We start from the raw sequence: 70,442 nt of genomic DNA, 5'->3' as shown, positions 1-70,442 counted from the left end.
TGTAGCGAAACATGAGAAGTAACCTTAGAGCTACTGATTGACCCAACAAAGTTACTTTCTTTTGCACCGTCCACGAAGTATCCAAAACTTGGTCAACAATCAAGAGAACATCCTTTGGTTTCTGCGGGACTAAGCGGGTGAATGTAAGGTGTTTCCTGTAAAGCTTTGCTAAGTTCGGTGGTCGCTTTGCTCAAGATCCCATGTTCAAAGACCAAGTTTCCTTCACACGGTCTATGCATCGGTGTTTCCTTTTCTTCACTCCCACTTTCAACTCTCTAGAAAATGAAACTTCTAAGTGTGAGGATTCAATGATTTTCGTGTTATCATTTTTAACCACATGATCCAGCTCTTTTACTCCTAGCCTGATATCTTTTTCTGCGGCCAAATTAAGTGAATCTATTTCATTTTTTTCAAGAATCAAATAAGGAATCATTACGTTCTGGCGATCCATTTCTCACGAAAATCAACAACCTTCCCGACATCTGCGGGTTTCCCCATCTTGTCTAGCCTCCACTACTCACAACTTCCAAAAAGAAATCATACCTCCAAAAAGAAATCAACAAACTAATAATTTGCATAACAAAGAAATACAAATGCCCAAATAGAGATATAAGGAACTAAGGAAGGAAAGAATACTAAGCGAGAATCGACTAAATGGAGGCTTTTTCATCTTGTCGAACTCTCTTCACCAACGGTCAACACGGTAATTTCATGACCCAATAACAAACATGCCCACCCAATTGTTAGTATTACTAATAAGTACTTTCTTCTTTCTCAAGACTTGCACTCGACAAAGGAGTGAAGAAAGAGAAGAGTGTCTAGAGATTTTTTAGTTGAGAAGAAAAGATGAAGAGACAAAAAAAGAAGATGAAAGGAAAGAAGTTATTGTTTACCAAAAGAGGGGAGACGGAAGCGGAAAGGAGAGATGTATTTATGGTAATTGAAGTCTAATTTATGAATAATTAATATAGGCGTATAATTTCATAAAAGGTAATTATTTAGGTAATCAATGATGGGTAAGTGGCGAACAATTGAATAGGAGCGTATAGTTGATTTCCGACCTGAATTTACACATACGTCCTTAAATTACTATATAATCTTGAGGGTATAGATGGTAGTAAATTATGAAATGACTAAGTAGTCCTTTTTAAAGGCATTGAATAATTGATTTTAATATTTTATTAAGGGCATTTCATGGTAGAAAAAAGGTTGGTCTAATTTAAAGGTCCATGTTAATTATGGTATACTATACTAATAGAGATATGCTGAAATATACATAAGTACATTACACATCAGGTTAGTTGATGGGTAGGGGAGCTGTTCCACTACTACCCATGCCTTGTTGTTGGCAAAAACCGCACCAACTAATGCATTGTTAGATACATCAATAGACGTACGCCAAGCTATCCATTCCAGCAAACAAAGGTGGAATTGAACCAGAGAGCATATTGCATGACAGATCCAATTTCTCTAGGAAGCTCAATTTACCCAATTCTAGCTGGTGGTATGTTTTCGTGGGTTAGGGTGCACTGTCCTAGTTTTTCTGTTTTGTTCCTATATTTTGTGCCCAATTATATAGATGATATATGCTACTAGTTGGTTGCCCCCACCGAATAGTGCGAATATCAGTATCCTTTACGTTCTAGAGCTTAAGTTAGAAGACATAAATAGAAAAAGAAAAGAAGAAAGAGACGAGTAGAAGGAAAAAAAAATGACCGTCCCGATCGAAAGAGAGGTGAAGAATCCTACCAGCTCGCTCCCACCATTGTTGGCCATAGTTCTCCATTGATCTCTCGATCCAAACTCAGGTATTTCCTCTCGCTACCTTCTCTCTCTCACATTTTACATTTCAGTAACATTGGTAATGGAAGTGTGAGTTAGAACCATAGAAAGGGTTTTGGTAAATTAAAAACACAAATTATATTTTCCCTCATAAATTCACTTTTCGACAATAGTTGTACGTTCAATTTTTTCGTTAAAAGTTTGAGCTTTTCAGTAAACCTGACAGCCCATTTTTTTTTGTTGAAAGTTATTTCAATAATTTGAATTTGAGCAGTTGGAACTATTTAGGGCATTTACAACGGAGGGTGTAAATTGTTTAAAGTGTAAAATTTACACTTTAAATGTCAAAAATATATTTATAATGGGGGGTGTAAATCCCAGGTGATAAACTAATAGTTAATAGAGGGGGTGAGTAATTTCTCATCCGGCTATTAGGTAATAAACATCTCGAGCGTCACTTGAAGTAACGTCCCAATTAAAAAGAAATTCGAACGTTACTTAAATGCACATCTATTTTATTTTTTTTAGAATTGTAACGTTTGCGACGGGTAAAGACCGTCATTTATTGGTTAGGCCAGTTTTAATAAACTACGGACGTTACTCAAAGTGACGTGCGTTTTATTTCTTTTTATTTGTTAAACCACTTGCGACGGACTTTGACCGTCGTTTTTTCGCAATTTTTTAATTTTACAAACTCTTAAACTTTATTGCATTAGATACTATTTTGGATGTGGAAACTATTAATGTGTAAGAGGGGTCATAAAATCCTGGTGGCACTTATGTGGAGGTGTATATATACACTCTCCAATGGAGATGCCCTTAAGGGCCTGTTTGTTCTGGAGAAAATGTTAGGGAAAGGAAAGAAAAGGAAAAGAGGTGTGGTCCACCTTTTCCATAGTTTTTTGGTTGTTTGTTTGCTCATGGAAAGGAAAGATTGATTTCCGTGCATAAACAAAACTAGGGAAATAGAAATGGTTTTGAGTCCATGGTCCAGACCTAAAAACTTTAGAGAAAGGAAAGGATTAAAAAAAAAAAAAAAAAAAAAAAATAGGCGCAATTTACTTTCCTTTCCACAGTTTACCAAACAGACACAATTTTAAAATTGTTTTCATTCCATTCCATTCAATTCATTTCCTTTCCATAATGGGCCACTTATTTCCTTTTTTTTCCATTAGTTAAAATCTAACAAATAGAAATAAAGTAAACACAAGAATTTAAAGTAAACAACTGGAAATAAAGGTTGCATGCTTTCTTTTTGGCAAGTTAGTGGTGTTAAATGGGCCGGGCCAGGCAGCCCTCATGCTTTGAAGGTCGGGCCAGCTCTACCCTCATTTACCTCGAGGGTCGGGTCGGGTCAGGCCAATGTTTAAATCTCAAAGCCTTGACCCCGCCCCTCCACCCTCTCGAGAGGGATTGAAGGCCAAACATGAGGGCCGGATACTATATTATACATTTGATTTACAAAATAAATTTAGAAACATTAGTTAATTAAAAATGAGAAAATCGAATGCACTTCACAATTAAGCTTTCAAACTACTAAAAAAAAAACTTGTTAAAGTTGCATAACTTGTATTAGTCAATTAAGATTAGTTAAATTCATTTCATAAAATATTATAATGAAATTATAAGGTTGGCAAACTTAATAGATAAACGTTCTTTTAAGTGATTTTTAGCATATTAATACTAAAATGAAATATATTGTAAAAAATTTTATTAAAATATATGTAATAAATGTTGAGGGTCGGGATTAAGGGAGGGCTTAAGTTTCAAAGTTTAGGCCCTTACTCTCCCCTCAAAGGCTTGAGGGACAGGTAGGCCCATCCCACGAATGTGTGAGAGCCTCATTTTGAGGGCTTTTTCATCCCATGGGCCTGGGTGGGCTGAGGGTTTAAGGGCCATTTTGACACCCTTATGGCGAGTAGTGCTACACAGACTTACTTTTTAGACCTACTATTGCGACTCACTATTTGGATAATATTGGTTTGCATTGCAATGCACACGGACACGTATCTCTATGTAAATCAATGATTATGACTTTTGACACATCATTATGTTCAAATAGTAGGTCAAATAAGTGGGTTCGTCTAGCATTACTGCTTTTTGGTCCTATACAAATGATGGACTATTGCATCCATTTGTTTTGTATAACAAACTACTTGACCACTTAATTATTAGGGGAAATTTTTCCAAACCCCCCATTTTTGTCACCATTTTTGAATAAACCCTCCACATTTGTAAACATCACAATTTCCCCCCGCTCCGTCTGATTTCCATCCAAGTTCTGTTGGTATTTCACCTAATACCAAAAGTACCCCTCAGTGATATACATTGACTAAATTACTCTTGAAAATTTCTTTTGTCGTTTTCTCACTTTTTTATATAAACTATCCTTTAAAATAGCGGAAAAACTATTTGGGTTTTTATTATAGTAAACCCCTCTAATTTTATTGAATCCTAGTACGTAACCTCCGTTGACGATTCAACACTCTCCGTTGATCGACGACATTCTCAATTCTTCTCTCCAACTTCGATTCGACAACAAATGAAGTTCGATCTACTGATTCCACTCTATTTTCTCTCTCTTTACAACACGATTCGACTGCAAGTGAAGTAAGTTTGCTGTAAACCAATTTTCCCTTGCATGTTTTTATTTTTATGTTTTGATACATGAAAGTATGATATTTTTTACTTTGATTTGTATAATTTGTTATAAATGTGGTTTACACAATATTGGGGGGTTTACACAAATTAACCCTTTGTATATATTATTGCAAAAATGGTAGAGTATGGTTTCAGGACTTTAAGATTTCATTATGGAGGAGAGCTTAGAGTAGATTCAAAGAAGGGTGTGAAAGTGTTCAATTACATCAGTGGGGATGTAGTTGATTATTCATTATTAGATGGTGATCTTGCAAACTTGATGGACATGATTACATGGATCAAAGACCATATATGTTCCAGGTCCTCCTGATCCTGTAATTGAAATAGAGTGGGTTGATGGTGAAAATGTAAGAAAAATAACTTCTGATGGAGATTTGTTATACATGTGGGTGTATACAAAGCCTGATAGGCGTAGTTATACTCATTTGTATTTGAAGCTGACTGAAATTATAACTATGAGTAGTGATAGTGATGGGGATAGTTTCCACAATGATAGTAGCCCTTCAAGTGGAAATGAGAGTGAAAAGGGTTTATGGGGTGATAATGAAGAAGACTTGTATAATATGGAAGAAGAGGAAAGGGAAGAGGATGAAAGTGGGGGAAGCATGCCTATGCATAAGGGTAGAACATATAGAATGGGAGGAGTGTTTGACTTAGGTGAGTGGCCTGAGGTGGAAGTATATGACAAATTTGAGAAGTTAACCAATAACAGTTCCCAAAGGCCCAAACTTTTAACATATAAAACAGGAGTTTTAGATAGTTGAGAACAAGAACCACATGAGGGGGACCACAATAAAATAAGTCTTGACAAACCTGAGGAAAGAACATAAAATATATCTTCAGATAGACAGAGGAAGGGGAAGTATATCCAGACAGAAGGAATGACGCAAAATGATGGTTTACCTCCTGATCTGAACAATGATGATTTACCTGCTGCTTGTGAGTTTCTAACCCTTATTAATTTTATTTTAAAACTAATTTTAACGTTAATTTGTTTGTTGGTTGTATATCATTTTTAACCCTAACTTATGTTTGTTTGTAGCTGGTGAGTTTCATAGGAAGAAAAAGATAAATGTTAAACAGATTGATGCAGGTGATATATTTTCAAGTTCATCTGATGAGGAATATGAGCCAGGGGATGAGAATTTTGGCAGTGATGGTGAAGGTTATGTGGGTTTGGTAGATTAGAATGAAGATTGTAGTAGACAACAAGATGAGAATGAAGTGTCTGTAAATGATGATTTACTAAGTCAGGTAGTTCACAATACATTTGAGATACCAACTGATGAGGGTGTGACTGCTAAGGAACATGGGCCTAACCTATATATGGGTCAAAAATGGAATGATAGATATGAATGTAAAGATTACCTCATAATGTATGCTATCAAGAATAAGTTTGTGACTTGGTTCAAAAGGAATGATAGCAATAGGATTGAAGGTGTTTGTGTGAACAAAGGCAAACAACCTTGTGGTTGGAGGGTTTATGTTAGGATAATGACAGATAACCACACCATAAAGCTTAGAGGTTTAACATATGAACATTGTTGTGAGGCTGATGCTGAAGATAAGAATACAATGGTTAATGCTACATGGATTGCAACTCAGGTTGAGAATGATATGAGGATGCATCATGGGAGTTTTAAAGCTAAGGACATCAAGTCAATAATATTGACTAGATTTCATGTGAGGATAAAGTACTAGCAGGCTTGGAATGCATGGAACCTAGTCATGGAGAGGATACATGGTAATTATGATTTGTCATATGCTAAAGTACCTGAGATGTGTAGGCAACTGCTAGTTTCTAACCATGGAAGTATTGCAAAATGTAGTTTTCATCAAAACTATAAGAGTTTTGAATGTTGTTGTATATCTTTCAAGGCATGTATAGATGAATTCATAGTAGGGTGTAAACATCTCATAGGACTTGATGGGTGTTTTCTCAAATGGAGGTATGAGGGTGTTTGTCTGTCAATTATTGTACTGGATAGTAATAATGGGTTGTTTCCTCTAGCATTCTATATATGTGGTTCAGAGAACACAGAAACATGGACACATTTCTTGGATATTATGGCTGCACATATCAGCAGACACCCTGCAAAATTAACCATTATTTCTGATAGGCAGAAAAGTTATCATGCAATTGCAACTCATTTCCCTGATTGCAACCAAAAGTTCTGCTTTAGACACATGATGAAGAACATGAAGACCAAGTTTAAAGGCCTGGAACTTGAATCCTGGAATGCTGCAAAGACTTTCTCACCATCAGAGTTTGTGAAGCTTCTAGATAAAGTTACTAAAAGAGATGACAAGGCAACAGAGTTTTTGATGAGTGAACACCCTTCTCTTTGGGCAAGATCTCAGTTTGATGCAACTAGTAAGTCAGATCACCTTTCAAACAACTTCAGTGAAGCTTGGAATAGTTATATCTTAGAAGCTAATGATAAGCCAATTGTTAAGATGGTGTCAGCTATTATGGTTTTGCAGATGAAGTTGTTGTATGATAGAAAGGAGAAATGTGAGAGTTGGAGTGATGATGAGTTGGTGCCTAGGGTTAAGAATATCCTAAAAAAATAGAAGATGAAATTGGCCCTTATCATGTCAGTCCTTCAAATAACAACACATACTTAGTAATGCTTACAAGTGGTATTTGGTGGAATGTAAGTTTAATTAATAGGACTTGTAACTGTAATGAATAGCAAGTTACATGGATTCCTTGTATTCATGTTGTGGCTGTGATCAAGCCAAGGAGATTTCCAATAGCTCAATAAGTTTTAATTAAACTTTCAATTTAATTTATTCAATTTAATTGGGTTAATTGAAGTTCTACTTCATATAGGTTATGTAGTCCTTATTTTACTGCAAAAGCATACAAAGCTGCTTGTAGTGGACATATAACACCATACTTGCATAAGGATGAATGGCAGATGATGAGTACCCTACAATGTTTATAGTTGTTTGCTATAATAATGTTTATACTTGTACTCTACAATGTTTGGTTGTTTTATATGTTTATTTTTGGTACAGCCTACAGAAACTGATTGGGTCTACCCACCAATCAGAACCAGACAATCAGGGAGGCCTCGAGTTAATAGAAAAAAGAGTGACGATGAAAATAAAATAAAAAATGTTCTGGGTGTGGAGAGCATGGCCACAATATTAGGGGCTGTCAAGGTGGATCAGTTGGTGACAATGATGCCATTAATGCTCAAACTGGAGCCCAAGTTGGAAGAGGAAGAGGTAGGAGACCAAGAACTAGAGTACAAAAGAATCCTTTTCTTCAAAGACCATTCAATCCTAAAACTGGATCTCAAGTTCTTGAAGGTGAAGGTGGGAGAGGGAGAAGTGTAAGACCCCAAATTATTTTTACATTATTTCGTAACAATATTTAGTATTTCGGAATTTGATATTTATTTTTTGGTCAATGAGCTATTAAATGTGGGCTTGACTTTTTGAAGAAAAAAAAAAGAGAAAATAGTTTGTTTGGTTTGAAAATGATTTAATAGGAAAGTTTTTAAGTTTTTAAAATAATGTGTAGAGATTTTATTAATAAGGAAACATGGAGAGAATAATTTCGTAATTTATAGGAGAAACTATGAAAATGTTTTGTGTTTTGTTTTAGAAAAAAAAAAGTTTTTTCTTAAAAACAAGAACTAAACAGCTAAAACACAAAGAAGAACAGAGACACGGATCGTGCGTCTTCTAGCTGGCTCGGAATCGGGTTTTCTCGTGTAATTCTTCTATATTCTTTTTCGCGATACGAGCGAGGTGAGTATTTATAGTTTTCTGTTTTCACCGCATCTACGGGTATGAAGAAAAAGCTATATGTACATAGTTTTTCTTTCGCTCAGTTTGTTATCTATTTTTTCTATGTTTTTATATTTCTCTCATCTTGTTGAATGGTTGAACTGGTTAGATGTTAGTATTTGTAGTTGCTTAATCATTGAAAATTTTTAAATTGAAATTGTTGGAACGGTTCGAACTCTAGAGCTTTGTTAATGGAGGCGCGAGCCCCAGGAATCGTACTGCCTTTATTATGTTATTTGTTTTGGTGGGTTATGTTGTTGTTTAGTTGGATTATGATGGGTGATAGTGGGGTGATTGAATGCTGGATTGGATGGGGTTGTCGAAGCTTGGAATCCGGCATCAATGACGTCGCCTGTCCTGTTTTTTTTTTATTGAACTCTTGTTGTTGTGGTGATTTTTAATTTGTTGGTTTGAGGTTGGTTAGTGATGTTTGACTGAATGCTGGATTGGGCGGGGGCTGTAGAAGCTTGTAGAAGTCATTAATGGAGGTCGAGAATCTCAGATCTAGTTTGATGAAGAGTTTTTTTTTAATTATTTTAGGTTTTTGGCTTTTATTAAAGTTGTAGGGGTTTTGGTTGTGAGTATTTTCAGTTAGGTTGGGAAGGCTGGCGAGTGGAGGATGGTGGCTGATCCGGTGGTGGCTGGTGGAAGGAGCTGCTAGAGCTGGTGAGGAAGATGACTCTGTTGGGCCTTGGGCTGAAATTTCTGTTTAGTTGGGTTGGGCCGAAATCTATTTTTGTTTTGGGCCGAAACTAATTAGTTGTGTTGGGCTAGTTCATTTCTTTTGTTTGGGCCAGTTCTATTTTTGTTTGGGCTGGGTCCATAGGATTAAAATGGGTCCAATTTGGTCTTTAGGAGTTTAAACTTTTGGGCCTTGGTTTCGGGCCTTGGTTTTAGGGCTTTGTCTTGTTTAATTGGATTAGGACAATGGGCTAAACTGGTTTAAACATGGGTTTGGTTTTGGACCTTGATTGTGGTATATTGACTATTTAATTACGTTACTTTTTATATTGTAAATCTTATGGACTAATCCAATGGTAGAATGTTGTGGAAGCCTGTATAAACTATTTTGTCATTATCTAAGAAAGATTTGACGTTGATATTGTGTATTTTTGACACGTGACGAGTTTGAGATTTTAAGAGACATGATATTCTTAAAACACTATAAAAAAATGTTATGCGGTATGTTTGGAGCAATTGTGACATTATATGATATGTTGGGATATATATATAAAATGCAATATTTTTGGAGAAATAGATGTAAACGCTCCATCTTTATATTTGGGAAATGCTACTATAAGGTAGTATAATATTTGTAGATATTTTCCACAGAATTATGGTTTAGTGTAATAATTTATTTGGCACGTGAAAGAATGAAAGGGGTTATGAGATGTATTGAGATATTTCTAAATATTGTGGCTTTGTGCAATAATGTATTTGACATACACGTGATATAGTGAAATGATTATGAGATATAAATGTATGACACATGAATAAATTACGTAACAAAAATTCTAAAACCTAGCTACCACAACTCATGTTATTTGGCCCTTGTGATGGGCGTATGTGATATGATTGGCCCTTCTGGCGTTTCAGTGAATCTGAATGGCCGTTCTGGCGTAAGTAATTTGATTGGCCCTTCTGACATTTCAGTGAATCTGAATGGCCCTTCTGGCGTAACCGAATAGTGGCTTAATTATTCCGGTTGCAAAATTAGAACTAGACGCACGATATTTTATGCCGAATAGTGGCAGTACCCGCGTAATGACGTGCATGTGGGGGTTACCTGGTATGCGATATCCCGCTTAGGGTAACTACGCACGTAGTGATTCATTACGTGAGGGGAGGCATGTGGATGTATATGTTCAGCGTTAGGAAGCGATTGTGGTAGCCAGGGAAACTAGGTAAGACATATAGACAACATGACTCTAGAGACACTTGAAGAAACTTTAAACAATAATGGTGATGATATATCAAAGTGTATGTTAAATCTATAATAAATGATGTATTGTAAGTTATGTTGCATTCACAATGGTTTTGCAGAAGGGTGGGTTGTATTGATTATTTATGCAAGTGTGACCCACTCTGTGATTAGGCTTACACCAGTGTAAGTATAAAGTAAGTTTTAGTTTTGTTATTTTATTATTAGGTGCAATGAATTTAGTACGGTTTGAAGCTAAGGCGCCTAAGTGGAGGGACTAAATGCCTTATTAATTATTGAATTGGAAGCTAAGGCGACTCAGTGGAGGAACTAACTGCCTTAATTTTGGTATTTAATAATGTTGTATTATTCGTTCGATGTTAAGGCGCCTCGGTGGACGAACTAACTGCCTTATGGATTGTGTATATATATGCATAAGTATATTTTTATATCTTAGGGCTACTCATACCTGCATTGTTTATAATGCTAACCCGATTTGCATGTTTGCTTATCGGGTGTGTTCATTAAATGAACCCAGTTGATAAGTCTTGACAGGATTAGTGTTGAAGAAGGTGGATTGCTGCTTGTGGTTCGCGTTAGCGTCTCATTACAGGATATATTTTATTTTCCCTTGAGGTGCAATAGATTTTAATTGAGACAAATGTTGTTTTGTATTTTCCGTTGTAATTATAATTAAAGAGTTGTTGAAAGGAGATTTGTAACTTAATCATATTTGTGAATTTTTTAAATGAAGAGGACTTTTGTGTATTTAAAATTTTGATTGGTTTCAAATTATTATAATAATTAAATAGATGATGGGTTTTTAGAAGTGGAGAGTTCATCACACCTCGAAAATCGAAGAGTCGGAAACAAATATTGTTTTTCCGATTTTGTTGAAAATCGGGGTGTGACAGTTTGGTATCAGAGCATTTGGTTAGCTTAGACTTAGGTGAGTCTAAGTGATTCTCATATCGTGGTTTATGGGTAGTGTTTAGGAAGTATTATTTTCAAAACTATTTCCGTTAGTCGTTTTATTTTTACAAAGAAAAAAAAGGATACATAAATAATGTGTATATATATATTGACTCGCTATATATATATATATATATATATACTATTTGTTTCTATTAGTAATGTGTATATTTATATTAGTTACTTTTGTGGAGTGCATATGAAATGTTTTTCATTTTCCTTATCATATGAGGAGTAGTTATATTTGTTATATGTTAATTATTAGCGGTTATTACCAAAATATTGTGTACTGCTATAAGGTTGTTTTATTATTAGTGTTCATTTTCACATGGATTATGGATTAAGTACGACAACATGGCCGTGAACTTTGTATTTGAGTGGTATGTTATTTTTCAAGAAACAAAAGATATTTTAATCTATATTGAGTGAGCTACATTAACTGATGACTTTGTGACGTACTAAGTAAGAAACTAATTGCCTCTGTGTCAGAGGAACTATCTCGCATCACTCGTACACTTTAATGGATGAATAATGTTTTAAAGTATAAGAGATTAATTTGTTAGATGTAATTAGTTAGAAATAGAAAGAAAAATAAATAAAACATACGTGTATTCCTTTTGAGATGTATATACGTGTGTATACACGCTTTCGTATATTAGTGTATATAGATGAACTATTACCGTGTATATATGATGATAATATTGTTCCACCAACATGACATGTGTAGGTTGTTTTCTCAATGCCGCATTGTTAATGATTAATTAAAATAATTATGATAATTAGTAGTCGTAAACCGTATTGGAATTTATGTAGAGGATGTCTTAATATAATGATAATCTTACTTCAACAGCAAACAAATTTTTATTTTGTCTTATAAGTGTTTCGTGCCTATAAATTATGACATGATTTATTAATATTGTTACATTAGTTTCACATTGATTTTTGCATCTTCAAGAATTTTAAAATATATGCCTTGGACTTATTGTTCTTAATTAATATATTGAACTTTGTTCATGCCAATATAACTTGTTGTGGGTGATATATTAGAAGTGGATTTATATTATCCTAAATTTTTTAAAAATTCGTGTTATACGGTAGGGGTGGGCAATGGGCGGCTAGACTAGCCCCTAAACATTTAAAGCCCTTGGATATTAGGGTCGGAGATTGGCTCGGCCCTAAAGTCAACATATAGGGCGGGTCGGGCGGGTCACAAGTCTAAATCTCAAGCCCGACCACGACCCTAGCCCTCTTTAAGGGCTTTAAGGGCTTTAGGGCAGGGCCTATATATTTTTTTTTTTTACTACATCAGTTTTAAAACTCATTTATATTACAAAATGTACAATAATCTACAAACTCAAAGTCCAACCAATCTAGTAATAATCTGTATAAGTCCAAAAATTTAAAATGCACATCCATAATCTAATGAATCAAGTACATCGAGAGTTCGGAATTTGTTCTTCCTTGTACTCAAACCTCACTAAAATTACATTTAACATTGAAATACATAGACAAATAATTATATTATCATTTTAAAGGAAGAAGTAATAGATATAAAGAAGAAACATAATAGTTTTGGTTAAGGATCATGGAAGTTGTTAAACTATTTGTAATATCATAAATTATTTCTATAATAGATTCAAACAAATATAATATTACCTTTCTTCTAATTTAAAAGTGATTCAAGCTTTGTATATGGAAATAAAAATATTGGCTTTTGAACAAGTGATGGAGAAAGGTTTGAGATTACAAATGTCATTTTTCTGACAAAGGGTGTTTTTTGGTTTCTATGTTACAAATGTCTGCTCTGTATTTTGCTTTAATGGTGTGGAAGGAAACCTTTAGTTTTAGACTTGGCTTGGATGTGAATAAAAATATAATTTATAAGAAATAAGTGATAAAAGAAATTGAGAATGATAAGTTATGGACTTTAACTTGATGATCAAAGGAATAAAGTCTTATTTTTTATTAGGCTAGTGCTCATTGTTCTTCATGGCTGCTAAGTTGACAAGTTTTTGTTATATAAAACAAGTTATTGGAAGTACCCTTGGGTGTAAGTGATAAATTACAAAGGACAATGTTATTTTAATTGAAAATATTTAACAAAGAGTTGGACAATTATGGTATGTGTATTTATAGTGAAAGTATGAAACAGGGCCGGTTAGGGCTTGGTTAGGGTCGGGCCTATATTTTAGAATCTTAGCCCTAGCCCTGCCCTAGAAGGCATTAGGGCCGGGCCGGCCCGGCCCTAAACTCTGTGAGGGCTTTATAGGGCTTAGGGTCGGGTCGGTCAGGGCCGGGTTAGGGTCGTTAGGGCCAAATTCCCACCCCTATTATACGGTAGCAAATTTTATTTTAATTGTCATTGTATATGGAGATTATTTTTTGAACTTTTTCACTGTTTAAAATAATTAGTAATAATAATAATAACAATGAACGTCGAGTATTTCTTCTTAATTGTTTTGTTTCAGTCTGTATAATTTTGATGGATGGATACGATTTTTTTTTTTTGAATACGTGTTATATTTGATCTAGTTGCATTCCTGAATTAGGATTCGATAGTCGTTCTAAATTTAATATTTCTAATTTCTATCGTTTTAAATGATTCATTTTCGCTTGCTTAAATAAGAGTATTATATGTTTGATTGTTTATCTTTCTCTCATGTCGATGAACTATAATTGCATAAACTTGAGTTAGAATTCCTTAATATTTTGTTTAACAATGCAAACAAATATTTGTAGATACAATAAAATAATGGAATAAAAGGGTTTCTGAGAGTATGACTAAAGTAAATATAAAGTTTTATTGTTTGAGGTTGTTACTATCGTATGACATTCCAATAGATTTCAATTGCATAATAATTAGTGTAATTCATTCGTTCTCTATAACTTTTGACAATTAATTAATTTTATTCTTGTGTGATTAAAATGTGTTAGTGTGTCGAAGTTTTCTTATACTTTTAGATCCATGGTTTATCATGGTGAGTAGTCATGAAACAAACTACAAATTCTATGCATTTTGTTGTTTAATTTTTTCTTATGAAATACGTAGTAGGTCAATTGCTTAGAGGGTCATCCATGATAATAAGAGAAACTTGATTTGTTTGTTTAGTAAGGAGAAAATATATAGTTTACTAGTAAAAGAAAATAAATTTTGATATAGGCATAAGAAGAAATTGATGTAAAATTTGGATAAGAGTGTTTCAATGCGTTATTGATAATGATATATTGGTGTTTAGAGTAGTGATCGTTATTGATTCATTTTATTGTTTGTATTTTTAATTAGATGTTTCTCTTTCGATTCGACTCATATGATACGAGAGTACACTTAATTAAAATATTTGAGATTTCTTATTGTAGTTTCAATGACATGAGTGATTTTTGTTTTAAGTGTATTAGGACATTAATTTTCTTTTGTGCGTGATAATGAAAAACTCCATAATGTTTTATACAGGGATGAACTTACTCTATATTATTAATTAGTTTAAGTAGAATATTATTTTTTCGTAGAGGTTGCTACGTGTCAAAAAACTGCATGCTAATGAGAAATGATATATTTGTCTTATGTTTAAGTGAAAGTAGTAGTAATTTATTTTAATATAGACAGATAAACTATAATAGATTTTGTAGTGGCATGAAGACATATATTATGGAATTATTTAAAAATAATTAATATTAATGTTATCTTGTTTAAGTTTAATCTCTGTACATTCTTGTGTAGGTTCTAAGTTAATAACCAACGTTATTTGTTCGTATAGCTTACTTTACTTCCGAATCTCGGGACGAGATTCTTTTGAGATGTGTATAGTTGTAAGCAGTGGCGGAGCCAGGAATGTAAGTGAGGGTGAGCCACCCATAAACCAAGCATTAAAAAAAACACTAATTTTTTTTAATTAAAAATTCAAACCCGATCACAAAACAAATATATTTCGAACATAAAAAAATCATATAAAATAATTGCAATAAATGTAATATAAAAAAAAAAGAAAAGAAAAAAATAATTCAATCTAAACAAATACTTATTCATAGTTGTCATTGGCGCCCTTATTTTTTGTCATCCTTCTTCATCTTTTGGAAGTGTTGCAAGATCAACTCGATATCAATGCTATCAAAAACTTCTTTTTCAATGTATGTTATTAAACAATCATTCAACCATTCATCCGCTATCCGATTACGCAGACGAGTCTTTATGATATTCATAGCAGAAAATGCCCTCTCCACAGTAGCAGTAGCAACAGGTAAAATCAGCGCCAACTTAATCAACAAATACACAAGTGGGTACACAATGTCTTTCTTTGTCAACCATTATTTTGGCTAGCTGCTAATTCCGTTTACTTTACCAAACTTAGTATCGAAACGCACATCAATGATATAATTCTCAAGCTGATCCGCTAATTCCATCTGATCTATCTCTGAAAAATCATCGGGATAAAGTCTAACAAAATGGATCAACTTTTGCTTATCGAAAGCAGCAAACGACTCACAAGGATCAAGACATGCCAGGAAATCTCTTTTTGTATATCAGGCGAGGTCAATTTCCGATTTTTAGAAGCATTATCAAGAACGTTCTTAATGACTTCGTTATGATCTTTCAAAAATCGTATAAGTTAAAGAAAATTGCCTTTACTGATCGACTCCTCTGATTCATCATGGCCACGGAAAGCTAAACATTGTCTCAAAAGAAACTTAATACAATAAGTTATTGCAGTTAGATGTATTCGGTAATCCCTTCGAACTTGGTCAGATTGTCTCTCAAGAAATGTTTCGATATGTTGCTCTTGATTTAGAAATGCCCATGCTGCCCTGTAAGCAATATTATGAGCACTATTTGGTCCTCCAACATGCTCTTTTAATTTGGTTTTCCTTTCCCAATTAGTAAACCCCGTGTAAGAAAAAACATCTCCGCCTCCTTGTGCCCCCTAATCAGATTTAAAGAGATAACAATAGTGACAAAACACGGCATCTTTATGAATACTATATTCCAACCAACTAAACTCTCCATACCACTATTTCCGAAAGCGACGGTTCCTCTTGCCTATTGTCCTTGGAGGAAAAGTATGATTAGGCTGGCAAGGACCCATAAGCAAATATGTTCTTCTCACTGAGTCACGATCATTAGGATGATAATCTGATCGAAATCTTGTTCCTCAATCCAGGGTCTCCCGGAAGACTAGACAAGTCAAGTTCTTCACGATTTCCATGTTGAACCCGCTTTGACGTAGATTGTTCAACACCACCATCCTCAGTTTCTTAGTGATTTCGCTTTGAAGAGGATCCTACTTCAACACTAACAACATGATCTGTGTTACTAGTTGGTTGAGCGGGCAACGACTTTTCTTTGATCAAATACTTTAGCATAGCTATTTAAACAATTAAAATAAACCACCAATCAATTTAATTGAAATTGCACGAATTAAAATAAACCAACAATAATATTCACAAAATAAAATAATAATCACAAACATATAAAAAATATTAATAATATGGTTTAGGAATCATTACAAAAAGACGACAAAAAATTAAATAATATAAGGGTTACCTAGTTACCTCCACAAAACCAGTAGGTGTAAAGTTGTTTGTTTGGGTAGAAAAGTAGAAGACTTAAATTTTAATATAGAGTAATAGAGAATGGAGGAGAAAAGAAGTAGAGTAGGTGAGAGGGATTTTTTCTTTATATATTTTTTTTTAATAGATACATGATGGTTTCTGTTTAGGTTTATATATGGGTAGATAAATACGAGATAAAGAGGAACACAACTAGTATCGGGTTTTCTATTTGCTTTAACCGAATCAAATTTGTACATCAAATACATCACATAACATCAGCACATCTCTTTTGTTTCCTCTCTCATGACTCGTGAGCACATGCAACTTTTCTTTTTCTGTTTTGTCTTTTACCTGTTACCACTTAGCAGTTAGCAGCTATAACTAGTTTTTTTTTGTGTTTGGGTCAGGTGAGGGTACGCCTACCACTTAGCAGTTAGCAGCCATAACTAGTTTTTTTTTGTTTGGGTCAGGTGAGGGTACGACAGGGTGTATGCTGGACCCCCCTGGCTCCGCCATTGGCTGTAAGACCCTAAATTATTTTTATATTATTTCGTAACAATATTTAGTATTTCGGAATTTGATATTTATTTCTTGGTCAAAGGGCTATTAAATATGGGCTTGACTTTTCGAAGAAAAAAAAAGAGAGAAAATAGTTTGTTTGGTTTGAAAATGATTTAATAGGAAAGTTTTTAAGTTTTGAAAATAATGTGTAGAGATTTTATTAATAAGAAAACATGGAGAGAATAATTCCGTAATTTATGGGAGAAACTATGGAAATATTTTGTGTTTTGTTTTAGAAAAAAAAAAGTTTTTTCTTAAAAACAAGAACTAAACAGCTAAAACACAAAGAAGAACGGAGACACGGATCGTGCAACTTCTAGCTGGCTCGGAATCGGGTTTTCTCGTGTAATTCTTCTATATTCTTTTTCGCGACACGAGCGAGGTGAGTAGTTATAGTTTTCTGTTTTCACCGCATCTACGGGTAGGAAGAAAAAGCAATATGTACATAGTTTTTCTTCCACTCAGTTTGTTATATGTTTTTTTCTATGTTTTTATGTTTCTCTCATCTTGTTGAATGGTTGAACTGGTTAGATGTTAGTATTTGTAGTTGCTTAATCATTGAAAACTCTTAAATTGAAACTGTTGGAATGGTTCGAACTCTGGAGCTTTGTTAATGGAGGCGCGAGCCCCAGGAATCGTACTGCCTTTATTATGTTGTTTGTTTTGGTGGGTTATGTTGTTGTTTAGTTGGATTATGATGGGTGATAGTGGAGTGATTGAATGCTGGATTGGATGGGGCTGTCGAAGCTTGGAATCCGGCATCAATGGTGTCGCTTGTCCTGTTTTTTTTATTTAACTCTTGTTGTTGTGGTGATTTTGAATTTGTTGTTTTGAGGTTGGTTAGTGATGTTTGATTGAATGTTGGATTGGGCGAGGGCTGTCGAAGCTTGTAGAAGTCATTAATGGAGGTCAAGAATCTCAAATCTAGTTTGATGAAGAGTTTTTATTTAATGATTTTAGGTTTTTGGTTTTTATTAATGTTGTAGGGGTTTTGGTTGTGAGTATTTTCGGTTAGGTTGGGAAGGCTGGCAAGTGGAGGATGGTGGCTGGTGGAGGAAACTGCTGGAGCTGGTGAGGAAGATGACTCTGTTGGGCATTGGGCCGAAATTTCTGTTTAGTTGGGTTGGGCCGAAATCTAATTTTGATTTGGGCCAAAACTAATTAGTTGTGTTGGGCCAGTTCATTTCTTTTTGTTTGGGCCAGTTCTATTTTTGTTTGGACTGGGTCCATAGGACTTAAAATGGGTCCAATTTGGTCTTTAAGAGTTTAGACTTTTGGACATTGGTTTTGGGGCTTTGTCTTGCTTAATTGGATTAGGACAATGGGCTGAACTGTTTTAAACATGGGTTTGGTTTTGGACCTTGATTGTGGACTATTGACTGTTTAATTACGTTACTTTTTATATTGTAAATCTTATGGACTAATCCAATGGTAGAATGTTGTGGAAGCATGTATAAACTGTTTTGTCATTATCTAAGAAAGATTTGACGTTGATATTGTATATTTTTGACACGTGACGAGTTTGAGATTTTAAGAGACATAATATTCTTAAAACGCTATAAAAAAATGTTATGCGGTACGTTTGGAGCAATTGTGACACTATATGATATATTGGGATATATATATATATATATATATATATATATATATAAAATGCAATATTTTTGGAGAAATAGATGTAGACGCTCTATCTTTATATTTGGGAAATGCTACTATGAGGTAGTATAATATTTGTGGATATTTCCCACGGGATTATAATTTAGTGCAATAATTTATTTGGCACGTGAAAGAATGAAAGGGGTTATGAGATGTATTGAGATATTTCTAAATATTGTGGCTTTGTGCAATAATGTATTTGACATACACGTGATATAGTGAAATGATTATGAGATATAAATGTATGACACCTGAATAAATTACGTAACGAAAATCCTAAAACCTAGCTACCACAACTCATGTGATTTGGTCCTTGTGATGGGCGTATGTGATATGATTGGCCCTTCTGGCATTTCAGTGAATCTGAATGGCCCTTCTGGCGTAAGTAATTTAATTGGCTCTTCTGGCATTTCAGTGAATCTGAATGACCCTTCTGGCGTAGCTGAATAGTGGCTTAATTATTCCGTTCACAAAATTAGAACGAGACACACGATATTTTATGCCAAATAGTGGCAGTACCCGCGTAATGACATCGTGTGAGGGTTACCTGGTATGCGATATCCCGCTTAGGGTAACTACGCACGTGGTGGTTCATTACGTGAAGGGAGGCATGTGGATGTACGTGTTCGGCGTTGGGAAGCGATTGTGGTAGCCAAAGAAACTAGCTAGGTAAAACATAGAGACGACGTGATTCTAGAGACACTTGAAGAAAGTTTAAACAATAATGGTGATGATATATCAAAGTGTACGTTAAATCTATAATAAATTATGTATTGTAAATTATGTTGCATTCACAATGGTTTTGCAGAAGGGTGAGTTGTATTGATTATTTATGCAGGTGTGACCCATTATGTAATTAGGCTTATACCAGTGTAAGTATAGAGTAAGTTTTAGTTTTGTTATTTTATTATTAGGTGCAGTGAATTTAGTACGGTTTGAAACTAAGGCACCTCAGTGGAGGAACTAAATGTCTTATTAATTATTGAATTGGAAGCTAAGACGACTCAGTGGAGGAACTACCTGCCTTAATTATAGTATTTAAGAATGTTGTATTATTCGTCCGATGTTAAGGTGCCTCGGTGGAGGAACTAACTGCCTTATGGATTGTGTATATATATGCATAAGTATATTTTTGTATGTTAGGGTTACTCATACCTGCATTGTTTATAATGCTGACCCGATTTGCATGTTTGCTTATCGGGTGTGTTTATTAAATGAACCCAGTTGATAAGTCTTGACATGATTAGTGTTGAAGAAGGTGGATTGTTGCTTGTGGTTCGTGTTAGCGTCTCATTACAGGATATGTTTTATTTTCCCTTGAGGTGTAATAGATTTTAATTGAGACAAATGTTGTTTGGTATTTTCCGTTGTAATTATAATTAAAGAGTTGTTGAAAGGAGATTTGTAACTTAATCATATTTGTGAGTTTTTGAAATGAATATGACTTTTGTTTATTTAAAATTTTGATTGGTTTCAAATTATTAGAATAATTAAATAGATGATAGGTTTTTGGAAGTGGAGAGTTCATCACACCTCGAAAATCGAAAAGTCGGAAACAAATATTGTTTTTCCGATTTTGTTGAAAATCGGGGTGTGACAAGAGGAAGGGGTGGTAGAAGATGAAGGGGAAGGGGAAGGTGTGTTGAATGCCAGAGTAAATACCAAGTTTTTGAAAGCCAGATTGAAGTTGAGCTAGGAAGAGAGAGAGGGAGAGGGAGAGAGAGGGAGAGGGAGAGAAAGGAAGAGGAAGGGGTGAATGCCAAAGTGAAGACTAAGTTTTTGAAAGCCAGAGTGAAGGTGAGCCAGAAAGAGGGAGAGGAAGATGAATAGGAATAGGAAGATGGAGAGGGAGAGGAAGAGGTGTTCAACACTACACCATAACTGTATTTTTGTTACAGAGGCTTTTGAGGCTTTGTGTCGCCAAAATGGAGTCAGAAACTTTGTGACAACAATTAGGCGTCAGTATTCGATTTTTATCGTCACAATAAATCAAAAGGTTATTTTATTTTTTTAAGAAAATTATGGAAAAAATTAGTGACGACATATAGGCGTCAAAGATATAAAGATTTTAGGCTAATAAAAAATTGAAATCAGCCACACATGTTCTGAACAGGCGTCAAACTTGAAAGACATCGGGTTTCTTTTCGATTTGAACTCTCTAAAGTAGTGAAACTCCTCTCTCAATGCCTAAATATGCTCTTCCTCCTTACTTAGCCTTTTCATATTCCACCTCCTTCCCCTAATTTCAACGACGGTGAATTGTTGGCGGCAGTTTTGTTTATCCTAACATCTCCATCTTAAACAGAGGTACTCTCTTTTCGATCTTTTAAGGTTACAGTCGATGAGAATAAGTTTTGTCTGTCTTGAATTGAAGAACTAAAAATTTAGGGATCCCAAAAATTGAAGAACTAAAAAAATTAGTGGTCCCAAAAATTTAGGAATATTAAGCAAGAAAAACCCCATAAAAATGTTTTCAATAGACGACAAACTAAAAATGTTTTTTCAGATAGAAGACAAACCAAAAGAATAAAGAATTGAAGATAAATCCCAAAAATTTAGAAAGATTAAGTAAGAAGAAAAATTAAGCTTTATCAAACTTTGCTTGACCCACCACCACCGCCACCCATCATGACAAATAACGTTGTTACTCTAAAAATTAAAAGCTTATAAATAAAACGAGGAAGAAAATAAAATGAGGAAGACGAGTTGTATTTAGGGTCAATGAAAGAATAGTCAGATATGTATGAGGGTGGACCAAAGGTTATAATGGGTATTTCATAATTGGTCTTTTTTCAGACAAAGACAAAATTTGATAACGGCTCTTTTTGAGGAGTACTTTTGGTATTAGGTGAAATACCAACAGAAATTAGATGGAAGTCGATGTGGGGAATTTATTCAAAAGAAGTGACAAAAGTGAGGGGTTTGGACAAATTTCCCCTAATTATTATGCGGTTAACTTAGGCTGTGTTTGATAGCTTCATTTGTCATGGCAAATGCAAATAAATGGCACTATTCACTTGTTTGGCACTGTTTGATGTGTTTTTGGAGTCATGGCAAATTTTTTTTGGATTTGCCACAAGTTGTCATTTGCCATGATTTTGGTGGCAAAATTTACTCTGGGGGGAGCTGAGTAAATTTTACCACGACAAATTTGTACACAAATTTGCCATGATTTGCAACCAATCAAAAATGAAAAAACACAAACCCCCGATAACATTTCTCTCCCCCTTTCTGGTTCGCAGTCTCTCTCTCTCCTTCCTCCCTCAATAATCTCTTTTTAATCGATTTGCACGGCTCAGGTATGCTCATCTCTCTCTCCATCTCTCATTCTTTGTTTATTTTTTTTTATTTTCTGTTTATTCTTTGGATCATTACTTTAACAATTTAATTGGATCTATAATCTCATCTGTTTGGTTTTCTTTGATAATTTTTCCATATTTGATTATATTGAAACTTTTTGAGTAATATAGGTGAGCGTAACAATTAAAAGGAGATGAATGCTTTTGGTGATTGATACTTGTTGATTTTCCATTGACTCAAAAAGAAATCAATCTCTTGGAGTGTTGAACTAATTCTTTGGGGTATTGGGTTAAAGGAGTTTAGTTGCGATTCGTTCAACACTGAACCAAGAAGTTTAGCCCTCTTGGGGGAACAAGTATCTTGCATTTTTACCAATCATCTAATAGCTTTGGCAATTGTGGGGAACAAGTATCTTACTTGTGTTCTACATATTTTTCTGGTCTAGTAATGGCGTAATCCAATTTGAATCTCTCGAGGAAAGGAAGAGAATTCCACGCTTGCGTTTTCTTCGAGGATGCAAGGTATTGCTTTGTTTCTTTTACATTTGATATTGAGAATTAGCTTTCATTTGTGAGAAGTTTAATTGGTCCTGGAACTCATCCCAATCATGAATAGGTGATTATAATATATATTAGAAATGTTTTCAGTTGGAAATGACCAAAACCTCTAATTTGGGAGAATGGTCCCAACTCCCAAGTCTCCCAACCCCATAGGAAATGCCTTTGCAAAGACAATACATGCTTATTTAGTTATACTTCTTCCAGTCTTTAGTATCTTTTGCAATTGCCTAATGGTTCATTGATTCTAATGCCACCTTGTTTTTAAGAAGGATGAACTTGGAAGGAGATTATAAATATTACATTGCCTACAACACTTTCTTTACTAGTCAACCCAATTGCTTCTCTAATTGATAATTTACATTCATTGGCCATATAGGTTGGTTATTTTCTTTAGTTTTCTCCAATGAACTATTAGAAACTTTGCATTTTCCTCGCTTCTACAAGACGTCCGTACCACTCATGCTATGTAACGCTTTAGTGATACAATGTGTTTCTGTTATAACAGTCTAGTGGAGCTTGCTATTGTTGGAGTTTCCATTGCTCTCTTTAATCAAGCTTAAAAATTACCATATTTCCACTTGTCAAGATCACTACTTCTTTTTCGTTCTTGTAAGAAGAAACTATAGTTAGAGTTACCGATGCATGCGAAAAGTGATAACCTCGAGAAAGGACTTTCTAAAGACGATTGAGACAACAAAATACTTGATTACGTAACCCGGTATGTTAATATCATATATGCTTCTAGTTCAAGAATTAAGACTAGGGTGCATTTATATAATTTCACTTCCCTAGTTACGCTTCATCAACTAATTTATCCGTGGTGCGGTGGCCTCTGTGGTGCTATTCTTCTTGCCGGGTGGAGTGTGCTAGGTGCTATTACGGCTTTGTTGTTGTTTTTGGGTGGAGTGTGTCTTTGGGTGGAGCGTGTCTTTGGAGTCTTCTTCTGCCGGCCGGGTTTGGGTGGAGTGTGTGTTGGGTGCTACTGCTGGGTGTTGCAGTAGTTGCAACTAGTAGATAAGCCAACTAGTAGATTACCACATAACGGATCTTTAGCTCAAATGGTAGAGCACTTGGGAGATTGCATCTTCATGTATTCCAAGGTGGTGGTGGTTCAAATCCACCAAGATCCTTCATTCATTGGTCTTTTATTATGTAACAATGGTGTTAATGGATAAAACTATATGGTTGAATATGTTTTTAGTACTATTTTGCACAATAGTACATAAAAATTATTTAGTACTGTGTATGTTATCGTTGGTAGATTGTTGAGAAGTTTGCCGAGAGTGATCTTGTTTATAATTTTTTTTTTGGTTTTTCTTATATTTAATTGAGTTTGAAAACAAAAAAAAAAAATTAAAAGTTGAATACTACTTGCCGTGGGAAAAACCACACAAATAAAACCATATGAAAATAAAATAAATTTACAAATAAGAGTAGCTATCATTAATAAATCTTAAATATTTTAAAAATACGAAAAAAATGAAATATTTGTCGCGGCAAATTTGGACAATCAAACAAATTGCAAATGGTTGCAAATCGGGGCAAATTATATTTACCACAGTATCATCAAACATTGGTAATTTAAATTTGCCACAAGTTATTTGCAATTGTCACATTACAAATTTACTAGTGGCAAATAGTGACAAAATTTGCCTTTGCCACAGCTCCAATCAAACATAGCCTTAATGAAGAAAAATCGGGATTTCATTTTTTAGGAGGGAAAAAATTGGAGGGAAAGAGTGGCCACTTATTAATTTGTTATTATTATTGTGGGCCCCCAATAAGAAAAAGGCCCAACATTAATGAAAAAATAAAAAACAACGCCGCCGTGACTAAAATACTCTCTTCCAGTCCACCCCCGTAACTTGCAGCACAAGGCATGTCAGAAGCGTTTTCTTTCTTTCTTTCTTTCTTTGAATACAGTTTTTTTGTAACTAATACAATTTCTTTTTATCTGACAGAGAGGAAATAGAAATAGACATAGAAAGAAGAATGGGTGCGTTGGCTCCTATGTCTATGTGGATACCACAAGATGATCTTTTATTAAAAAATGCCGTCGAGGTAATATTAAGCCTCCTCCTCCTTTGTTTGTTTTTAAATGTAAATTTTAATTATTTAGGTTTATTACGTCATATATAGTTTTAAAAAAACACGCTAGTGAAAATTATGAGTGTGTTTCTTTACATTGTATAATTACGGGAAGATTTTAGTATAGTGATCGCGTATTGATTACGTATGAAAAGATAATTAATGTTGAGGTTTTTAAATATAGGAAGAGGGCGTGGTGACTGTAATAAAGTGTTAGTGATAATTTGCAGAGAGAAGTTCGTGTTATATTAAAACGTTTCTTTTGTGGTCTTACGTACTGTTAGTGATTTGGTATTAGTATAAGTATGGTCAGTTTTAGAAACAAGTGATTGATGCTGTTGGACTGTACTGTTGTCCGAATGGCGTTATATGTTTTCTGCTCTGTGTTTGCTGTTACTGGATTTTTTACTTATCAAGTTATCAGAGTATTTTCTTTTTGTGTTGAGTTCACAGGCAGGCGCCTCTTTGGAGGCACTTGCAAAAGGTGCAGTGAGATTTTCTAGACGATTTAGTATCCAGGAACTTCAGAACCGGTGGCTTGCTCTTCTTTATGATCCAGATACTTCTGGACCAGCTTCGGCTTCCATGGTTGAGCTTGAACATTCTGCATCCGATCAGTCATCAGAATCTAACAAATTGTGCGATTTTAAAGGAAATGGAACTCCTGTGAAAAGGAAAGAAGAAAGCGTTCGTAGGCACTATTATGCAATGAGGAAACGAATTCGTAATGAACCTTTCAGCAATGTTGATTTAAGCTTTCTTCATACCTGCTCTGGTACTGAAGGTGGATGCGGGGATCAGGTAACAGTTGATGACGAGCACCCTCTTGGAGATTGCATGGTGGGAGACCATGTTGACGATCATTTTGATCTTCATGATACAAACTTTGATATACTTGATCATGGTTACCAACAAGTTGTGAGGCCTGACAATTCAGCAGATAGTGATCAGGGTGCTGCCCATGCGTTTCATAGTGGACACCAGGACTTGCATGTAGGCGAGATTCCAGATGGAATAATGGGTAGGAACTGCTTATACGAATTTGCGGACAATGTACCCCATGTCTCAGGTAATGAAGCCATTGGATGCAATGTGCCACATTCTTTTGAGCATGGCAATGTGCATAATAATATGAATATTCTTGGAGAGAATTTGTCCGTTTTCGAGACTATCTCACACGTTCAGGAAATAGGACCACCTCAGCTACTCCCAGGGAGCAACCTGTTTGAAAATGCTGATCCAACTACAAAATCGTCGTCTGAATTTAATCCAGTAAGTGACAGCCCTATACTTGCTGGATTTGTCCAAAGTCAGGGCTTCAGTTCACCAGTTTCAGATTGTACCGCTACATTTCACCAGATGGAATATTCATCTCCGATTCCTACAATGCCCATCTGGAGAACAATGGACAACATTTCCACGCCATCAATTATGACTAATGACAACCTTGATGACAAAGATAACGGTGCAGGAGCCATAGTAGTATGCTCTGTTGACAATGCTAAGCAGGTAAGTTCGTCTGGATACGGTGTTGTCCACCGAGATGCCCACTTGGAAGAGAGAATGTCTGATGATGGACTGAAGAATTCAAGAATAATGTCTGAAGGTGACTTCATGGATTATTCAGATTCTCTCTTGAACTTCACAAATGAGGAGGTACTTCTCTTCATAGATGATGATGATGGGAAGGACATCATGGATAGGTCTTGCCTTGATGGTCTAAGTTCGATTTTGCTTAATTCACCCATCGATGTTCATCAAGAAGATATTCCTGGCATCACTCAAACTCAAGCATCTGTGGCTCTAGAATCAGGTCTGGTGATTCCTGACATTCCATGTTCTGGAGAATTAGATGTCTTTAGTGAAAAGTTACAAACTTGTGAGTCAAATATCAGTTTGCCACCTTTCACTTTGCTCGATGACCCTAATTTTCCCGAACGTCGCAATGGGGTTATTTGCTGCGTGTTGAGCACTGAGGACCCAGACATTCCTGACAATGATGATGTTATTTTACCTTCCCAGGTGCTTACTCCATCTATTCCTTATGTGTTGTCACATGAATCTGAGGAGGACGGTAGCTCATTTCCCTCTTCCACCTTGGACCTTTCTCTTAGTCGAAAGGCTAGTGAATGGTGTTTAAACAATGTCAAAGATGAAGAATCCCTTGCTACATCTAGAATGACGGAATCACAACTGTTGCCAGAGATGTGCTCAAATAATCCAATCGCCAGTGGCTTAGTATCTGAGAGTGTCACTGTAGATATGGGCTCTAGACATGTAGATATTTCCGAAGGGGAACCATGCCATTCTGGATCAGCACATTTAACTCCGTACTCTGTTTCTGCGGGTGAAATGAATGAGGATATTACACAAGTCGGATTGGGTACGTTGTGTGAGTTTGATAGTTCCATCGATTTTCTGTTGGAGGGTTCAATTCACTGCCCTGATAACACTGAGAACCATCGTCACAATGTTGTTAATGGTTATAAACAGGAACTAAATGTTGCAGGTGCAATTCAAAACAATATGGCAGAAGAACATGGTTCTTTTGATATGCCTTTCCCCCAAACACTAGTAATCCCTTCAATATCAGATCAGGAGGAGGAGCCTTTTGAGGATGGAAACGATGTACCTCATTTTTCTGATGTTGAAGCAATGGTAAATTCGAAATCTTTCCCCTGTTTTTCCTGTATTTTTAGTTTGATATATATTTGCTTGGTAAGAGGAATAATATATTAAAATTTACAAAAAAAAAGTACAGAAAGTTGTGTGCACAGGTCAAACATGCATGCCTGTTCAGTTCAAAGTTAAATGGGCACAAGAACATCACAGAAAGTGATACTCTAAATACCAACCTTACAAACTAAAAAAGACTTCAAGGGAGCCTCCCATCTTAGCAGCCATGGTTTCTTCCCTTCAAACACTTGACTCTCATTCAGTTGAAGAGCTGCACCAGCTTTAGCAACTAAATCAGCAGGAGCATTGCTCTCCCTCCAAATGGAGAGTTGGATAGATGTTGAATAGATCCTCTCTTCTTGGGACATTTGCTATTCTGCTATTTGAGATTGTAATCTTCATTCCCCTTGTTGATGTTTTTTTTTTTGGCAGATGCTTGATATGGATTTGGGTCCATGTGATCAGGATTCTTATTTCAGTAGGGAAGGTAATAACCAGAATTTCGCAGACCAAACTTCAGTATTCTCCTTCTATTTCAGTTCAAACTCAATCAGAGCAATTATTTATAAGACCTAGTCATCATAGTTAAATATGATCGAGCTACGCTGATAAAAGTAATTTATCGTTAATTTACTATCGGTGATCTTGTATCTAGTAGGGTAAAACAGGTTGAAATGGAGAAATTTAATGTTGGGCTGGGGTTCACACTTTTGGTCTGTACCTGAAATCCCGGACATAACCAGCTCAATGAGTTTCTCACTCTAGTTTTCCCGAATTTTGCCTCAGGTTTGGGGGTTTGTATTTTGGGGCCGAATATCTCAGTCACCTTTATCTAGGTTTTCAATAGAGATGTGTTGGGGAAACTTTTGGTGTCAAACAGATCAAACAAGAACAGTTATAGAGTGGAGTCTTCCAAGGACTTGGTTGGTAATGAAATAGGAAAATTGGTATTTAAGCCAGGGGTTCAGGATTCTTGCTTGGGCAATGAAACTTTCGGAACCATTTCGAGAATCCGGCATTTTTACATCCTAAATGGTTACTACTTAATGAAATATTACCTTGGGTCTAAAATTGCCACTTCTGAGCTTAGGAGTTATGTATCATCATGAACTTGATCACGCATTAGTAAGATACACTTCCATTTGGGTGTTGATGTAATTTTCTTGATAATATCATTCCAATGTTTTTTTATTGATAATAAATAAATAAAAAAGGTGGAGTAATTTGATACATTCATGTAATATAATTTATTTGCTAATTTACGACTATGTTTTAACTTTTCAAATTTAGTATGAAACTGTTGTTCCTTATTTGTGATGTGAAGGAGTTAACCGAAATGATGGATAGGTAGTAAGGTGCCAACCTATTTGGGGTGTTACCACCTATAATGACACAATGCTCCTTTTTTTGTTCCTGTATTTTGTCTGAGAATCTTATCTTGTAGCCTTGTCCGTTCCTTTGTTATTTTTATTTTTTATTTTTCAATTAAGAAAACTTCATGCTTACAGATTATGAAATAAAAGTTGTGTCATGCCCATGTGTACACATAGTTCTAAAAAATTATGGGTACTTAGTACTCTTGATAAGGTCTGGCAATTTTGAGCTAATATATCTTCCACTTTCAGTTTCAAGGTATCAGCACGAGGAGGCAAAGAGAGCAATCCTTAGGTTGGAGCAGGGTGCAGATTCTTATAAGAAGAGGGCAATCGCAGCCCATGGAGCATTCGCAGTTTTATATGGTCGCCGCTTGAAGTATTATATCAAGAAACGTGAGGTAATTTTATCAAAACAGTATAAGTAAGAAAGGAAAGAAAATTTGCTACAAGCTATATAAAGCTTGAACTTTACCAATTGACTCACAGTTAGGTTTCTTGTGAGTTTGGACTTTGTAAATATTAGTTAAATGTTGACAGACCACTATTACAAAATGTAATTTACATCAAAATCCACTGAAATCAAAATAGGAAACACATTGATCAGGGGCTGATCCAGGATTTTGATCAGGGGGTCAAGTTGGTCTAAAAATGGATAAAATTTTCAGTTGAAATCCAAGAGTGCAACAAAATTTTGGACTTTTTACCCCTTGAACTGTATTTCCACATGAACTAACTATATTGAACAGTCCAAGTAAATTTGCTAAAAACCACTTTGAAATCATAAAAATTGTCAAAATTCCAATTTGAATTTCTGTATGCTCGCTCGTGGGGGCGTATGGTAGAATTTGAAAAAAGATTCAAAAGATAACATTGTACATGGTTATCTCTAAATTGTGATTGGGAGGTGTTGGGGGCTTCTTATAGGGGGGTCAAGCTTGGTGTGTTGCTTTCAAAAGCTTATAGGAGTGACAGATATTTGGTGTCGAGATTTGATGGTGGGATGTTACCCATCCTGGCCCAATGTAGCTCCGCCCACGAAGTTGATGGTATAGCCCTAAAAACAGGTAGTTAGTGGTTCTGTAGTTCTTAAGAATTACGCCATAAGGATAGAAGAACTGTCCAAGTAGAATTTAGTGGAAAAGGAAAATACAACGCATAGAAAACTAAAACAAGAAAAATATCATGGTAATGTCTAAGAATGTCTCATAAACTGGTGTAAAATAGAAATATAGCATGTTAGCAATAACTTACGTGATGTGAATTAGGGCTTCACATTGATAATTGAGTCCTATAGTTTCTATGTCATTTGGGAGTACTAGAATTGGGTCTAGTTAGTATTTTGAGGTTATTTAGTATAATGGTATTTTGGGGTTATTATTAATTCCGAATTTAGGGTGTTTTATTTGTTTTAGAAGTTGTATTCCTATATAAGGAGTTATAGGTTTTTGGCGAAGTTAGTTTTTGGATGGAATTGAATTGATTTTAGTCAGGAATTCGTTTCTTTGCAATTGCGATTGCATCATTACGCCTTAAATCAACATGTTCCAAAATAATACAAACTTTTCAAAAGGGCATCTAATGCAATAATGTCGTCATTCCTGTCATGGCTATATTGTTTTCTTTCAACTTAGTTGTCTGTCTTGATATCAAATTGAAGTTATGTATGATTCGTAATGCCATAGTTTGAAAGGAAACCCTTTTGGCGATGCAGGTCTCACTTGGAAGGGTTACCGAGGATATTAGCGTTGACATTGACTTGGCGAAAGAGGGTGCTGCTAATAAGATATCACGACGGCAGGTAGATATACTTCTGTAACTTTTCAATAAATTGTGTGCATATCTTGGTAAAAAGTGATTCTTTATGTTACAAATTGGTTGGTTTTCTTATTTCTATTTCTTCGTCAGCTGGAGATTTGTGCCTTAGCATCTATAATATAAAAACCTTAATTCACCAATCAGAGTATAACAAAACCTCCTTTGCTTCATCTAACATGGAATTTGAATGTATTAAATTCTTCAGCGCTTTCATAAAATTGCTATTCTTTCTGTATGAAAAAGCTGAGAACAGTGATTATATACGGAATTTGAACGTATTAGTGATTATGTGTACTCCTCTGAAGCAGTTTTGCGCACTAGTCATTGGCTCAACGGTTGTGTAGCCCTCCCCACTAGTGGGGTTGCGAGTTCGAAACTCACTAGTGGCCTAGGGATAATTTTCTCGTGTAATAGGTTAAACCATACGGGGCCGATAGCATTTGTCATGGTTTCTCAAAATCTGGTTATGGCTCTGTGATCAATTATCTTTCGGGCTTGGTGATGTAAGCCTTCGGGCCAGGTAGCGTTACGTGGCTACTTAGGTTTGACCAATGCAAAAGCAAGTCTTTGTTGAGGTGGCTCTGGTGATGTGGAGGGTACGAGACTAATTAGGTGGCGTCGACATATCTTGTTTCATTGTATAACACCTACAGTAGAACCTTGATAGATTATTACCCTTGGGACCGGGCAAAATCCATTAATTAAGCAAGGTGGTAAATTAATAATGATATTAATTAATCAGTAAATTAATAGTTATTAATTTATCCAAATATTTATTGATTTTTAAAGGTTATTCTAGAAATAATTATCTATGGTGGTGTACCACGGAGCCAATTTCACGTAAAGAAGCATTGAAGGCAACAATGACATTAAATAATATCCTCTTGCAATATGAAAACTCCACACCAAACTTCTTAGCGCGTTACAAAATATTAGAGAGGAGATCCAACTAAACTTAAATTTCACCAAATGATAAGAAACACTAGACTCATATTTTAAGAAGGCATAATATTTGGTCTCATTTGTAATTGCTATTAATTTATGTAATAAATGGGCTCCACTAAACTCTACAGAATGTTTTGAAATTTATTATTTTACAAATTTAGCGAAATTATTAATTTAGTCCATTGGCCTGAGTCGGGACCATCAAATTTAATTAATTTAGCACGATAATTCATTTATCATTAAATTAACGAGATTCTACTGTAGTTGCTTGGCTTGCAAGTAGTTCTCTGAAGTGGGTAGCTTGCCTCAGATTGACACATGTGAAATATGAAGACTAGTCTCATCAAGTAAGCAATTTCTTATTGGGACTACTGTCCCTATAAAAGGAGGTACTGTGCAGAATGTTGTGTTTATACGCAAAGTTACATGGTATATAGATTAATAAGGAACGTGGAATGTAGGAAGTAAGTGGTCCAGAACGTGGTGTAATGGGAGTATATCGTCTATCTGGAAAGAAATAAACTTACGTGGACCAAAACATTTTTCATCTTTTTTGTTTTCTCCTGAAGAGTCAAAACTCCAAGTTTCTTAGACTTCTATTCATATTAGACCACTTTGAAATTCAAAACGTCTCAAACAATGATTCTTCTACTACTGCTATCTGCCCACATATGTATATGTATGATCTGCCAAGGAATTAAGATGCACACATTTTCAATTTTGTGATCCTTGCATTTTATTCCACTCACGACTAATCTATACTAAACTTAATTGACTTGTGTTAGTGCTTCGCATAGGAAAAAGATATGCAGTATCATTGAAGTTTCGACTAAATTATATGAGACACCTTATTCAGATAGGACAACCTCATTTACATGTATTTACTTGATGTGATTATAACTTCTGCCGATCTATAGGCAATAATAAAAATGGAACAAGATGGATCGTTCACATTGAAAAATATTGGCAAGGGCTTAATTTCAGCGAATGGCAAGGAAGTCGCAAGTGGGCATTGCATAAAACTTGTCTCATGTTGCTTGATTGAGGTATGTACTGTTTTTTAATTGTCTTCTTGTATTTGACTTCTTTATTTATTTTTTTGTGCCGAGAACTACTTCGACGTTTGGCCCTCATGATACACTATTTGGACTTTGTAAACCGTGAGACTGTGACTATGGCCTCCTTTCTGGGGAGTCTTGAACCAGTTATTGTACTATGAGATAAATGCTAATACTGTTGAGCTATATTGAGAAATATACATTGCATAACCTATGAACTGTTACCACATATAATACCACCAGAGATAAGCCGAAAGGCCTATTAACTCTGCAAGGGACAAACCCAGTTGCTGCTGCAATAGATCTCAAAATGAGACTCTTTAAACTATGGTCTTGTTTGGATGTTAAGTAATGAGTACTATTCGAGTTTGCTGATACTTGGATTCTGATATTCATTGTATGAGAACCATTGGAGCGCATCACGCTCTGCTCGTAAACAGCACTAACAAATACATACTGTCTCATTATGGACTCCCATCGAAACACAAACGCCTCAAAAGGTATGTCTCGTGTCTCAATATGCACCTTTGACCAGAAACATAAAAGAGCTTTGATTGCCAACACAACTTTCTATTTAGGCATTATTGTTCCCTCAAAGTGTCTCTGATTCCTCTCCAACCAAATGCCCCACAGAATCGCAAAAGGCAACATGCTCCAAAGTCGTCTCTCCTTCCCATAGTGGACTCTCAAGTCCCATGAGGCTAATAACATTGTCACCGAAACCGGACAAACCCGAGAAACCCCCGACTCTAGAATAAAATGACACCAAACCCGCCATGAAAAAGGACAGAGCAAAAGAGTATGATTCATAGACTCCCCATCCCTTAAACACAACGGACAAAAGTTGACAAGAACTTCTTTGACATGTCTTTTTCTGAGATTGTCAATAGTCAAGATTTTACCAAGAGATGCACACCAAGCAAAAAAGGCAACTTTTGATGGAACTTTAGAACCCCAGATAATATGACCAGGAAATTTAGGAAGGGCATTAAGATCATGGCGGGAGATTAGAGAACGAAGCTTAAGCTTAAAGTAAAATGATCTAGAAAAAAACCTCCCTTTCTTGTCAATAGACCAAAGCCTCTTATCTCTGTCCGGTCTCACAGAACCTCTCCCACTCTCTGAACGCCTTTCCAAATACCACAGCCATAAGGTATGGCCACAGGACCACTCTTCCACCCCAAACCATGTTCTCCAAACCTAGACACAATCACTTTCCTCCAAAGGCTCTCCCCTTCCTCCCCGAACCTCCAAAGCCATTTACCTAGCAAAGCAAGATTAAACTCTTGTAAGCTTCTAATACCTAAACCACCTTCCTGTCTAGAATGACACACCTTCTCCCAACTAACCAAATGAAACCTATGCCTCTCCTCACTGTCATCCCAAAGAAAATTTCTAATAATTGCCTCCAATATATACTGTCAAATGTCTTGCAACTACGTCATCATTATTCCTTGTTGAAGTAGCTTCTCTGTTTTCCTCGTCCATCTACTTGTCCTTCCACTCCCAACCATGATTAGAGTTTCTTCTCCCTTGCAGAACTTGTTAGCATGCTATTGTCTTGATTGTGGGCGGTGTGGTCAAACCAGTCCGCCTTCCACTAATAAATGGATCAAGGATTGATCATATAAAAGTTTTTGTTGGTTAAATTTAGAAATCTGATCCAGGCTAGAAGTTTTTTGGGGAATCCAGTCGTGTTCTGTCATGTTTAATCTGACTTAATCCTAATATGCATAAATGCCTATTGCAGTTTCCCAACAGAGATGTTCCTGTGAGTTTTTTATGTTGGGAATGTTCAATGTGGATTAGTGGAAACGAAAAAAGAATGCTCAATTTGATTATTCAACTTTAATCTGAAATGTTTTATAAGAATTAGGTCGAAGGGCCCTCTTCCAATCTTGAATTTCTGGATATAATTGTTGCGTATTTGTGTATCTATTGCATGTGTTTTCATATATAATTTTCTAGCCACGCACCTTATGTCTGTGAAATCCTGTATTTGCAGATAAGAAGCATGAGCTTCATCTTTGAGACAAATCTGAAAATGGTAAAGCAGTACTTGGCCAACACTGCAAAGAAGAGCCAAGGCAAGAGTTTAAAATATGAATGGTCGCCCAAGGAGGTCTCATGAGGTTGTACTTCCAGACGGTACTTCCATGCTTCAATTTTTTGAAATGTATAAAAAGAAGGTGCTTCTTAACGTTCCGTATAAATTCCATTCAGTAGGAAAGAAAAAAAACAGCAGCTGAGCTTCTTCTATTTTTTTCCCTCAATTGAATAGAGTTTATATTCCAAAATCAGTTAAAAAAAAAGGTTGTTCAGGCCTTCAGGGTTCTTGAATGGAGGTCAATATATCTTATTAGTCCTGAACCCTTGTTGTTGTTGGCCTGACCATGAATTGACAGTTCTCGGTACTTCATTTTTCGCAGTCCTAAATTTACTTGGACAAGCTCCTCTGTTTGTTATTGCGGATGCTTGTAAAATGAAATTTTCCCATTCTTTTTTGTGGGATGGTCCTTGATTGACTGCCATGAATATGGGGGCAGTACACTTTGGACTCAATCATACGAAGATCGAGAATTAAAAAAAAGCTGCCCCTTGTAGGATTGAATTTGTACCATCTGTCCTTCCCTTTATATAAATCATTAATGGCATCTCCAATTTTTTTTTATTTATTTATTTTTTTGGGTTTTGGGGTCCACCTAGGTGCCATTAGGGTTTTACAACTCCAATTACACCCTAAAAACATCTCCAATGGGAGGTGCAAACTGTATAAGGTATAAAGTTTTTTTTTGGGTGGAGTGGAAGAGTGGTATGCCTAGTTGCCATTTGGATTTTACAACTCCAATTACGCCCTAAAGGCATCTCAATGGGAGGTGCAAAGTGTATAAGGTATAAATTTTTCACCCCAATCTCAAAAAGTCCTTCCAATGGGGTTGTAAACCACTAAACCGTAGCTAATAACTAATAGAGGGAGTGGAGAATTCTCAACCCGGATACAAATTGATAAAAGGCTCGAGCATCACTTGGAGTGATGTGAGTTAAAAATATGTCGAGACGTTACTTTAAATGATGTTTGGCAATTTGTAATTTTGAAACTCGCACATCACTTGAGTGACCACTTGAGTGACGTCCTTATGTAATTTTAAGATGGACATTACTCCAGGTGGTGACGCCGAATTTTAAAATCCAATTTTTTTACATTTCTCCATTGAAAACTATGTAGTGTGGATTATTTATAGTATATTTATTAGTGTGTAGTGAGAGTTGTAAAATCTCAATAGCACCTATGTGGAAGGGGCAATTTTACACCCGCCATTGTACTATAAATATCCGCACTTACAAGTTACTAATAGAGAATAAGAGAAGTGTAAAAAGTTGAATTTTAAACTTGTGAAGTGACGTGATTTTTGAATTAAAGAGGGACGTCAGTACTAGTAACAACGTGAGTGGAGATCCACTCGCTAAAAACCCTTGATAAGGAAAATAGCAAAAAGAGATTTTCTCACGACCCCGGCCCACCCCTCGACTTGGAACCAACTTAAATTGCAGACCAAATGCTCATCAATTGGATCTGTTGCATATGTGTGGCTATAGGCTAAGAAAGAATGAAATATAGCTTTAGCAGGAAAGAATATCTGAAATCCGAGCTCCGGGGGCATAACTCATCATTGTAAACCTTCATTTTTCTTTTATATTTGTTTTTATGTTAATAATTTTTTTCAGGCAGTTAACATATCTCTCTACTATATGATAGCCTGATCTTTAGGAGGAAAATTTCTCAACCGAATTGTGTATTTGTAATCTCTCTATTTTATGATTTTAGAACCACTTCCTTTAATTATTCTAATAAGCTCCCTCCTTTTTAAACAATTTACCAAAAACTCTCTCACTTTATTGAAATTAGAATTAGCTTCATATTATTTAAAATAATTTAGAAAACCTCGTCACTCAAATTATATTCAATCCCTCCTAATATTTTTATATTATTTTTTAGATTATAACTAGAATTCAAAAAATCATACTATCAGAGAGATGTCAGAGCGACAGGTTTAAAGATTTGAAAAAACACCGATGCGTAGCACGGTTCGCATACTCGTAGTCACACAAGGATAATTCCAAAAACATTTTGCGTTTTTTGCATGGTTGTTTTTGATAAGGATGAAAATGATGAGGTATCAATTGGATGGTGTCTTAATGTTACAGTGAAAATGAACACGCCTTTACGCCTATGCCACTATAGTACAAAATATCCCGATATATCGCGATATTTGGAGATATCTATCTATATTCCAGAAAAAAAAATATAAATATCACAATATATTTAGAGATATATACGACTGCAAATATCAGTAATATTTCGATAATATTTGCGATATTTATAATATTTGGTGATATTTTGCGATATTTGGTGATATTTTGTATATATAACAATTTTATTTAATATTTACCATTATATTTCAAATAAATATAAATAATGTATCATGATATATCAAGAAATATCTACAATATCTACGATATTTGTCGATATTTTGGATATATCCACGATATTTGCATGTGAAACAATATCAAATATCCTCAAAGAGGGGGATATATCCACGATACATATCCAGAAATTGAATATCGATAAATACCCATATCCTGATATTTTGTACTATGTATGCCACAACAATAAGCTAGTGATGACACCATAGCCACCAAAATTAAGAGAAGAAAAATAATTGAGGTTAGAAAAGAAGCTGCACCTTTAAGAAACAGGATATCAGAGTTCAATACTTCAATTCAAGTTCATCGTTTAAAAACACACCTTTTGCAATTGTAATATTCTTGTAAATGATAATGTGGCTGGTCAGAAACAAAGAACATTGAAGCTTAATACACCACTCCATTATGTATTTCTTGCTGCGACCTTATGTGGGAATGACTAGATAATGAAAGTTTAATTTGCTAGGTTGTCTACCTATACTATGTATAGACTCTTGAGACTAAAGCCGACTTAGCAGTTCAATTAAAGCGAATGTGGCCTAGTAGAAATGTAACTAAAGTACACAGATTATTTCGTGACCCATACAAACAAATAGTGCCCTCATGTGAATAGATAGATGTTGGATTCTAACCTAATTGCTAAATCAGAATGGAAATATAGTGGCAAGTGTTATTATTGCAGAAAAACTAATATAATCACCTAGGCTCTGCACAAACAGACCATCTGCAGTTTCAGTGTGAGGTGAAAATGTGAAATACTGCCAGAAGAATTGCCGGGCAAATCTCCTTTGGCAGTGTGCACGTCATACATTAGTACATGCTAGAGGCACATGCTTAAGTTGACGGCCAACTGCCAGAAGAGGTATTGCCCTGTAATGCATCTTCAGTTACCCTATGAGGGTTGTGGGTCTAATGGAATAGTGGCTTGCTATTTATGAGTTTCAGAAGAATGGATATGCTTTGGAATGGGAAGAAGTATATCCTATGGAACAATACCTTGTTGGGGAGGTTAAGGGTGTCCCGTTTTGCATGTCTAAAACAAGGTCCACGTCTGAAAATTAGTAAGCTCTTGTGCAAGTTGTAACCGTCTAACTGAGGTTTAATGATATCAAGTATGAGATAACAGTACAAGTTGGAGATGAAAATCCTAGTACCTCGGATTGTAAAGGACTACCAGTCTACCACGGTGTAACAACTAACAACTAGAACCTCGATCAATCTCAGTGCACGCAATGGAGGAAAAAACTATAAAATATTAAAATTACCAAAACCTCGATTTGTTTAATCAAGTCAACGCATTAAAAAAAATATTATGAAAATGTTGCATTGTCCGACATAATACAAAATTACAAATGCAAATTGTGCAAAGGGGACGAATAAAAAAAATGGAGCGGGGGAGAGAATATGAAAATGTTGAGGGAAGTGTCACATTTTTAATTTTAAAGGTTTACATAAAATGCCATACAAAAACAGTTATCAAAACACATTTTATATGGATTATCGAAAAAAAAAACACACATTTTATATACTAAAATAAACGTTGGCTTTTCTTGAATTTAATTTTTAATATTTTTATCGTCGCACTTCTCTTGTGTCTAAACTTGACAGAAAAGCGTGAGCTACACCAGTATAGGCCGACAGGACTACATGGTAGCAGTGTTCGTAATTCCGAACGAAACCTCGGAATTCCACTTAATAATTTGATTTTTTAAAAAACCGAATTCCAAATATAGAGTTGAAATATTAATTATTCTGAAATCAATCAAAATTCCAAATATGATAGAAATCGAACTTTGATGAATTTCGGTTTTTGAATTTATCAGAATTCCAAAATCCGAACTATACATTGTAGTATGCTTAATGCTTTGTAGCCATAGTTGAATTTGATAAGAACATCGTAGACGGAACGGCACGCTTCAGGGAACATGCCTACCTACAAAGCTATCACCGCAGCCCAATAAATATTTACACGATATAAACTCCTGCAGCCTCCAGAATATTGGGAGGGTGCATTACGGTTGAGTCAATATTAATGGCTCATTTGCTAGCGTTCGATCACAACATTACCTAATTAGCCAGGCAAAAGAGTTGAGAAAATACTATTCGTAATTGCCCTTCCAGTATATCAATACTTTTTATATATCTAAGTCTAAAACCCCTGAAGCTTGAGCATTCTTCATTGTTGGTAACTTTGAAGACTTAAAGATTAGGGAGTTCACTTGTTCAAATTTCATTAACCACGTCGAAAGCTTCCCTAGTTGAGAAAAGAATTCAAAACTCAACTTAATTGAGTTAGAAACTTGGAGTAGAAGATCCAATAGCATCTTCTTTCATTTGATACCCAAAGTTCAATTCATGTATGTCAAGAAGTGAGTGTTTGCAGAAACTTGGAGAAGTGACATGAAAACCAGTTCGAATCAAATCCAAGGCGCCTTGAAAGTTGAAAGAGCAACTTAAAAAAATCAAATGAAAAAGAAATAAAGGAATCCCATTAATTGATTGACCAAAGGAGAAAATGAAAGATCAGACATTTGTTGGTTGACGTTTTGTTGAAGAAAACCAAGTGTGAGATCATGAGAATAATAAGAAGCAAAGAAATGTTTTAGTAAAGATCCATGTGGATATTCTTACATGCACTACTCTACGCGTGCAATCCTACAAATTCAAACTTGAAATTTATGAATGCGTAGACAGATTTGAAATAAAGTTCAGTTAGGGGTTGTTTGTTTTTTGAGCCTCTGAATTCTAAATGCTGAATGCTGAATGACCCACCTTCTGAATGCTGAACTCAGAAAAGCATGTTTGTTTTCTGTCAGAATGACCTGACTTTAAATGCTAAATATAAATCATTTAGACATTTTTACCTTTGCAATCTATTTTAAACACTAACTTGATTACTTGTAAAACAAAAGAGTTAAAAATGGATTTGACAGAGTTTCCTTTGTTTATTCAACATTTTGACGCCTAAAAGACTCATATAGTAATATGAGATAAAAAAAATATATATTAAAAATATAAACATAAATAATAGTTCAATAACCATAAGGTCATCCATAAAATATGAATACCAAGTTAAATGACATTACAAGTAACTCCAAAGTGCGGCTCTTGTAAACTTGATCATATATGTCCACTAAACAATTGTTTCGCAATTTGATCACACAAGTTGATCATGTACTCATGTGCCTCGGGTCCAAATGTGTGATTTATACTTGGTGGTGTTTTTGGTCTGTCAGAGTTAATTGAAGACCTCATTGGAATAGTCACATTTCCTATTTCATATCGCTTGAACAATCGATCATCATCATCAATGGCCACGCAACGGAGAAAATTGTGTATCGCCATGCATGCTACAACAATTTGAACTTGTGTGCGAAAACTATATGGAGCCATCTTCTTCAATATCTTGAATCTTGCTTTCAAGACACCAATCTCAATTACATTTCTTAGCAAGGAATGCGCCTGATTAAACTTCACCTCTTTGTTTTTAGGACGACCACCACGATTAAAATCTACCAACCAATACCTAGCATTCCTATAAGGACATATAAATCCCCTAGTATGTGTGTATGCAGCATCACACAAGTAATACATACCTACAATAACGAGACACATAAATATGTAAACCAAAAATATATATTTGATCGGTGAGGTTGTTTTGATACGCACCTTCAGGAGGCAATGAAAATCCGTTTTTTCCAGACCACCTTAATGTCTCATTTAATACACGAGCATCATGTGCAATCCCTTCCCATCTAGCCATCACATAAGTAAATTTCATATCAAAACCACACACACCAAGAACATTTTGGAAACAATCCTTACCTCCTCTTCCTCGAAAGGGAATTTGCTTATCAAGTAGAATGTGTGCATCTACTAGTGTACCATCCAAAGCTCCAACTGCTCCTTTAAATAGTCCTCTCTTAAGACGGCGTTGGTAACGAGATCCACCTTTATGAATAACCCCGTCAAACGGCGGATCAATTATCATCTCCTTCGAGAAATGGAGCATTGCCACTAGCACCTTATAAAAACACTTGCTAATGGTTTGTGTTGAATGTTGAAATTGATCTACTATTGTTCGATCTCGCTTATTGTGACCAATAGTCATTAAAAACATAGCCATTTTTTCCTCTACATCAATATGTTTACTATCATGAAGCCACTCCCTTTGCCAAAAGTGATCACATAGCATAATCACTACACCAAAAGGGTGATTTTGTAACGCACTCATTTTTCGCTTAGTAACATTTTTTAACCGTTACACAATTATTAACGTTTATAAGGCGTTAGTATGTCACTTTATCCTTTACTTAATTTAAGATATTTATCGGAATTAATTTGTCATGGTTGACTAACACATGGATACCGTTAGAAATAAAATAAAAAAGAAAAAAATCTGAAAAATAAAAGACAGTCTAAAACCGAAGGTTGGAATCCCGCACTCCTCTCTCTCACTTTCAGAGAGGGTGAAGTGGTTGGCTTAAACCAGCACTTCCTCATCTAAAACGAAGGTAAGGGTTTTTTTCTTCTTCTTTTGTTAGTTCTTCGTCTCTTTTTAGGGTTTAGAAAATTTAGGTTTTTATTTTTGTGCTTTCCTCTTCAATTCTCTTATTTACTTTTTGTGCTTATATACCAACGGTTTAATTGGATTTCAGATTTCGATTTGAGAATGAGTTAGGTTTCTCAATGTGACGCTCAACTTTTCTGATTTGGAAAACTAATTTTGGTAAGGGATTTGTGAACATAGGTTCGTTGTTTTGTTGATTATCTCTTAATGTTCGTTGAATTTTTAAATTGTTTGATGAAAGTTTGAACTTTGTTCAACAGTTTTAATCTCTTCTATTTTTCACTCTTCGCAGATCTTGTTTCGATCTTATGCTAGGTCAGATTTGATAAATGATTGGTATTTTTACTAGGAATAGTTGTTTGTTAATGTTCACGAAATAAAGTATTGATTTTTTATGTTATATCTAGTTGGGCATGTGTGTTTATGGGTTCTGTAACATGGGGCTCAATTGTTATTAGCATTTGAAAAACTTTGAATGTATGATTAGTGAGGCTTTGTCAGCTATGGATTGTTCATAGAGATATTAGGGAAAATATAGCCTTGAATAATTAACAAATTTCTTCTGCTCATTTGGTAACTTTTCTAAAGTTAGCTTAGTAGCATGGATGTTTAGAGTTGCGCCCTGGGCATGGGTATTTGCTAGCTTGTGTCTTCGATGTGATAAGCTCAAATTAGAAGCTACTGTATCAAGTTCAACACTCCATTTAAACTATTAACATTAAGAGCCTTTGAATACTTACTTAGTTTAGGGCAGAAATGGAGTGAAGTGTAGAATTAGGGAATCATAAATAGAAGGGATGGAAGTGTGAAAGGAACTAGTGAAGTTTGTTTGTGAGTTCTATGGTATTTGAAAGTTGACGTAGCTGATAGAATGTAGGATTAGTCCTTGAACAGCTAAGAAAAATATGAAGTTATGAACACACTTCTTCTACTCATGTAGTCCACCCCCTTTAAAAGTTAAAGATATAGTAGCATGTGCGTTCAGAGTTGCCCTGCTGGAATGGGCATTTGCTAGCTTGTGGTTCCTATCTAGTAACTCGGTAGGGTCAAGGTAGAAGCTACTGTATACATAATTACAGATCCACTCCCTTTAAACTAAACTGTAAGAACTTCTCAGTGTAATTAAGTTCGGGAGGATATTAATATATCGAGATGGCCATATATATTAATCCTTTGAGCCATCACTGTTTCTGCCTCTTGTTACAAGAGGGTTTGTTAATGACTTCGGTGCAAAGACTAGCAGGCAGCAAAGAAGACAAGTAGCTGATGTCTCAAACAAATTACAAACAAATGAAACAGAGATAACCACAAAGGAAAGCAATCTTGCTAAGATCAAAGATGTGGTATGTTACCTCTTCACTTGTAATTCTAGCTCTTTAGCATTTGTCATAGTCTTGTATTGTCATCAGATACTCAGACAGTAGCTTGGTAGTATAAGTTTTGTTGGAGTGAACTGCTGGTTTAGGTAGATCAATTTGGAGCACCTCAAGGTCATAACTATATAACTGCCTCTCCTTTTTAAGTCATTATTTGTTTATTTAGTTTTCTCATTTATTTAGTTTTTCTTTTATAGTACTTATAACTTCTAGTACTATATAACTACCACTACACCAAAACAGGGAATTAGTAACGTTCGCTTTTTTTCATTAGTAACAGTTTTTAAGCATAAGAGAGTTCCTCTCACTTTAATACCGTTAGCACTTATGAGGAACTGTTACAATGATTTTCCATTAAAATTGAATTAATTTCTAACATTTTTTTGGAATTTTCTTATGAAATATATGCGTTGTCAAACCGTGAACACTACAAAAAAATACAAAAAAAATTAGAAATTTGGGAATTAAGTAAACTAAAAACTCGCGCTCTCTTGAAGTTTCACGTATTCACTCTTTAACTATGGAAAAAAAACTATCTTTAATCGATTCTCTCTCACAAATCTCTTTCGATCTCTCGCAACTAAATCTCTCAAATTTCTTTTAATCTCTCTCAAATCTGTTTCATTCTTGAGCTGTTTGTTGCCGCCGCTTGTAAGTATGCCTTCCCTTTCCTCTTCCTTTCAATTATGTAGGGTTTGGTAATTCTTCGGTAGCACTAATTAACTTATCTCTCTCGCTTTTTAATCCATTATGATCTAGGGATTTGCTCAGTTTGTTTCAGTCCAAGTTCGGTTTGAGTTGCTACAAAAGGTATGATTTTTATTTTTGCATTTATGCGTGTTCTTCGAGCGAAACTACTATCTTGTAGTCTGATTGTTCTTGTCTGCAAAGGGGATGATTTTAGGGCTTATGATTTTTACTTTTGCATAAGAATCAGGCATAAAAAATAATTGTTTTTGGGTGTTGTTAGTTCTCTGTTTCAGTTTGTTGGGTTATTTTTACTCTTCTGCTACTACTACTAGTACTAGTATTGAGTGTAAATTTAATGTGCTTGTGTCAAATACGAGTGAGACTCATACATTTGGTGGTGGGTTGCAGAGCCACGTACATTCCATATATATCAATAATAAGCTCTTGATTGGACGCAATTTTAGCTTTGGATTGCGATAAGTTTAAAATTTTCATGTTTACTGGTGCTTAGTTTTGCATTTTATTTGGTGTATCCAATTTTTAAATCTAATAATGTAAGTCTCAAGTAATTATTGTTTTATGAATTTTTAATCTAGTTACAATGAGTTACCTCCTTATTCATTGTGTTGATTTGGAACTATTATTGAAAAGTGTGGACTGTGGAGGTAACAAGTAATTATGCTGCCTGAGAGAACTTGCATTTGTGAGTGTTAAGTTGAGATAGGTTGTATAGAGATCCAATTGTGAGTAGATGAAATTGTTGTTGTATCTCTTTGCACTTTAGGAATAGCGGTAGCAACTATGTTTACGAAACTTAAGTTGTCATGCTACTAAAGTCTATGGTGGACGTCTATGATTTTTTTTCTTTTCACTTTTTTTTGGCTATTATATAGAACCTCTCCTTAGCTTATTTCATGTTGTTTTTTGAGAATCAGAATTGAGCAATTGCCTCCCTGAGAAAAGTCTTATATTGATGTCTCTGATGCAAGTAATTTAGTTCATGTACTACCTGAATTTTGAGTGAAGGATACAATTGAGTATGGTTTAGAGTTCATTGAGTCGGCGTTGAAGTGTTTAAAGATATGTTTCACCCAGTTCTTTGGTGTGGACAAGTGTATGCTCATTGGAGGGCTAGCACGATGGTTAACATTAGCAACAGTATTTCCCTCCTTTTGTTTGATGTTGGTACTCTTTCTGATTTGGCAATTAGCATTGGTGGTAGTAGTTAATAGTAGTAGCCTCCTTTGGTAGCAAAATTCTCACATCTCTAAGTTGCTTGAAGCCACTATGTTCAAGATTCCACTTGTTTGTAGCAGTCTTGATCGATAAGAACTTGGTAGTTTTAATGTCTTTGAAATTGAATATTTGGGGTGCTCAACTTGAGTGGGGGAAAATGGTTATGGGGAAGCATTATGCTTGTAGTGACTCGTTGAAGGTATTTTTTTCTGTAACCTTTTCTTACTACTTCGAAATCACTTATTGTTTAGTCTATGTAAGTTCATTCATTCCTGGTTTTGTTCTTATTAATGGGTTGTTAGTTGTGGTGTTAATTAGTTTGTTCAAGGAATGTCCACACCCAAATGACAAACAACGTATGAAACTTAGCCAAGAACTTGGACTTAAACCTAGTCAAGTTAAGTTATGGTTCCAAAATCAATTTAACTCGGATGAAGGTGGGTATTCTTAGCTTTTATTTCTACTTTCTTTATTATGCACGATTTCTAAGTTACAATTGTATACATGCGTAGTAAAAATAAACTTGTGGATGGATATGAATTAAGAAGAAGCTCATTAACTTGGCTCAACTATTTGGTTGATACTCATTAATGACCAATTCTCGTGCTTCTTCCTATTTAACCTTACTTAATGCGATAACACAACATAAGCTTCCTTCTTTTTAAATTTCACAACATTCTATCTTGTTATGTTGTATGTTTAGGCACAACAAGACGAAGCAATTATGTGATACTCAAAGCGAATATGAGAACCTAAAAATGAGGGTTTCAGGGTTACAAAGCGTTGAGGAGCATATCTGGCCCTAAGCTGTGGAGGTCCAAAGCAATTCTAGGAGAAATGTCATTCGATGAACAACATTTTCGGATTGAAAATGTCAGACTCAAAGAAGAGGTATTATTTATTCCTTTGCTCAATATTTCTGCTGATATATATATTGCTAGTTAGGCGATTCAAGTGACAATGAATGGTAAGTGCGTGTTAGTCTTATACATTATAACTTCTCGTGAGTTGCACATATGGCTAATTATGTAGCAGATTAAGTTGTGTAGTTGCAAAATTGTAATGCTCTTGCTGCACTTATCTTGTTTGAAGTAATCCAAGCATGGCAAAGATTTGTCCATGAAGAGATAAACCTTTATCATGTATTATGCTATTGGCAATACCCAATGCAAGTATGCAATTGCAAGAGGCAACTTTGGTTTTGTTCTTATAAACCTTTGTTAGTTCTTATATTGCACCATATATACTTTGGCTTTGTTCTTGGCTCAAACTGTTAATTACAGAAAGAATTTGGAAGGTGAAATGCTTTAGTATAGAAAGGTTTAGTTTCAGTCCTTAATATATGTCAAACCAAAAAGATAACACTGCACCAAAAAGGTGGTTTAATAACGCACTCCTTTTTCACTTAGTAACGTTTTTTCACCGCGACACACTTATTAACGTTTAGAAAGTGTAACTATGTAAAATTTTCCATTACTTAATTTCAGATAATTATCGAAATTAATTTCTCACGATGAGCTAACACATTGATACCGTTAGAAAAAACAAATCAGAAAAATAAAAGACAGTCCAAAACCAAAGGGTGTCGTACTCATCTCTCTCACTTTCTCACTTTCAGAGGGCCGAGATGTGGATACCTCAAACCTAGACTACCTGATCTAAAAAGAATTGAAGGTAAGTTTTTTGTCTTCTTCTTCTTCTTCTTCTTCTCTTTTTAGGGTTTGGAAAATTTAGATTTTTTATTTTTGCTTCTTCCTCTTTGGTTTTTTAGTTATTAGTAAAGATATTTCAATTCTTTTCTTTACTTGTTGTCATTATTGGTGTTGGGTTTAATTGGATTTCAAATTTTTATTTTAGAACGAGGTAGAGTTTTGTCAATGGTACGCTCAACATTTCTGATTGGGTTAGTTAATTTTGCTAACCGGTATTTGAACACAAGTGTGTTGGTTATCTCTTAATATTCGCTGAATATTTTAAATTGTTTCATAAAAATTATGTCGTTGTTCAAAAGTTTTAATTTTTACTATTTTTTCACCCTTCGCAGATCTTGTTTCAATCTCTTGGTTCAAGGTGAAAAGGTATGAAAACGGTGGATTTTAGAATTTTGTTGTTAGTTTTAGTGTGTATTCCCAATAGATTTTTCTTGTTGATCTCTGATTAACATGGTTGCAGACTTGATGCGGAAATAGTGATAAAATGATTCTACCTTCTGAAATAGGTAGCAAACATTATCTACCTTATCTTTAGATATGGGCATAGAGTCGTAGACACATAGTTATGTAATCTGCTATGGCTTATTAACCACCATTGCTTGATGCTATAACCGTGTGAACTACAAAATTATGAGGCATTACTTGGAGTCACTCTGTTCAGATTTGTGGTCGCATACAATTATTAGTGTACTAACAATGGCAATGTTAAATCAATGATGTGTACTCTTGTTAGCACCATCGTTTGCTAGCACCCATCTTTTATGATCCTTAACTTATTTATCTAATGTATGCTATACAATTTGCTTGAAAAGATTATATCTAGAGCTTGTTGTCTCGTGTCATTGAATTAATCATATTTCTCGTATTTGTTTCATTACCAACAAGAAGGAAAAGAAATACTTTATAAGTCTTAGTCTTAGTTTTCTTTCTTTGCAGCTGCCATGTTAACCATTGCACTTATATGTCGTGTTAATTCTTTCATTTTTTTTTTCTGCAGTCCAGTCCACTGATCTAGATGTTTTCTATTCATAAGCCTGTTTAGATAGATTTTGAAGATACATGGCCTCTTCTTATGAAATATAGATTTGTTCATGAAGCAATGTAAGTAGAGGTTTTGAATAACAAATCTGCTGCTCAAGTATTCATGAAAGGACTCACTATGTATTATTCATAAACTGTAACACTTGCATTTGACCTTCGTGAGGGTACTTTTTTTCAGCATGTGCATGTTGCTAAGCCATATATGTCATGGCTTTGTCTAATGGGTGTTCTTGTATTGCATTTCACATTTCAGGGATTTATCTTCTAATGATCTCATTGGACCTGTGCCTAAGCTTAAGGTATTTCGTATTATATCTCTTTGTTGCATTTTAAAGTTTTCTCTATAGTAAGCAAATTGGGATGAACGGTCTATGGGGTAGTTGGCAGAATGTGGTTAGTGATAGTAATTGCTTCTAATGTATTATAGTTGCAGAAAATTACATGTGTACACACATCATTTGTCTTATTGGAGGACTATATTGATCACAAGGTTTCAAGAAATTTAGAATTTATGTGGTGTAGACTCATTTAACTTAGGAGACCAGAAAAACGTTAGTTTTTTTTATCTTGTTTGAACTTTTCACTCTTTGTATGCTTCCCTCCATATAGCTATGTATGGTGCAGCACAAAATGCCTTTAGCTACACTTTTTGTTGTTTCTACCTTCAAAAAGGAAAATTGTGATAAATGGGTGTCATGAAAACGTAATCTAGCTTATTGAGGATTTCATGCTTATATCAATGTTATTGAGATGAAGAAGATCTATCAAATTAGGGACTTTTTCTTTGTTTGAATATCCTTCCAAGTACTGACCTATAGGTGCACTTCTATTCAGATGTAGGCAGGCTTCAAGACTAGGTCTGACCTTGTTTCTTCGTGTATCAAGAATGTCTTTCTTTGTGAGATAGATTAAAATCGTTCTTTGTGAGACTAAGTCCGACCTTGTTTTACTGTTATTATTTTTATGACATCATTAGGTTGTCTCACTTTGAAATGGACTTAAACTATGTCAGGATGCAGGAGTCAGTTGGTGATAAAGATCTCACACCATTAATCGACCCTTGATACAACTGAGCAGTAATTTAAACACTAGCCCAAGACTCCAAGTCCGCGTTTCTTTTCAAGTAATATCTCTTTTGTGTGAATTGAATTCTATTTACTTATTTGAAATAGGGTAATAAACTATACGATGTTTGTCCTGAATGGACTATATTCTACATGTAATGTGATAATTTCTCACAAGCTCATTATACTAGCTATGGGCTCTGAGCCTCTGACCAGTCTTAGGCTATGGGCAAGAGATAAAAAATATATGGTCTAATGAAAAGCTTTAGAGGAAGCTTCTGTGAGGAGAAGCCGGAGTAAGCCTGTCTTGCAATAACTTGCTTTGTGAGAGGTGAATACATACATCCATTTGTAATCAAGTTTATAGTTTACATCCATTTTTGTTATTTTTCCTACCTTCTAGACTTTTTAGAAGCTTGTGTAGCATTTGACTAGTAGCATAATAGCCTCAATGTGGGGTGCTTGTAACATGCAGGTCACAAATTGTAGTCAATTGGCTTCTTTGGCCGCACTTTCAGATAAAGGTAAATATTATTCTTATTGCTTTTACATGGCTGTTCAAGCTCATCCATATCATTTGGTTGGCTTCTCTTTATTTGGTGGTGCTTAACAAGATTGGATGGGCTGTGGTGGTAGATTTAATGAGTTATCTTCTTCTCAACAACTATAACAATATATAGAAATGTTTCAGTTCCAGCAGAGACATAATCAGTTTTTAGGACAAGTAGGGTGTTGATCCTACAAATAGTGATAGTTACAGATATAGTGATGTTCCTTTAATGGGGTTTTGTCAATCTTTATTAGCAAATTAGCATTGTGTTTTTGAGTTTCGTACTTGAATTTTCTTAACCTAGTTGTTGAAATATCTATTAGGGATAAATTCTGACAAGCCTTTAGCCCCTCGTGCGAAATTTCTTTTCATTTTCGAGTACAGAAGGCTTGTATCTGGTAATATTATACAATGTTTGTGTTTGTATCTTTTTCTTTTATTCACTTTGGTCCAAGAATAGATTTATTCAAGGGTCTCGTTGTATATTTGAATGGATGCATCTCTGTTTGGTGATGTATTGGAACGTAGATGGAGAGCGACAGCGGGGAGACCTAGTGATTAATGAAAGGTAAGGTCCTCGTGTGGTTTTCTTTTGTTTCATATGTCACAAGTGTATGCGGGTGTTGGAATATTCATGAGTTTTGTTTTGGAAGATGAGTTCTTACATATGAGTAGTGTGAATGTATGGTGTATATATATTCGAAGTGTGGCATCTATGGTTGGAACTAATAGAAGTGTATAACACTGATATAAGTGGAAGTGATGTATATGTTGTTTTCATTTTAATTTTGGTATATAATTTATAGTGTCTTTATGATTCGAGGATTGGTTATTTGACTTAACTGGCATTGGTCGAGATGGTTAAGTAGTTGGTTCTACGAATTAATAAATATTTGAGTAGTTGGGTTTACGACCGAAGTCTGAGGTTTTAATATATGTTATGAAAGTATATTATTTGATTTTCAGGTTATGACAGGATTTATGCCTATGAAATGTTGAAAATACAGAGGAGATTCTGCCGAAATTTTTATGTTTTTCGTCAAGGTGACAAGGTTATAGGGTTTTGGGGCGGTACATAAACTTTCGTGTCTATACTATGTTTCTATTGCTACTAGTCTGCTACCACTTTCTTTTTTGAATTCTGAAGTTTGAGTATAAGGAGCTACTACTTAAGAATAAGATATATATAAGTATATATCTATACATATTTGTTTTCTACTGCTTGACTCTCTTTTATTTATTTCTATTGGTGTATACGATGAAAGGGACTTTTTTGATGATACCATCCCAAAGTCATCCCCTGATGCTTGCAACTATTGAAGGTGGGAGTTCTGTACAAATGACGTGAGAGCTTGAGTTTAAGGACAAGTCCCATTGATTTGGAAAACAATGTGTATTTCATTCGTGGCAAGTCTTATTTATGAAAAGATGTTTTTGTGATATTATTTTAATAAAAGATTATGTGATTGGATGTATTTGTGAGAATTCTTGTTTATGTTATGGACGATTGTAGAATACCCAATAAGTGGGGGCATCTTTATGCAGGCTCAGTAGTCTCCCAAAAAGGGTGGTTTTGAGGGAATTTTTTTTTTTTACATATGAAATAGTTTTGTAACGGTGGAAAACCGTAACTAAGCTTTGTAATATGTAACACTTACGAAGTAACAAAACCGTTACCAAAACGTTACAAATTCTATAAATCAGTAATACAAAAAAACGTTACTATTTTATAAAACCGTTACTATTGTTAGAAAAGAGTAACACAAAAAAGTGTTACTAATTTTATAAAACCGTTATTGTTGTTAGAAAAGAGTAACGATCAAAAAACGTTACTAACTCTATAAAAACCGTTACTATTGTTAGAAAAGAGTAACACAATTAAGTAAAGAAAACCGTTAGCAAATATTTTTTAGTTACGGTAAAAACCGTTACAATAAATAATTATGTAACAGTTTAAAATCGTTACGAATATTAATAACGAATTAGAAACGCCAAAACTGTGACGCAAAAAAACCGTTACAAATATTTTTAGTAACGGTTTCTGACCGTTAGGAATGTCCTGTTTTGGTATAGTGAATAAAGGCAGACTTCTTCAACCTTAGCATGAATATATGTGTGGAAGTTCCATGTAGAAGCTCTTGTACATATATTTTCCCAGTAAGTGCAGATATGCATATCGTCTGCCTTATACGCTTACGCTTTGTCAAAAGCTATGTGAATATTATGATTAAATACACTAACAACCATTGTCGTGGTGTCATTTTCCCTGAATTAAAAAAATAATAATAATAAAAAAAATAAATCAAATCAAATGTTAACCTCAAAGTAACAAGTTTAAAGCAACCATAAGCAATCAAGTCAACAAAAATACTCATAAATGTTGAATCATAATAACCATAATATGACAGTAATCCAAGTCAACAAAATGTAAATACGATAGTCATCCAAGTAATTAACGTACATTATTTGCAAAGATTATGTCATCCTAGAAGTAATATTCTTCAGGAATTGGATCTTAAGCCTATTTTCTTGAAGATTCAGAAGTTTCTTGTTATGAGAAGCGTGGAGGGAAAGAGCTTCCAAGGAGTTACGATAAAGAGAATCATCCAGCAAACCCAAAACATATAACTCTTGCACCTGCGCATCACCTTCATCCACAAGCTTCTTGTCTCCCATGGTTTCAGTCTTCACCATCTCCACAAGCTCCCTAATACTCTTAACAAGAGGATCTGCTGGCTCAATCGAATCTCTCTTACATTTTTGCTACGAGCTACTTGCATCACTCTTTGCTCGTGACGTAGTCGGAACCTGTCTTTGGTTAGGTGGTCCATCTGCTGGAGTATTCTGTACATATGTAGGAGATTCTTCATTATCAGATGGGATATCATGGGAAGGATTATATTATGTGTCATCCATGGGTACATCCTGTGATGTGTAAGGATCATAGTCCCTACAAATTGTGACATTAGGGAAGTAATCAGCTCCATGAATCTGGTTATCCTCATCTCCATCACTTTCAATATTCTGAACCTTTGCAACATCATCATTGGGGGGATTTGTCATTGGAATTGGATGCTTATGATTAAACATTTCATCGCCAGAAGCTAGAGTGGGCTCAAACAAGGATTCTAACAACTCCTTATTCATTAACGGAGCATGCATGAATTGTCCCGTCAACGGATATTTCTGTTTATAGCAAAAAAAAATCAAATTAAACAAATAAAATAATATGCATACGCTTATATAACTTGTATGAACAAAAAATGTGGGTTTCTACCTCAATTAAGTCGTCCCAAACTTCATCCGGGAATTCAAAGACACCTCCAAAAAAATCGACTTCGTGTCCCGTTCGTTTTGATAGTAACCTCCATGCCGCATATTGCTTTCGGAGATAATCCCATTGGTTCTTGAGTTGCCTTTGTGTGTATTGGACATTGTAATTCTTGCTCATTTTTTCATTAATCTTAGTCCATGACTTTGATTTTAATGAAGTTCCACTAAAGCCTTTATTATTAACCTCGTCCAAACACATTTCGATGAAACATTTTTTCCACGTATCATCAGTCTTTAACCTAAGATTTGAAGCAAATTCTCAACCACTTTCTGAGTTGCTTTTTTCTCTTTCTTAACTCTTAGAGTTAATTTTTCCTTCCGAGGACCCATGCCTAATGTCACTCATTAGCCATTTAAATGAATTTAAAGTAATATAATGTACTAATAAAATAAAAAAAAAAGACATAGAAATTAAAGACTAATTCATGAAATGGTCATAAATGGATGATGCATAACTTGGCTGGACTCAATCTCTGACCATGAATGATCCGTGTTTCAAACACACTGCGCACTCGAGTGTTTGCATATAAAGGTGAAAACAATGTCTTGTCTAGACATTGTGCTAGGACCAGAGTCAATTGTGTGTCATTTTGCAATTCTATGGTTATCAAGTTTCCTAGGCAAGTATAAAATAACTAGCACGAAAACGCTTATTCAATGCTGATGAGAATATCAAGTTCGTAATGACTTGATCCCACATATATCCTCTGTCCACCCTACATCCACCTGCCCATGAGCTAGACTAAATGGAGTAGTTTTAGTATCGCCAAGGTGTGGTTCAAGTCTTCAAGATATCTAGTTGTCTGCATTTCTAAATAAACAATTTTTCGACTTCTATTCGAAGAAACTTATATCCTCAGTCCACCCTACATCCACCTGCCCATGAGCTAGCTAATGGTGGTATGCTCTTGTTTAGGCATTTGAATCAAGAACTATTATCCACTTAAACTCTCTGTTTTCTAAATGTTTTTACTTTCTCGTTCTAGTGCTTGTCCAGGAATGATGTGCACGTAGATGTGCACGTATTATGCACACTACATATGATCATCAGTCATCCAAGGCAAACTTTAGTAGTGGGAAATGGGGGGGAAATACTCTATGTTGTCAAGGGCAGCGCTTAGCCGCTTCAGCTGCCAAGGTACCAATTTTCAGTGAAAACAGTTGCTAGTTGTAGTCAAAGGCCTTGCAAAGGTGGCTCACTTGGATAGCCTAGCGCGTCGAGCCTTGTCTTGCTGCTGACAACATAAGAAACTCTAGACAGGGTTCTACTTGGGCTTCTTAGCAAAACGGAAATTGCAGTAGAACTCTTGTTTTCTCATAGATTTTCTTAGGCTTCTTAGAATGGGAACACCAACTATTAGGCCTATATTCAGTTGACGTAGCTTTATGGATTTTGAAGGAATGATTAATTGAGTATATGTATGTAATATGTTGTTTGATGTTCAATGCACAAACCATAGGTACGGTGGTCATATACTATTATCAGCTAATATTTGATTCATTGATCTCTTTTAAATCTTTCATTTGACTAGTCAATTTTCAGGTATCATTTTTTAGAAGTTGGGTTTCTTTCAAAGATTTTAAATGGGTCGATAACATATAGAACTTGTAAATCCTTTTTTGCAAGCACTGAACATGTCGCAAAGACCTTTTCTTCACTATTCTTCGGTCTTGAGATGATCATACTGCATTAGTGATTAATAATGAGTGATTTTCATTTTTCCGGAACTCATATTTAATATAGGTACTAGGTATATGCATCATTCAAAACATGTTGATTAATCAATACATATTACAATAAAGGAATTGTTTCCAACACATTCAAACATCTTTGCCAATAAAAAAAAACAACAAAAACACAAAAACAAACAAATATATAAATGGTACACACAACACATATTAAGAATGGATCAAAGATAAATAGAGTAGAGAAATCGATATTTGCTGGAAAAAAATGATAAAACACGACTTTTACTTACCTAGTTATTATAGTGCAGCAACCAAAAATGGAAGAAGATGAGTTACGTTGTGGAAGAGTTATCAAGTTATGGAAGGGTAGAGTTGGAAACCTAACTTGAGCGACTCTTTTTTCAGCGTTTAGTGAGAAAAGAAACGCGGAATGCTGAAGTCGGTTTAGTACCTTTGAATGCTGAAGACTCCAATAAAAACAAACAACTTACCTTTCGCTGAATGCTGAAAACTAGCGGTGCTGAATGCTTAAAATTAAAAAAACAAACAACCCCTTAATGCTTGTTTTATGCAAGAATATTATAAATGGTCGTTTTATGATGAATAAAACAGACGATATGCCTATTTATTCAATCTTAAAAGCATTGATCAAATTGACTTATGCTAAATAAAACAGACAATATGCGGCCCCAATTCTGGACACAAGAATAACCTTTTCAATGAACAAGGAAAAATTGAGGTTACATGTGGAAGATAACAACAAGTGAGAGTGATCAGTGATCAGTGATGGCTAAAGATAGAACATGCTACGGATCTTCCATCTTTGTTTACATCCTCCAACAAATTATTAAAGTCTCATAAAATGGACATCTCAAATTTTGGATTACGGTCGAATTGAGAAATTTAAGTTAAAACATAAGTCCAAGCTTGGTCCATGGATAATTTATATGTAAGCTAAAATACTACTTTGAAAAGGCCACTGGACTTTTATTAAACTGTTATGTTTGCTTTGGAGTGCAAAGATGTTTGTGTTTTTGCAGCGCGCGCGCTTGTCTTTACTCTTCAGTACTTTGTAAAGTTTATCATAATGAATAAAACTTCCACTTTAATATAAAAAAAAATTAAAAAAATAAAAATAAAAATAAAACAAACAAAGATGTGTAGACATTGTAGGAGCATCCTGATGGTTGGGTTCCGTAATGGTATATTTGATGTAGGACAAACAACTATTAGCACGCAACAAAGATACAGAGATGCACGAAAGAGCATGTGAAACTAACCAACACAGTTTCACACCATTTTCTTTTGATACATTTGGGGTTTTAATACTTAAACCAGATGAACTCTTCGAGAGGTTGGAGAAGATAATAGACAACAATACAATAATTCTATACTAACACAGTGGGACCGAGAAATACCATTGCAGCATCAATGTTACACCATGATTACACCATGAAAATCACTGCAATATCAACATTGTACTATGAAAAATCAATGGAATGTATAACACCCCATTTATTTTCTTTATATTTTCCCCTATTTATTAGGGTTTAAAAAGTAAGAAAATAAAATAAAATAAAGATATAGATATAGATAAAATAAGATAAAAACGTGGGAGAGTTAGAGGGGTTTGGTTACAACCGAACCCTCCCTCTTTGTTTGTATTTTTTTTTTTGGGTTTTTGAAATACAAGAGAGACAGAGAGAGAGGAAGACAACACCTTACCGTTGGTTTTCGAGTTCGCCAGTTATCTTCGGGTGAGTAATCTAAACCTTTTTTTTTATATAATTGATTTATTATTATGTTTAGATTAGTTGTATATTTAATTCTCTATAATAGAACTTTGAGATTGAAATTATTTGTTTAATTAGAGACTTTAAGTATACAGAGTTATTGACACAAAAAATTTAGCTTTGATATATAGGTGTTGTCATATTGAGGAGTATTTGTATACGGTAGTAAGTAAACCATGTGTTTATTGATTGATTGGTAGTATTTTATAGGTCGGCAACTGTTTTGAATAATGTGAAGTCATTAGATTCATGTTATAGGGTTTTGATTTTCAGAATTTTAGAACTGTTCTTGGTAATTTAAGCATAGAAAATTCTTTTTTGATCTTTTTAATATAAATCTAACTCCTGTTTACTGTATACACGCATATCTACAACTTTCGTGTTTTGTAAAATTTCATATCTAGTCGTTTTGCATACTAAAATTGAAGTTGAAGTCTGACGCAGAAACTGGGACTGAAACTGAGCAGTCTGCAGTAATAAAATCATATAAAATCAAAATTTACTCTTTTGTGTTGATTACAAAACCATTAGAATCTAGACTTACAGAGATAAAACCTCATACTTTGACCCGAGTTCATACTTGTGTTTAAGATTATGAAAACTGACTTCAATATATGATGACTGTTTGTGCACATATTCTGGACATGTTGCATTGTAGGAAGTGTATAGGACACTATACTTTGTAGATTTGTGTGAAACCAAAACCTAATGAAACCTTAGAGAGTCTTTTATCTGACGTAGTAAGCCTCACTTAATTTGGATGAGTGACAGAAAAGATATGACCTCGACAATTCTATGCGTCAGAAATTCTATTTGTCAGAAAACAGGTTTTTGCATTGGGTTTGATCACAAATTGCATAAAGCTAGGGGGAGATTTAGAGTTTTTGTAAAACATGAAAAGGTGAGTTTTATGAGTCTTCTTTCTAACCCAATTGATCTCGTCACATTCTAAATTCTGTGTAGGTAGATATAATGTCAGGAAGTTTGGTGGACATAAAACAGTGCGTCAGAAATCAGTTTCTGCGCACTGTGTTCAAGTACAGTTTTAATATAGTTAGAGTGAGAGTTAAATTTTTTGTAAAACATAAACTAGTAAGTTCTGAGAGTCTTCTTTTCAACGCAAAAATCCTTGTCTCGTTTGGACACCTATGGAAAGAGGTGAGCCATTTGTAAAATAGTCCGTCAGAAATCTAATTTGCTGAAAATTAGGATTTTTACCGTTTTCGACCTAAGTTTTCTTCTAGATGGGCTAAGGTTGGGACTTTGAGTTCTACATGAAGAAGTAAGTATATCTATCCTAGTTTTCAAATAATCAAGTGGTGTATCATTTGGATGACTGTAGAAAAATTTTATTGCTTTGACAAGTTGGCTAGAAAACCTACCGTGTTATCCTTTATGTGCATGAACCTATTTTGGAAAATATTTCTAGTAATGAACTAAGAGTCTCTTAAACTCTTCTTGGGTGTTTTATATAGTGTTTGTAGTCTACTTTTAGACTGTGGTTTTATTTGGAATCGACATGGTTCATAAGATCCTTTTTTTTAGAATCAAAAGTAGAGAAATATCAATTTGTGAGTTTTTGGATTTAAGGTTCATAGTGTATCTCTGAGTATGAAACTTTACGTATATGATTGTGGGAGTATTTGAACCTTATTGTATGTGATTCTATATATTATAAATTATTATTTTCCTTAAGGGTACATACAAGGATGTTGATATTTATTGGTTTAGAACTACGTAAGGCTTGATTCTAATATTGAAAGATTGAATACGTAGGCAGCCTTATTGTACAGGTGTAGCCACTATATTATATAATATATATTAGTTTTTGTGATAACTATATGTGTATAATGTTATTATTTAATTGTGTACGTGATCGTAGCTGTTTGAATTGTATTTGATTGATGACCATTCGTGTTGCGTTCAATAATATTTAAATGCGTGATTGATTTGCATTAATGCGTGAAAATAACTTTTTGCACGTGTGATCAATTGTTGTGCATGAGTAATGTTAGTACAATGATAAGTGAGCTGAGAATAATATTTTCAACTAGTCGACCACACCTTTAGAACTCTCTACGCCTCAGGAATTGGTAATGATATATTATGACTTGAGATGTCATGTGATAAGAAGGTATTCATTGAATGTGCCATGAATGACCTATTAGTGTTATGATGGGTATTCTTTGAATGTGTCGGGAATGACCCAAGGTATTCATTGAATGTGTCATGAATGACCTGTTAGTATATAATGGGTATTCCTTGAATGTGGCAGGAATGACCCAAGGTATTCATTGAATGTGCCATAAATGACTTGAGATATTGAATGCCCATAAGAGGCTGTGATTATGCGCATGGAAAGCCCAGAGATGGCTGTGACTCACAAGTTATGAGTTTGCAAAATGTAAATATGTTCCTGGAGGCGATATCCCTGCTTGAGACATATGTCTTGTAGTGGTACTCGGTGTGTGAGAGGCACACGGGTATTTATGATTTGGCAAATGTGTGAAGTGCAAATCGTGGAGTAGGAACTAAAAGTGAGGTTAGTAAATAAGTTATTAATAAACAAGATACATTGTGAAATTGAATGAACTAAAAGTATATGAAATTGTGTGATGTTATGTGTTTCGACCCCCACATACGTGGCAAACGTCCATTATTAGGGGTCTCCATTTTATTCGTTTAATCAATAGGGCTAAAGCCCAATTTGCAATATCATGGATCAATGTACAAGCCCATTAACTCATGTGTCTAAGGCTGAACTTTAGCCACATGGCTTGCCACTAATATACGTTAATTTATGTTCAGATTCGTTTCTTATCAAAGGGATAATTATCAGTTGACAGTTATATTCTATCATAATTACTCAAGATACGAGAATACTTGAGCTACAAGGACTCTCTACTCTACCTATATAAATACCGATCTATTTTTCATAAGGAACTACATTGAAACTTGATCCCTAGAGAATAGATCTTGGGTACGTAGGCAGCCATTATTTGGTTCAGTTTCATCTCCCCCAACATCAAATTCCTCTGTTTCTTAGTGCGTTCTTTACCATTGCTCTCGTTGTGTTGAAGCAGTTTACTGCCGAAACATAATTGGCGCCGTCTGTGGGTTTTTTGAATCCATTATCACGTGAAACAATCAAGATGGTAAGCACAAGAAGCAGACTGAACAGACAACATATTCCTCCTGCCAATAGGAATCCCAACCCTCGAAATTCAAGTCAGGCAATGCAAGAACCGTTGAACAATCGAGTTGCTCCTAGTGGTAGGATCAATTCTCAACATCTAATTGCAGCAACACCGCCGCCGCCACTACCGCAAACGGCGATACAAACGCCTTCGAAAGAAGGCGTCACAAAAGAAAGTATAAGGAAAACCTTAATCCTATATTGGACCGACCTGACAGGGAAGGCCAACCTCGCAGATTTGAGGACAATTGCCATCCTAGACAGGTCCGACCAGACAGGGAAAGAAGGCGTCACGGAAGAAAGTATAAGGAAAACCTTAATCCCAGATTGGACCAACCTGACAGGGAAGGCCGACCTTGCAGATTTGAGGAAAATTGTCATACTAGACAGGTCCGACCAGACAAGGAAATAAGGTGTCACGAAAGAAAGTATAAGGAAAACCTTAATCCCATATTGGACCGACCTGACAGGGAAGGTCGACCTCGCAGATTTGAGAAAAATTGTCATCCTAGACAGGTCCGACCAGACAAGGAAAAAAGGCGTCACAGAAGAAAGTATAAGGAAAACCTTCATCCTACACTGGACCGACCTGACAGGGAAAGCCGACCTCTCAGATTTGAGAAAAACTGCCATCCCAGACAGGTCCGACCAGGCAGGGAAAGAAAGCGTCACAGAAGAAAATATAAGGAATACCAATATCCCAAACGAGACTGACCTGACAGGGAAGGCCGACCTCGTTGACCTGAGGAAAATTGCCGTCCTTGACAGGTCTGATCCAATAAGGAAGGAAGGTGTCACAAAAGCAACTAGAGGGAAGACCACAATCCCAGACAAACTACCGACCTAGATAGGCTGGTTACACGCAAAGAAAAAGACAATCTCCAGTCGGACTCAAACGTGTGTACCGCCTAAAATCTCTAACTCTTGTAAGAGGTAATGGCAGGTGTCATCTTCCACATCGCATTTCGACCGAGGAAATGCAATGCATTTAAATCTTCTGGATAAAATGGATTTCACCCCACTTAACACGAAGTCCCTTTGATGTAACTTCCCACTCATCATAAAGTTCATCTGAACCTTAAAGAACCTTAACGAAGCTTGTCCGATTCATCCGTATCCGTTGCCCCGAATTTCTGAACTGGTGAACGCCACTTCGTGCTTCCAACGCCTATCTTTCATGGATGCTTCTTCAAGGTACTACCAAATATCTTTGAATGTGGATGACTGATAAGCACCCAAAAGTGTATTATAAAACCCCATTGAGACATATAAATTTGGTTAACTATGTGTTTAATAATCATGAAATAAATATGTTTTCATACTTTTGCAGGTATTCGCAGTAAACATGGAAATATGGTTTAAACCTGCAATAAAGCACGAGGAACGACATATATATGAATTCTTCCAAATCCATACGAAGCATCAAACTTCGGAAGCTCCTACCTCTTGAACCCGGGACTCGAATCGCGACAAGTGAGTCTTAGACAATCGCATGATGAACTCTACGATAGGGGGAAGTTGTAAAATTGCCCAAAGACCGGATCGCCACTGGATTACACATAGGACCCACTATGCGGGCCCACAAGATTGGATGAGTCATCAATCATGGAGCATGTCAAGACAAAAATGACAAATTATTGGTGCAAAGTTGACACCTTGCATGTAATTAATTAGATTAGGTGTTAATAGTGAAAAAAATGCAAGGTGTCATTTTGTTTTAATGTGGTGGATAAAAATGAAGTAAATGTGGTTTGATGTTTCACATGGGAGGAAATGAGATGTCTCTCAAATGGAGAAGAAAACAAAACAAGGGGGGGACACTCCATTTACTCCCTTGACTTATTTTCCTTACCTTGTATTATTTTAGTTCCTTAGCCATTTTTAGTTTTTAGTTTTTTGTTTTGTAAGAAAGCTTGTAATAGTTTTAATGGAGGAAACCTTAGTTTTCTTTTAGGAAATAAATAAAAAGCAAGTGAGTTTAGTTAGTTTTTCTTCTTCTTCTTTCTCTCTCTTTTGTTCTTCTAGCTTGTAATTCATCCTCCCAAGGATCATGAGCTAACTTCTCTTTTGGGGAGTTAATCCATCTCATGTGAGGGAGAATATTTGTGGTTGGCTTGGTAGGTTGTTAGGAAGAACAACTAGACCTACATCCTATCCCAAAATGATAGTTGGTGTAGTGTCTAGTTAGGAATCAAAGTAATGAGCTTAGAGATAAGTCATTGCTTGGTTCCACTTGCTAGAATGTATGAACTCTTTAATGAGCCATACATGTTAGGGATCAAGTTTTCTTCCATTAGGGCTTGTCTATGAGTCTAGGAAGAATCAAATGAACATGTTCAAATCAACAACTAAATGTTATTTTCACATGAGGAGGATTAGCTCTCCACCTTTTCTTTAGTAAATTGAATTTTGTATTAATTGCATGATTTCAAATCTTAATGTTTTTTTTCTTTAATGTTTGTATAGGAAAGAAACCTAGCAGTAGTAGTAAACATACTCACTAGTTCCCTAAGAGTAACAACCAATTTGTAGCTGTCCTGGACTTTAGGTTGGTTCGAATCCTTATTCCAACTTTACGAAACGAAGATCGTGAGTAAGGAACTTTGAGTTCGCTTTCGCATCAAATTAGATAGTCAAATCTCTAATGTAATAAAAAAAAAAGCTAATATCAAAATGGCGCCGCTGCCGTTCTAAAGACCCAAGGACCTGCGTTTGCAAACTGGAATTGCTCCAAGGGGAAACCCCCCACGCTCATCCTTTCATATATTTCTTTTTCTTATGTTTTCTTCGTTTTTTTAATTTTCCGCATTTTTGCTACTGATAAACATTCCGGTTTTGGTTGAACTGACAGGTTCCAAATGCTAGGACCTAGAAACTAGGCTACAACAATCACTAAGCTTACTGTGAAACATTTGGTCATTTGCGGCGTTTCTTTTATTTGGTGGACTTGCGGGGAAGCTTGCGAGGTTTCAAATTTTAAATATTTTTGCATGCTTCACATGTATGTAGTTATTATGTTGTAGTTAATGGACTATATTTTATGTATTAGGTTAGTAATATGCATGAATCATCAATGAATACGCTTTGTGAATATATATATCGCGGTTAAGCGGTCATGAATTACATATTAATGTATATATACATACAAATGGAAGCCATTTTTGCATGGTTATCTATATATATATATATATATATATATATATATATATATATATATATATAAGTCACATGTTTAGCATATATATTACCGAATGAGTGATTATTTGCATATTAGCATCTATAACTTAGGAGTTATACATAATAATTAGGATGTGTTTTGGTATTTTGGCCATAACTTTGGCTACGGTTCTCTGAATCACGCGTGTGAGCTCAATTCGGAAAGATCTCGACGGCGCGCACGCTGTCTCCACCTAGCTTTACTTGGAGGAGGTCATTTTCGAGGTCAAAATCAACTGTTTTCCCCTCCAAAATCATCATTTTCGAAAATGGTGTTGTTTAATAAATCGATTTTGTCAAGAAAGAGGAGAACATTCCAACGAGGGTTAAAATCTGAGTTGGGTAAGTTGTTTCTAAACCCTACGGGGTAAAGCTGCTCTCTATATGACACTCGCAATCTCAATAAGTATTGTCGAAATCGAATTATTATGCAATACAAGAGTCGTATTTTAGTTTACGTATAATAATTTGCATGTTTAGTTTTGTCGTATTATTCTGTGTATGTATACTATATTCGCATGCTAATGTATTTAGATACGTATGAGTGATTCAAATTTGCCTGTTACTGTTGATATATGTTTAAGTAATATCGATTTACAAATTAGCGTACATATCATTATTCTTGATGTATATTTGCACATGCGTATGGAAGTATTTATCGATGACACAAGCTTGCCTATTCGTATAGCTATACGTATGAGTAGAGTATCTTCACATGCTACTGCACCTAGTATTGTATGAGTAGATCGTATTTGCATGTTTGTATTTTAACCCTTGCATAAATCTTTAAAAAAAAAATTTAAAAATTTAAAAATTTAAAAATTTAAAAAAAAAATTAAATTAAAATTAATACCGCCTTTGCATAAATTTTAATTCCATAAATCTTAATCATATTCCAATGGTGTTTAGGAAACTTGAAAGATTGAGGTTACTTAATTAGAACCGTGCTTGCACGGAAAACCTCCCTCATATCTCTCTTGTGACCTGGCTGTTGGTTTATGCACACGTATTCATAGCTTCACTGCTACGTTAGCAGCAGTTTAGGCATATGTTCTTCAACTCTAATGCTTAAGATAATAATAAAATTCGAGTCCTACTAAATTCCTTCTGTCAGTTAGATCTAATTTTATGCTTGCATGAGATTAAGGTCTGGTTCCACTAAAGAAATTGAACATACGTATCGTCGAAAAAAATAGGATAAGCAATTGCGTAAGTTCTCACCTAAAAATTGTTCTTCTTCTGCTAATTACCTTCATCACAATCCTTCGTCGCCATCAACTTCTGTCATTATGGCCAACGATCCTCCACCAGCAGAGAAGCCACTCTCGGACTTCTATACTGCATTACGGGAAGGACCTTCTTCGCATCAAACTTGAGGACATTGTCGGTGATTTTCATTATCCCACCAAAGCGTTTTCAGTTTGTTACCTATATATCATGGTTTGGAGCATGAAAAACCTTACAATCATCTTCGTAGGCTTCAACAAGTGGCAACAACATTTCACCATCCAGCAGTCTCTAAGGAACAACTCTTGCTTTGACTATTTCCATTCACTTTAGCGGAAAAAGCGTCAATCGGCTAGCGGGGACAATGACCACGATCCATAGATACATGGAATAGACTAGTTCAAGCTTTCATGCTTCAGTTTTACACTCAGAAAAAAACAACTGAAATGCTTCAGAAAATTCAATTCTTTCGTCAAAATCCTCATGAATCCTTTACGAAGCATGGAGTCGCTTTTCTTGATCTTACGTTAGAATGTCCTCATCACCATTTGGACAAAGCTGTCCTTGTTCGTTCATTCTTTAATGGTTTTCCGATCATCAAAAAGAAACTCTTGATATAATGAGCGGCGGTTGCTTCATGGACAAAGGAGCTACCGAAGCTTATACTTTTCTTGAAAAACAAGCGAAAAAAGGTACACTTTGGGGTAACACCGAAGTCGTCTCGGTCATCAAAGGACAATGTTACAAAGGCCACATCTATTTTTGAGGTAAAACCCGATCCCGAAATAAAAATTTGATAGAATCCCTAACTAAAAAGTAGATGCCCTTGCGGTTCAAGTAAGCGATCAACTACCAAAACCGGCCATGATGAGCGTTGACACCGCCCCATGTGTCCTTTGTCTTAGTCCCGACCATCCTTATGCATATTGTCCCTTGTTATATGCTTCCCTACTAAACAATCGGAGGAGGCATGTGCATTCAACATTCCCAATGCACCGTGGAGACAACATCCGAATTTCGCGGCCAAAATAACCAACAAATGGGGGCTCCTCTAGGTTTTAGCTATTCCACTGCTCGACCTACCAACAATTTTATTCCATACCGCCAAGGAAATAATCAACAATACCAACAAGGTCAATTTCAAAATAATTCCAATGCTAACTATCAAACCAATCGCAGCCTTGTTCCAGCTAATCCAGATCCCAACTATAATCAACAACTTCTCAGCAATAATCGTAAACTACTACCTTTTGCACAACCTGCGCAACCCGTTTCGGATAGGTCAAACGAGACTTTCTTAGCCTACATGAACCAACAGTCTCAAATTTATTTAACGTCTATCCAACAATCACTTCAACAATTGGCGCAAGAAAAGAGTCAGAAAGGCGTGTTTCCTGGACAAGCAGTTCCAAACCCTAAACTAGCAAACACAGCCTTTGAACTTACTAATGCACCTGGTACAAGCACCTCCAATCAAGGTGAAGTACATGCAATCACTACTCTACGATCTGGAAAAAAGGTAGACAATCAAATACGTATGCCAGATGATCAACCAAAGGAATCCAAAGGTGCCAATGAACTTATTTCTAATAATGAACCTACGGACGATTCACCAGATCAAACAAAGTCAACATCTCAGAATTTAGGAAATAAGCAAGAAGACCCCTTTTCCAAATTCCGTCCTAAGGCATCGTTTCCTGCACGCTTGGCAAAGAATAAACCTGATGAGAATTTTGCTGAAATTCGAGAGACTTTTAAAAATTTGACGATCAACTTGCCTTTTCTCGATGCCTTAAAACTATTACCAAAACATACAAAATTTCTGAAAGATATGTGCACCACAAAAAGGAGAACTAATGTTCCTCACCGAACAGTTTCCATCCATCACAGAACACAATGGTATAGTCAAATACAAAGACCCTGGTAGACCAACGGTTCCATGCACCTTAGGTGACAAATATATCGCTATTGCTTACTTTACTAGACCTAGGAGCTAGTGTGAACTTACTTCCATATTACTTATTTAAACAACTAGGTCTTCATGAGCTCAAACCTACCACCATGACTCTACAGTTAGCCGGTCGTTCCATCAAGTATCCAAAAGGAATTGTGGAAAACGTCCTCGTAAAAGTCCAAGACTTCTTCTATCCTGTAGACTTTGTTATTTTGGATACGAAGTTGCATGTGATTCCATTCCTATCATCTAGGGGCGTCCGTTCCTAGCAACCATTAATGCTCTTATTAACTGTAGGGATGGTTCAATGACCATGTCCTTCGAAATCTATCGGTAGAGGTAAATGTGTTCAAATTGATGAAACAAATTCGAGGCGACATTGATGGTGAGGTGAATAGGGTTGACAGCATTCCGAAGAGTATTTAACAAACTCATTTCCAGAAGATGAAATGTACCAATTTCTTTCATTTAGCGAATCCGAGTTTGAGGACGATGATTATACACAAGAAGTAAATGAGTTATTAAAGTCAATACCATTATTTGACCCTACGACTGTAATGTCCAGTAACTTGGATGAACATCAATCTGTTTACTGCATGGATGATGACTTTCCTCAAGAATCTTTAATACCCACTCCGCCCACCCTTGATTTAAAACCTCTTCCTTCGGAATTTAAATACGTACAACTTGATCCAAATGGTCGTCACCCAGTTATCATTTCTTCACAATTAACTGACGATTAGGAAGCTCGTTTAATTAATGTCATTCAACAACATCGTTATGCTATTGGATGGTCCCTCGATGACATTAAAGGCATTGCACCTACTATGTGCACCCATCGCATACACCTTGAATAAAATGCTAAGACGTCGCGTGAACCGCAGCGTCGACTAAACCCTACCATGAAAGATGTGGTACGAGAGGAAGTTTTAAAATTACTCGATGCGGGTATTATATACCCTATCTCTGATAGTGTTCGGGTAAGTCCAATACACGTTGTTCCCAAGAAATCTGGCATTACAGTTGTGAGAAATGATAAAGATGAATGCATTTCGCTCGTATCGATCCCAAGAAATGGGCGAATATGCATTGATTATCGCAAACTTAATGTCGTCACTCGTAAGGATCACTTTCCACTCCCATTCATCGATCGGATGCTTTCGAACGCGTTTATTTGGTCATGCATATTATTCTTTTCTTGATGGTTATTCAGGTTATTTTCGGATAGTCATAGACCTGGCGATCAAGATAAGACCACGTTCACTGGTCCATTTGGTACATTTGCATATAAACGAATGCCTTTTCGGCCTTTGTAATGCACTGGTACTTTCAATATTTGCATGCTTCATATTTTCAGTGATATGGTTGAATGTTTTATGGAAGTGTTCATGGACGACTTCTCCATATATGGAGATTCTTTCGATAGTTGTCTATCAAATCTTGAAAAAGTCTTTACACGTTGTGAAGAGAAAAACCTTGTTCTTAATTGGGAAAAATGTCATTTCATGGTGACAAAAGGAATAGTTTTAGGACATATCGTTTCAAAGGACGGAATCGAAGTCGACAAAGCTAAGATAGAAAAAATTGCTTCACTCCCTATACCAAAATCAGTTCGAGACATTCGCGCATTTTTAGGACACGTAGGTTTCTATAGGAGATTTATTCAAGATTTCTCAAAGGTTGCTCGACTTTTAACCAATCTCCTGCTTAAAGATGCCGTTTTTTATTTCAGTTTCAATTGCAAACAAGCCTTTGAAATTTTAAAAAGCGATTAACTACTACCCTCCTATAATTCAACCACCGATTAGTCTAAACCTTTTGAATTAATGTGACGCGGTTTAACTATGCTATTGGAGTCGTATCTAGGGCAACGCCATAAGATAAGCCGGTTGTCATTTACTATGCGAGTAAAACCCTTAATGAAGCTCAACGTAACTATACCACCACTGAGAAAGAGTTTCTCGCCATTGTATATGCTTTGGATAAGTTTCGTCCTTACCTAGTGGATTCTCCAACTATTGTCTACACTGACCATGCGGCACTTCGTTATCTATTAGCGAAAAAAGATGCAAAACAAAGGTTGATCCGATGGATTCTCCTTTTGCAAGAGTTTACTCTAGAAATTAGAGATAAAAAAGGTTGCGAAAATGTGGTTGCGGACCATTTATCACGACTTGTCAATGATGTTGATACTGATACAGAACCTATCTGTGATTCTTTTCCAGATGAACACTTGTACTCTATTTTTTCGTCTCATTAGTACGCTGACATAGTAAATTACTTAGTTACCAAAGAAGTCCCTTCATCTTGGTCTCGTAATGACCGAAAAAAGTTCTTATCCACTGTGAAATTTTATTTCTGGGATGATCCCTACCTCTTCAAATATTGTTCGACCAACTAATTAGCGTTGCATCCCCCGATTGGGAACACAATGATGTGTTATCCTTACGTCATGAACAATCTTGTGGTGGTCATTTTAGTGGTAAGAAAACTGCGGCCAAGGTCCTACAATGTGGATTCTATTGGCCAACACGTTTAAAGATGCACATGAACATTGCAAAGCATACAATATTTGCCGGCAGCTAGGGACGATTACTCAACGCAATATGATGCCCTTAAATCCCATTTTAATTGTGGAAATCTTTGATGTATGGGGCATCGACTTCATGGGTCCATTTCCAAATTCACATGGCTTCCTATACATACTAGTAGCAGTTGACTACGTGTCAAAATGGATTGAGGCATTGGCATGTCGTGCTAACGATCATAAAATGGTCGTTTTGTTCGTAAAAGAAAATATTTTCTCTCGATTTGGTGTTCCAAAAGCTATAATTAGTGATGGGGGAAAACATTTCTGCAATAAAATTTTTGAATCATTAGTAAAGAAATATGGAGTCACGCACAAAGTGGCAACTCTGTATCATCCTCAAACCAGTGGTCAAGTAGAAGTCTCTAATAGAGAGATCAAATCCATTTTGGAAAAAACTGTCAATCCATCTAGAAAAGAGTGGTCTCTACGATTATCTGATGCATTGTGGGCATACAGAACAGCTTTTAAGACACCTATAAGGATGTCTCCTTATCGCCTCGTTTTTGGAAAACCTTGTCATCTGCCGGTTGAACTTGAGCACCGTGCTCTATGGGCCATCAAAAGCCTCAATTATAATACTAATGCGGCAGGCGCGAAGATAAAATTGCAGTTAAATGAGCTTGAGGAAATTCGGAGTGATGCCTATGATCTCTCGAAATCCTATAAAGCCAACATAAAAAGAGTGCATGACAAGCACATATTGAGAAAAGAATTCAAAGTGGGTCAAAAAGTTTTGTTGTACAAATCAAGATTACACATTTTTTCAGGAAAATTAAAAACTTGATGGTCTGGTCCTTTCACAGTCTCTGCTGTCACCCCTTATGGGGCTATTTCTTTGAAAAACGTAAATGATGACAACGAATTTCAAGTAAATGGTCAACGCCTTAAACATTATCATGAGTTACGCTCTCCAGATGTCGAAGAGACTCTTCTCAATGACCCAGTCTACATAGACTAATAGATTCGATGGTGTACTTCTTTCCATGTGTTTAAACAGAGAAAGTACGCCATTTGGGTAGTCGGGCCCTCTTCTATTTTCTTTTCTTTAAATCCCTAGAGTGTGTGGTTGCAAGCGCCGGAACCATAGTCCATAAAAACTCTACTTGAATCGAAAGTATAAATGTCTTCGATAATCGAGCAAGCGTGCCTCCGGAAAACAATGGGTACCAAAAATTTCAACTCCTTTCTCCTCCCTTTTTTATTCTCTTCCTCGCGAACTCCAACTCATCATTTGGTCCAAATCTCACCCATCTCGAATAGGTAATGGTCGTAGTACTTTTGCTCGAAAGCGACGGGGGAAAAGGATGGGGTGGTGTATGAACTGTCAAACTCCTTTCTGTCCAGGTCTTGATCTTCTATCCGAGATGAGCCGGTATAAGGTATATTATTGTCTGACACCAGCTCAGCAGGATAAACTTCGTCGTCGTCCCGTTGTTCCCACAGGTTGGGATTCGTCTTGAGGATCTGACGTTAAACGACTCCTATTCGTCTTGAGGATCAGACGTTAAAAGACTCCTATTCGTCTTGAGGATCTGACGTTAAAAGACTCACATTCGTCTTGAGGATCTGCCGTTAAAAGACTCAACATGTATATACTCGTTTTTCCCTTAGCATCAAGCATGGTGCCCAAAGAAAGTCATGATATGCAACATCGGACATTTCCTAGTTCGTGCGAGCAATGGATTCCACCAGGCCAACCCCGATCGGTTTTCTATGTGACTGTATCAAGGGGCGGTTTGAGGCTATACCATATGTACTAAGGGTAATATTATTACTAGACCATTGCACATTGGTCAGGGATGGTACCGCCCCGAACCCTAGGCCCCTATAACATAAAGGTTAAGCCGGTCTGGCAGATTGGGTTCGCCTTGAGCCGACATGAAAGTTGCCTGAGTTAAGCTGTTGTGATGTGTTGTTTTATTTGGATTTCCGGTGTTATTGACACGTTCCTTTCGTCTTGTACATTTGTATATAAAAGTGTAAATAAATAAATAAATAAAT

At 35.5% G+C, this 70,442-nt stretch overlaps 2 protein-coding genes and 1 long non-coding RNA gene across 4 annotated transcripts; 1 reads left to right on the top strand and 2 right to left on the bottom strand.

Annotated features, from left to right (window-relative positions):
* The first annotated feature begins 24,500 nt into the window (after nucleotides 1-24,500).
* LOC147518745 (uncharacterized) lies at nucleotides 24,501-35,220 on the top strand. Of its 2 annotated transcripts, XM_086590501.1 has the most exons (9): nucleotides 24,501-24,638; nucleotides 24,723-24,822; nucleotides 25,303-27,232; nucleotides 27,359-27,507; nucleotides 27,958-28,012; nucleotides 29,151-29,299; nucleotides 30,613-30,699; nucleotides 32,579-32,707; nucleotides 34,725-35,220. In XM_086590501.1, exons 2-9 carry the CDS (start codon nucleotides 24,754-24,756, stop codon nucleotides 34,848-34,850), a joined length of 2,694 nt encoding a protein of 897 aa, XP_086446627.1. In that variant the 5' UTR covers nucleotides 24,501-24,638; nucleotides 24,723-24,753; the 3' UTR covers nucleotides 34,851-35,220. The 2 variants fall into 2 exon arrangements, with proteins under 2 accessions (XP_086446627.1, XP_086446626.1); XM_086590500.1 differs by having other exon boundaries at nucleotides 25,303-27,507.
* A 5,104-nt stretch (nucleotides 35,221-40,324) lies between these two features.
* Nucleotides 40,325-41,330, bottom strand: LOC147518744 (uncharacterized). The gene is made up of 2 exons (XM_086593996.1): nucleotides 40,874-41,330; nucleotides 40,325-40,800 (listed from the first exon to the last, which is right to left on the bottom strand). Exons 1-2 carry the CDS (start codon nucleotides 41,328-41,330, stop codon nucleotides 40,325-40,327), a joined length of 933 nt encoding a protein of 310 aa, XP_086450122.1.
* Nucleotides 41,331-51,811: 10,481 nt separating this feature from the next.
* LOC147518743 (uncharacterized) lies at nucleotides 51,812-54,856 on the bottom strand. The gene is made up of 2 exons (XR_015214120.1): nucleotides 52,721-54,856; nucleotides 51,812-52,629 (listed from the first exon to the last, which is right to left on the bottom strand). It is a non-coding gene; the product is annotated as an uncharacterized LOC147518743 (long non-coding RNA).
* Between the last annotated feature and the right edge of the window lie 15,586 nt (nucleotides 54,857-70,442).

This window comes from Coptis chinensis, chromosome 2 (genome assembly GCF_015680905.1).
Source record: "Coptis chinensis isolate HL-2020 chromosome 2, ASM1568090v1, whole genome shotgun sequence".
NCBI classification, from domain to species: Eukaryota; Viridiplantae; Streptophyta; class Magnoliopsida; order Ranunculales; family Ranunculaceae; genus Coptis; species Coptis chinensis.
The sequence above is the reverse complement of the archived record's forward strand: the minus strand, read 5'-3'. Positions and strand labels throughout refer to the sequence as shown.

Coding starts and splice junctions, on each gene's coding strand:
- LOC147518745 (XM_086590500.1), top strand. CDS start 24,754: ATGGGTGCGTTGGCTCCTATGTCTATGTGGATACCACAAGATGATCTT. Junction 28,013..29,150: donor TTCTTATTTCAGTAGGGAAG/GTAATAACCAGA, acceptor TTCCACTTTCAG/TTTCAAGGTATCAGCACGAG. Junction 30,700..32,578: donor ATAAGATATCACGACGGCAG/GTAGATATACTT, acceptor GCCGATCTATAG/GCAATAATAAAAATGGAACA.
- LOC147518744 (XM_086593996.1), bottom strand. CDS start 41,330: ATGGCTATGTTTTTAATGACTATTGGTCACAATAAGCGAGATCGAACA. Junction 40,801..40,873: donor ATTTTCATTGCCTCCTGAAG/GTGCGTATCAAA, acceptor TCGTTATTGTAG/GTATGTATTACTTGTGTGAT.